At 36.3% G+C, this 72,089-nt stretch overlaps 1 protein-coding gene across 1 annotated transcript; it reads right to left on the bottom strand.

Annotated features, from left to right (window-relative positions):
- Positions 1-58,025: 58,025 nt before the first annotated feature.
- On the bottom strand, positions 58,026-58,889 carry LOC150095152 (zinc finger MYM-type protein 1-like). The gene has a single exon (XM_090411209.1). The coding sequence runs from the start codon at positions 58,887-58,889 to the stop codon at positions 58,026-58,028; it is 864 nt and encodes a 287-aa protein (XP_090267335.1).
- Between the last annotated feature and the right edge of the window lie 13,200 nt (positions 58,890-72,089).

The following is a 72,089-nucleotide window of genomic DNA, read 5'->3' as shown; positions in this document are numbered from 1 at the left end:
TGTATTCTAATCTAACTTAACTTTGTGTATACAATTTGCAGATTATATAAAAAAAAATTACCAGTATCATATTAAGAGATCATACACAGTGTTTTGGTTAAGTACTTAATAAAGCACTTGTGTTAAGGAGTGGTTTATAAATGCTAGCTCAAGATTATGCAGTAATGAATCTTACTGCAATTAAATGTATCAAAAACTATGAAGGGTGTTCAGAAAGTAATATTTCCATTATGATAGCTCCCTATCTAGAAAGTCTACTTTATTTTTATATCTTATTTCTTCGTAAAATTTCTTTCTCTTTCACTGCATTGTTTTCAGAATTTTTCTTGCCTCTTCTTTAAACTTTTTTTTTATCCCTTCCAAACGTGATATCTTCAATTTAGGAAATAATTAGAAATCTCTTGGAGTCAAATACGGACTGTAGGGTGAATATTCCACAACTTCAAATCCAATTTCTTTGATAGCTTTTGAAATAAAAATACTCATGCTGATCTAATTTCAGTTCAGTCCTAGATGCTAATTTAGTAGACCATTTAGTAAGTTTTGACACAATGTAGTACCATATATTTACAGTTAAGTAGATACATGTACATGGATGGTACATTTAAAGTGTGCTAAAATTTATAAAAGTGGGTAATAACTTGATTTCATAAGAGAAAGATTGCAACTGCATAAAGCCATTAGTTTTGGCCAGCATTTTAATATCTGGAAGTAAACATGTGAAATGATGCAATAACAATTTGTTAAAGAAACATTCTCTGACCTGTCCTCTTATTTATTTTTAATATACACAAAGAAAAAAGACAGTTCATTATGAGGAAAAACTTGTGGGCTTAGACAGTTTATTCCAATATTTCATCAGCTTAGTTCCCATCAAGGAAAAAATCAATTGCAAGCTCTTGTGTCTATTCATGATAAAAAGAATGTATCGTATGGTTATTCCACATATATTCCATATATGGTTATTCCTAAATAGTTATTTTTATTAGATCTACTAGTTTCGTTGTTTTCTTAAGAGCTGCTGTAGCCAGTTAGTTTCAGCAATGCCCTTTTGGAAAGACCTCGGTTTTAATCCCATCTAGGATGCGAAGAACTTTTATCAACACTTTTTCAATCAGAAGTGAGTTAGCCATTCTCACATGCAGATGACAGGATTTTTACACAGTGGCCAGGAAAACATGAAATTTACAGACAAAAACACATCGCAACAAATAGTATGATATTGGTTTCGTAAGATGCCATATCTGTATGGGCCTCATGACCATTAATCATCATTATTATATGCTAAACAAACAAACATTGATTTTATGAAAAGCTTCTTCAGGATCTTGGTTACAAGGATATATGACAATGAGCATTAGAAGTTTTTTATGAAAACCAAAATGAGCATAAAGATATTGTTGCACCGTGCTATACTAGCAAATCTGCATTTGGCTTCTTTTCAGGAGAGCATAAAACATTCGTTTAATGTAAAAAATGCATTTTTTCACGTTCTATCCCTTCCTCTTTTCCCAGGAACATTACTATCTATTACTGTTTTGAGAAGTCCTCCTTCCAATGTGTCCAAAGTATTTGAACTTTCTTCTATCAATACAGTAATGAGAACTTTTTTTTTTTTTTTCACTTTGTCTGGAAAAACATTCCAGTCTGACATGGTCTTATTTCATCCATGTTAAATTGCTTGATCAGTGTAATGTTGCATATCCTTCTTGTTTCATTGCATCAAAGTATGCACAGTATCTGCTGATACTTTAAATGTCCTTATGCACTATTTTAAGATATTTTCTCATCCTAGACAACATGGTGATATGGAATGCTAACCCAAACATTTTTTTTTCAGTACTTTTGATGTTCACCTCTACAAATTTCTCCTAATCTGTTTGTTTTACATAGCAAGGATAAACGTCTTTATACCTCTAAAAAGAGGTGAACTTGCTGACACAATGCCCTAACAACCAGGAATAATTATTATTATTATAACAACATTTAATTTTATAAGATATACAATAATTAAGTGAATATAGTGTGGATGAATTCAGTAAGGTACATTGTGCAAAATTTAGTGAGCCATCCATCCATCCATCTGTTCATTGGACATCAACAGATGCTGTATGGTCACTCAGATACTCAGTGATGTGACATATCAGTCCTCACCACATGGTCCTGTTGTATGCTTTTCTGGAGGCTTCAACTCTCTGAAGATTAGTCACCCCAGACACCATCCATCTCATTGACGGTCTTCCTCTTTTCCCAGGAACTTTACCTTCTATTACTGTTCTGAAAAGAACAGTGATAGAAGATAAAGTTCCTTCCATCCTGTCAATGTGTCCAAAGTATTTCAATTTTGGACCATTGAAGTATTTCTCTCACTATCCTTAAATGTTCTACTGAGCCCTTCTAGCACCCATCAATTTTTCTGCCCTTCAGTATATGATATCCTCAATAGCCTTCTGTAAACCACATCTCAAAAGCAGCTATGCTTTTCCTGTCATCTGATAGGAAAAGTTGCTGTTGGAAAAACTCATGATAAAAGTTTAATGGAGTGAAGCAGTGTACTGTGAAACGATTAAAAGTAGTATTTAATGCTTCCAATATTTTGTATCAGTTGCAGGGATATTATTGGGAGTACAATATGAAATTTGTGACACACACAAAGGCAGTGCAAAACTAACTAAAACACATGGATAAAAGACTAGAGTCCTAACTGGGTGGGGGCATCCTCTGTGGACACCTGTCAGCAGCCTAGGATGTGAACTGGAATCTCAAAGTGTTTCCTATATTTTTGGAAGTTTAATGCAACCATATTTATTTAAATTAGGCTGGTTTTTAAGAACAGCAGCAGATTCTAAAAATAGTTTTTCTCTTATATATAAAAAAATTCTCTTATTTTAGAAAATCTAAAAATAGATTTTCTCTGATGTGCCTCGGACATAGGGGATGGTGATAGCATTACTAAAATCTTTCTGAAGAGAAGGTTGTGGATTGGGGGAATGATTTTTTTTTTGATAATGTGGGAGCTGTAACCATTAGATAGAAAAGTGTGGTGTATATGATTGAGTTCTATCGCAAGAGATGCCTCATTGGAACAAAGGTTATAAGCTCTATTGATTAGTGCTTTTATGACACCATATTGTTGAGAGGGAGGGATAAGTTAAACAGAATAGAAGAGGAAAATTAGCAAAGTGCCAAGATGACAGGAAAAAAAACCTATAGGAAGACCAAGGATATAAGTGGATTGACACAGAAGTGCCTTAGAAGACTGAAATATAAGATTTGACAATATTGGAGCCCCTGTAAAAATCAGATTCATTTGGAGACAAATTGTTAAAAATGGGAAGTTAATAATTTTTCATTGTAGCATCCTGCACACACCCCTTTAGAGAGACAACAGGAATTTGATGATGATTTGACAGGTCTGCAGAAAGCTGTTCTTAGAAAAATAAAAAATAATAGATCTAATAAAAATAACTATGTAGACACTTAACATCAAGAAAAGTTTGTGAATCAAACAACACGTTCTTTTCTATCAACTGAAATGGACATCCAAGCAACATTTGCATATTATTATTATAACGTGTCTTGATGGAGTCAGAAGACTCATCGTGGGAGACCCTACACTGACACACTAACCATTATTCACACAATACCTATCATACCTCTCCCTATACTTATTCACAGACAAAACACTCACAACCACTTCTTTCAATGCATTCCACCCATCACCACCCTCCAAGCAAAATATCTAGTCCTAACACCCTTGGTAAACCACACTCTTGCACAATTTCCAGGGATGACCCCCCCCCCACCCCGATTCTCTCTCTCTTCCTGCACTGCACAGAAACAAGTCATCAGTAACAATCCTATAAAACCCCTTGAATAATTTATATGCTTTTCTATCATATCTTTTCTTATGCTTATCAGCTAGTTTTTAGAGGCCATAGACCCTCAATCTATTCTCATAGGAAACATTCTGCAAGCCTGCAACAATCTTTGTCGTTTGCCTCTGGATTCTCTCCACCACTTCATCACCAAGGAATCCAGGTGACCAAATCGGTGCACAGTAGACTATGTGCCCCATATACTGAGTAGCCAAATTTCATATTAGTTACTTAGGAGGAAAAACATTTTTTCAGGAAAATACACCATCATTATAGTTCAAGATCAGGAAGGAATCTTGTAATCATTAACTGATACTGACCACTCACAATTTATGGCAGTGGTCAAACATTGATTATCACTGGTATTTGTGCATAGTGTTTATCATATTTTCTTCCATTTAATAAACAGCAATGTTGCTTTGGTGATTGTATAAACACTTTCTCTGTTAACTTAGTTTAATGTGCAAGCTTCAAGACAGCATAATACTCTAATAACATGTAATGTTAGCAAAGTGATTTTGTAGCTGCAGTTCGTTTTATAATTTTTTAGATTTTAAATCATTTAGAATGCTCAGTTATAGAATTGATCATAATAAAAGAACAGTTTTCAACACATTACTCTTTACAAATCCATCCATCTTCCCATCCATTTCCAGTATCCTTTTATAAAAATTTCAGAATTTGACAATCAAACCCTTTCAAGAAAGTCAATAAAATCAGATCATTCAGATCTTAGATTCATCATTTCATTTGTATAGATATCTCATCAGAGATTGTCCTATTTTGCCCTAACTTCATATTGATTTAAAGTTTGTTAAGTTCTTTTTTAATGTTAAATTAGATTGTAATACTTTTAGGTTTCTGGTTTTAGTCTATTTGATATACTTACATTTCAAGCAAAAGTACTGTTCTCAAGTTTATCTTGGGTGGAAGTAGCAAATTTATTCCTGTTTGTTTTTCCAAAACTGTTCATTGTTGTGTTTGTTGGTAATATGATTTCAAACTAAAATTTAATCTGTGTTTTTGATTAGTAAATACTGTGAATCTAAAGAATGAAGTTATTAGGCTAATTTTCTCATAGATAGTCAACTGCTATTTGTGAAATACTAGCATACATGAATTTTAGGTGTATGTTTGCAAAACTGTGCAATATCTGTTTGAGATTACCCTGTCCTGTTACACATATAACCGAAGTAGCTGAATTTTATTAGATTTATTCTCTATTATAATTATTGAAGAAAACAGCACAGCCTTAAATGGCTACTAATTATGCATTTTAACATGAAAAACTTACATGAAAGGATAATAAATATCCATTGTTTTTATTCATATAAGTCTGTTAAAGTGTTTGTCTTTGAAACCTTTAAAATTTCAGAAGTGATAAAGAACTTATATGAATAAAAACTTTCTACCTGGCTATTGCATTACGTAAAAGGCATAACTCTGCCTGAGAGCCCATATATTGCCTTTTGTTAGTGCTTTAAAATAGCAATGGATGTAAATAACAATGGTTATTTATTATTCTTTTTTTTATTTAACAGTTTCTAATGCTAAGGTGTAGCTTTAAAGACTTCTTTCTTCAATAATTATGATTTATGCTCTGATCAAAAGCATATCAGAGCATAATCTCATGATAACCAGCAGTTTGAAAGCAGTAAGGTAGGGAAATCCTTTATTAAAAGTGAACATAATGGGCTCTTTGGCAAGTTCATGCTGTTTATGTCATTCAATGCCTAGGCAATTTGTGCCAATAGTTTGTATTTAGTAAACTCTATTCACTTTCAGGAATTAATTTCAATAGCAAGCATTATTTGCTTACACAACTGTAAAATAGCAGTTTATATGTATTATCCTTTCATGTCATTATCTGTTGTTTATTTAGGATATTTTTATTAAAATCTGTTGTGCTTTTCTAGTTTGGATTCAAATTGGACAAAATTATACAAATGTATATATGCTGCAGTCATTTAACTTTGAGGCATTGTGTGCAATGATTGTGATAAATATCACTATAGAAAAATGTTATTCAGTATACTAATAATAATTTTCCAATTTTGTTAACATTTGCAGCAAATCATAGACTGATTACATGTGTGGATGTAAGAGACAAAACAGAATTAGACATAAAAAGTATTTGTTTTCATGATTACTTCAATCATTTCCAGCAAAGATCAAATGGGCCATCCGGAGAAGCATTCCCTAAACTTTTATTTTTCTGTCCCCACACAAAAAAAATTATATATCTATATATATATATATATATATATATAATAATAATAAGCATCGTAATTAAAAGAAACACACATATAATTTTATTGTAATTAATCGTAAATATTTCATCCATTTTTTTAAATTTATTTTATTTATTTTTACTTCTGTAACACATTACACACGTTTAATGAGATTCTATTATAATCATGCGCCCTAACTGTATGTTATTCCTATTATTGTTTTAAACTACTGTACTGATGATGTCCTAAGATACTTAGGATGAAATATTTACAATTAATTAATTTTCACTGTGGTTAATACGTTTCTTTTAATTGATCTTATTTTAATTTTAAGTGATCACACTACAGGTTTCGTTATTTAAGAAAAATATAATAAGTATCAGACCTTCATGGAGTTAAAGAACTCATTGCAGGAAATAGCCTTCCAGAGGCATTGTCATTTTATTGAATCCCCATTATATATTTTATATATATATATGCATGTTATAATCTGTGGTATTGTTCCCAACATTTTTTAACTAAAGACATCTTTACCTCATATTTTCTTGTCACTATGATGCATTATCTCTTTTGTGAAATCAGTTGAGTATTCAAACTCACATGACCAACAACAATTGTCATTGAATTGGATGAGCAAGTGATTCTTACTTTTTCAGAAATCTCCACACTTTATGTATCTTTGCTTTGCACAAAAGCTATATTGCACAGTATAACACTTTTTTCAGTTTTTGAGATCCATGAACTGTAAAAATCTTAATATCAAAAACTGTTTTGATTTATTTTTATGTTTTTAAATTTATTTCTAATATTTCATTGATATTACTTTTATCATTATGAAAAATTGTGCAATACCCTGAGGTGGCGGTCAACCATATGAGAACCATTGAAATAGTACAAGAGAAAAAAATTATTTCTAATGATCAACTTGTTTTAAAAAAAAAAATTTAATTTTTTACCTTATTTTCTTGTCTTTGACATGTACATTATAAAAGGAGAGAAGTGGTAGATATTGCAGACTTGTTTTTCTTGCACAGATTTTTTTTGAAAATACCACACACACATACAAGCAAACTGTATATGCACTACTTATCACTGCAGTACTATATTTCTTTTGTGTAATTCAACTTGCATCAGTAGAACAAACATTTCATTTTTGTGCTCATTGCAAATTGTTTTCTGTCTGTCTGTATTAAAATTTTGTGTTAAGCTGTGGAAAATAGGATGTAGGGAGGTGTGTATTGCAGAAGTTGTGTATATGCCTTTAGAACATTATATCACTGCAATTTCAGTAACATCGCAAATTATTCTAGAAAAGAGAGTGAAAGTAAATAGTTTCATAGCAATCGATAACGACTGGTAAATCTGGAAAATGTTACTTCTACTGAGATATAGTATTTAATGGTAATAGTTCTTCTTATTGTGATACAGCTAGCTTGTAGGCAGTATATTAAGAAAAGAAATGGTAGTTTAAATATTTGTAAGTTAATGCATAATGAAAGCATATTTCTCAATCTTTCTGAAAATGTTGCATATATTTTGCAGTTCTTGGTTACTAAATATATGTTGGTGCTATGATCATTTGGTTTCGTTACATTTATTTGTAATTTTATAACTAGTTATACATTGCTCACAATCATCGATTTTGTAATAACTTTTGTATCTTATTTTATATGTAGGTTTTACAGCATATGCAATTTGAGTTGATATTATATTGTTGCAATCAGTGTCATATTTCAACTTTTTAGGAATACTAATACACAAAAAAGCATGAAAATATTTGTTGCAATAATAAATTAAGACAAATATTTTCCCTTCTGGAGTGCCCCTTTAAATTCATGGCTTTGCAATATAGGCCCATGCAAAAAAAAAAAAAAAAAAAAAAAATGCCCTAGTTACAATATGACATTATGCTTTAACTAAGATGTTTCAGAATTATTTGGTTTTGTGTATACAAGCATTATATGTGAAATCTGCATTTTGTAAATAGTGTTTAAGAAAGTTAGTTTATTTGAATGAAGACAAGTAATGTTTGATGTCTTAATCCATCAACCAGTCCATATTTTAATCGCAGGGAAAATTCTTTTAGGTAGTATAACAAAAAGAACTGTGCCTGGAAATATTTTAGAGCTCTACCCAGTGAATGAAATTTTAGAAATAGACCATATAGAATAGTGAAAAAACAAAATAATTAAAAAAAAAAAAAAAAGATTTAGCTTTAGACAAATTCTGTGATCATGAATTGTAATCTTTATCTGTCACTGGCCATGAGTATGTTCCTTATTTTCATTGTCTATATTATGTGCATCTGTTAAGGTCTAGATTAGGAGTTAAGCAACTGATTATTGGAAGGGTGTTTCTAAATGTAACCTAAGTTTGCTTGGTGTAGTCTGTATTAATATATACTCAGAAGTATTACAGACAGATCAGTGATTAAATAAGCATATGTAATGAAATGCAGAGCAGAATATATTTATGGTGGCAGTATTGAATTATGAAAGGTATACAATATGTTGCTTCTCCTGTTTGTACATATAGTCATAACTGATTTTATAAATACAGCATTTCAGTTAATTTAAATCTACTCTAGTAGGTTTAAAATATATGAAAAATAAATTAAAATAATGAGAATCTGTTGTTTGGTGCAACTTAATTTACATCTTGTAAACTTTCTTACTTTCATGCAACTGTGATACTTAAGTTCTCTAGATCTTTTATTGGCAGAGCTTGTATTAAAAAAAAAAGTAAATATATATATATATATAAACATGTGATTACTAGCAAAAGGTAAAACAAGTTTTATTATTATTGCCCAAGATCCCATGGAGTCAAAGACTCATATAGGAGATATTCTATCATACACACAGCTCATTATACCATGCTTTAAACACACTCAATTTCTCTGCAGACACCACACTCTCAGGCAAGGCATTTCAATCATTCACAACTCTGCATGAAAAAAAAACCTGCCTCTCACTCCCCTACTCACACCCTCTCTATACAGTTTTCAGGGATGACCTCTGGTTCTCCCCTGATCTCCCACTATTTTCTGTAGAACCTCTCCAGCATTGATCCTATAACAGCGCCTTACTAAATTGTAGATCTCTATCATATCTCCCCTCTTCCTCCTGTCCACCAGACTCTGCAAGTTGCATCTTCTCAATCTTTCCTCATACTTGACATTCCAGAGGTTAGAAACTACCTTAGTCAGTTGCCGCTGGACCCTTTCCAACATCTCTTTGTCTTACTGAAAACCAGGTGACCAAATCTGGGCACAATAGTTCATGTGTGGCCTAATCAAAGCCTTATACAATGGAACAAGAATCTCCCTACTTCTACAAGTCAGTGTTGTCTTCACAACTCTGGCTATGTTCCCCCTAAATTTCAGATCCTTATCCACTATCACCCCCAGATCTCTTATTTCCTCCACCTCCAACAATATATCCTCATCAAGCATAAATTCTGCATCCCATTTTTGTTTTCCAAATTTAAAACCTTACATTTTGCAACATTGAACTCGCATCCTCCATTCCTGTGCCCAATCACTCAATTTATTCAAGTCTTTGTAAGGCCACAATATCTTCTCCACTCTTCATGGTTTGTCCCAACTTTGCATCATCTGCAAACAACTGAATATCTCCATTCAAATCTTCACCAATATCATTAATATACAAGTTAAACATCAGTGGTCCTAAAACAGAACACCACTAGTAACTTTCCTTTTCCTGGATATCGCTCCCCCCGTACACAACCTGTTGATACCTATCAGATAGCCAGTCTCCAATCCAATGCACCAATCTATAACATATAACAGCATTACAACCTCCATAGCACAATTGGAAGAACAACAGTACGTTGTGCCCTTTGATTGGGCATTCTCAAAGGGCACAGAGATGCTTTTTTTTTTCTCAATTGAAGGTGAGTTAATTGATCTCATATGGAAATAGAAGGGATTTTTTCATCCCACATATCAGCCTTCAGAATGCATGCAATTTACAGACAAAAAAATACTATTGGTGGTGGGCTGTTGATGGTATTGGTGTAGATGATGGTGGTAGCAGTTGGTGTAGTTAGTGAATTAAATGGGAGACAGAGTTGTAGAGTAGGTGTCCTTCCTCAATTAGTCTTTGGACTTGGAGGTGTCACGAAATAATATTCCACACACATACCATGATTACCATCAGGAAACTGTTCAAATTAAACATGTTTGGAAGTTAAGCATAAAAAACTTATTGTTTAATGCTGACCATATACAAATATTTTAACATTCTTTGCCTACCAGTTTCGCTAGCAAACTGTCTAGCTTTTTCAAGGCGTTGTCGGAAAAGTATAAAAAAATACTGGTAAATGCAAATTGAAAGAAACATTGTGAACACTCTAGTAGCTAAGGTTGCACGTTCGCGTGACAAAGACTGAGTGGACTTATTGTTCTTAATCATTATCATGCATGCATGTTTGTTGTAAACGCATAATGTGATTACTAGCTAGCTGTAGTTCAGATGGATTTAGAGAGAGGATGAGGTTTTTCATGAACTGTTAAAAATAGTACCCTGGTTTCTGTTGAGGTTTCTGCCAGTTTTTTTGAAACCTCAACAGAAACCAGGGTACTATTGGTATCTAATTTTCTACTTTATGTGATGAACCATCGTTATGAATACATCTTTTTACATCAGTACACTTTACTACCAGTGAAGAAATATCATCCCCACCTTCAACCTTATCACTTGCAAAAGTCATTTAAGATACCATTTTCCTCTTATATTTTAGAGTTAGGTATTTCTCTTATGTCATATTTACCTCTTCTAATTAATCAGTTTTTATTATTATTATGTAACACCTCCAGGGTGTCCAAAAACTCATCGAAGGAGGGCACCTACTCTTCAACTCTCCATCTCCACCAACCGGAACTACTTTCATCTACACCAATGCCATCTACCAACGACCACCACTAGCATTTTCACAGACAATCACAAACATCCATGCTCATGAGGGGATGCGAACTCACAGCCTTTTGGCTAGAAAGTAGATACGCTAACCAGGCCAGCTCATGTTTTACATGTACACTCATAAAATACTAAATTTGAAGGTGATGAATTAACTATTGAAAGAGTGTAGAGGCAGATAAAGATATCAGGACTAAAATGTTATGAGGATGGGCTGAAGAGTTTGGTGGATAGAAAAAGGACAGGTAATGTGATTGAGAGGTAGTTACTGGGGAGTTCCTTTGTTCAGGGAGAAGGAGTGAGGGGAAGGGACCATCCATGGACGTTGTGAGCAAGAGGGTAATGAGTGGTTTCTTGACTTGGAGGGTGGTTGAACTGTGGAATGCATTGCCTGACAGTGGTGAGAGATGAGTTCAAGGAGTGGTATGATAGACTTTGTTGGGTGAGCCTCCCACGATGAGTCTTGTGACTCCGTGGAGGCCTGAATCATAATAAATGTTTCTGCAACTCCAGCTGATTATATTTACGGTAGTTTGTTTCTATCATTTACTCTTGTTGCATGTTTATAAGATTTTTTGGATTAATCTTAGCATTCCTAATTAATTGTAATTCATTTTGCTTTATATAATCTTTAATTAACAATTTAGCTGCTTATGATGGTATGGTATTATCAAAGCCTTACATAGTTCAGTGAATGTGGCGTTTGCACACCATGGCGCACGAAGGAAGACTTGGTTTGAAAGTTTCAAATCTAGTCGGCGACTAGAGGAAATTTTTCTAAACCTCTTTTCGACCAATTCTCGAGTTAGTCGATCTCTGGAATGGGCAAGTGGGATTTTTGTCCCGGGAATTCGGGTTTTTCGTCCCGTAAACTCAAGAAAATCGACCGTAGAACCCACACTATTTCAGACATTAAATATATTGTGTTAGAGTTAGGGACCACCAGATGGCGGCGCTTGTTGAGCCGTCTCTCTTCACTGCGTGCTGATTAATTTGTAATAGCCTTGGGCCAGCTATCTCTGATTGGCTGCCAGTAGAGATTTAACTGCCCACTGTCTCCAAAAGTTAGATAGGGCTAAAATGGCCTCATCTCCTCCCTATACGGGATAAAAAGGCGTTAACTGATTGTCTTTGAGTTTGATATAAAGAGGCAAAATGACTTCCTTATCCTTACATGTCAAGGTTCACTTCAATTTCGCAATTATCTTGTGAGTTGTATTTGCAGCTTTTACTATGTGACCTTTGAGTTTCAAATTGCTATCCACCATTACGCCAAGATCCCTAGTCTCATGATTTTCATGCAGCATAACTTCGCTCAGTGGCGCACCCAGAGGGGGGGGGGGGTGCGCCACTAACTCCCCTCCCCCCAAAGAAAAAGAACAAAAAAAAAAACTAGAAAAATTTCCAAAAATCTTTTTCTAATTAAAATTCTATTTTTATTTATGTTCTGTCGTGTCTTCTATTACCATACTACTTATGAATTAGTGGTCATTGCAGATGCCCGGTCGTATGCAATGCGTAATGTGTATTCTCAAATCGTCTACTCCCCCCCCCCAAGATTAAATCCTGAGTGCACAACTGACCTCGCTAATATATAATATGTTTACCGCTGGAAATCTCATCATGCCAAAGTGCATAATTTTATACTACCATTAAACTGAAAGCCATTTTCGTTTGCCCAAATTTCCAGTGTATTTAAATCATTTTGTAAGTTGCTGATCGCTTATCTTCACATAATCGGCAAACAGGAAATATGCAATCATGATTGCATATTTCCTGTCAGAACTCTCCCCAATGTCATTAATTTATAGATTGAAGAACAATGGCCCATGGACTGAACTGTGAGGTACACCACTAGTTACCATTAAATTTGACAGATTCATCCCCACCGTATACGACCTTTTGATATTTATCTATCAACCATCCACTTAGCCAAGTCAAGAATTTATACTCCAATTCCATATTCTCTGGTTAATGCAACAGCCTTTCTTGTGGCACCCTCTCAAATGTCTTAGCAAAATCCAATATTATCATGGTGTATCCATTCTTTTTATCCAACACGGCCATAACAAAGGTTGGTCGATTGGTAGTCTGCTACTAATGGCTCAGTTAAGTAAGTTTGAGCGCGGTTAGTAGTTGGAAGGAGCTCAATCGTTCGATGCTGTTGGCACACTCTCCCTCGATGAGTCTCTGGACTCCCTGGAGGTGTCAAATAATAATAACATTTATGTTATAAAATATAAGCAGATTGCTAAAGCATGACCTTCCTTTAGTAAATCTATGCTGCTCCTGGAAGGTTTAGCTTTCTTTTATACCTATTTCTGTATCAGAGTTCTTACAACTTCTCTAAAATTTTCACTACCACATCAGAGATACTGATAGGTTGGTAGTTAGATACATATGTTTTTGCACTCCCCCCTTGTACAACAATACTATCATACATTCCTTCCATGTGGTATCATTCTTCAGTTGAGACTCAAGTTATGCAAACACGTGAAAGGTAGTCAATGCTACTGAAGGATATGTGCTGATATTCCATCTGTCCCTATAGACATATTCTTATCCAGATTATGCAACAGCTATTCAAACTCATTTTCACGAACCTCTAATTGTACATCCGCTGTAATGGTAGTGGTGTGCACCACCTGGGGATTGTTTTAGACCAGGCATTGCTCTATGTCAGGGGTTTTCAACCTTTCAGACAGTGTGGGCCGCATTAAATATTCCAATGAAGCCCGTAGCCATTAAGCTATACTGCGGTATTTAGAATTGTAAGATGCTTTCCAGCTTCACAATGAGGAACGCTCTGCATTTGATACTTTACATAAAATCCTATAAAAATAAACTCAGCTTTAAGAGCATAGGTAGGAGTCAGGTTCATGATAAGTAAATACAATCAATACTTGAAAAAAGATAATTTAATGAAGAAAACATTCATTTTTTACAATGTCAATGGGAAATTTGCCAATACTTTTCCTTGACCAGCTTATCAATGTTGGAAGTCGCTATGCACAGAGTATTCTCGAGATGTTAGTCCGTAATCTGAGTTCTTGTCTTGGGATTCACAAGCTTCATTCTGGAAAAAAAAGAACTGCTCACACAAGTATGTGCTTCCTAACAAAGCACACATCTTCAATGCTGGAGAAGATTAGGGAATGCGTCATCAGAAATGTAGTCTTTGTGAAATGTAAACAAGGGCACATTGAATAATTTTTCTCTCAAAGAAGAGTTGTTTTGGAATTCAAACAGCTCCATTTGTACTGAGCCTGCATTTCAGCAGCATTGACACTGAATGGCGTTGAAAATGAAAATAAATCTGAAGAAGACTGTTGGTTACGAAAATCACTAAATCCCTCCTCGAACTCACTTTGCAACACGGCTAATTTTGTAGCGTATTCATCAAGAGACAAATAGTTGATCTCAGCTGAATATCAGTCAGGCCTTTTTTTTATGAGTTGTGCCTCCCAAAGTTTGAGCTTGGCCACAAAAGCTTTGATGTGATCAAACAGAGTGTGCACCAGTTGATCTTTGGATTGTAGCCGCGTATACGTATATATATATATATATATATATATACGTATATATATATATATATATATATATATATTTAGGTCATTCATATGCAACGAGACGTCGGTCACAAAGGCAAAGTCTATCATCCACTTCGGATTGTTGAATTCCACATTCGGCTTCCCCTTGGTTTTCATGAACTGCTGTATTTCTCTGCTAAAGTCAAAGACTTTTAAGAACCTTTCCTCTGCTCAACCAATGCACCTCACTATAATAAACCACATCGCCGTGATCCACTTTGCACTTTTGGGTCAAAAACGTTTGGAATTGACGATTCAATCCTCTTGCCCTGATAATGTTGACGACAGTCACAATAACTTTCATGATATTCTCAAATCCAATAGTTTCCGCGCACAAATTCTCTTGGTGGATTAAACAGTGATAATGGACGAAATGTTTTCCTTCTAGTTCCGGTTCTTTCCGTAGCAGCGCAACAAACCCTTCGTTCTTTCCCACCACACCCTCGAGGTTGGTTAAGCTGAGGTCGAAACGCTGGAACTTTTTCTTGGCGGCTTTAAGAATATCAGTGCCTTTTGTCGTTCCCTTCGCAGGTACGAGCTCTAGCAGTTCTGTCTCAGTGAGTTGTTGATCAATTCTAGATACAAAGATAACCGGTTCTACAATATCCTTCATATCTGTGCTGTCATCTAAAGCAAGTGAATATGACGTAATTTCGGACGACCGTTTTTTTTTTTTTAAAGTTCCTTCAGTGTCGTTGGCAAATTCTTCGACACGTCGTGTTACAGTTACCCCAGACAAACTGGGATTTTTAAATATTTTCCTTATTATTTGAGCACAAAATTTCCCCGATGAGATACTCACAAACTCGCCGTCCAAGAAGACTTTTGATTTCTAGCAATTTTTTTCAGCTATTACATACCTTACTTTTACGCACGCTTCGCTCTCTTCCCTCTGCCTTTTAAGCGTATCCTGCTGGCATTTTAAATCAATTTGGATACGGTTCACTTTGTCCATACGAAGCTGCCCTTGAATTTGATCGATGATCGATATTGGACGCATGATTTGTGTCATAGTGTCGATTTATAGTATTCTTTTCATACTGACTCATGACAAATTAAGCACACTGGCTTATCGTGGATCGGCACAAAAAAAGTACAAATTGGTCCACTTTTCATTAAAAATACGATAAGAATCACTTGATTTACGCTTTTTACTCGTAGACGGCATAGTAATGGAAGGTGAACCCAAATTATGATCCAAAATGGCCGTGTAACGGTTATTATCCACTGAATATGTCTCTCACTAATGAAAAAAGTCTGGCAATAAATATAAAACCACAATAGGCTATGGCTCACACGACGAACCTGCGTGCGCTTATACACGAATATCACACTATTCACGACTAACTGACGGTGCACGAGATCCTCTTGTATTTATTGTATTTATATGAAAATAAAGAAGTATCGAGAACTTTCGAGATGTATCTGGAAGGCACTAGACAGCGCACTCGAACGAACTGCTGCTTCAGCCATCTACCTGCGACGTTAGTTCTAGTACTAAAGTACCGTTTGGCGTTGGTAGATGGCTGAAGAAGCATGTGTATTTAGTATAATATTTATTTTTATAGGATTTTATGTAAAGTATCAAATGCGCAGCGTTCCTTGTGAATCTGGAAAGCATCTTACAATTCTAAATACCGCAGTATAGCTTAATAGCCCGCGGACTTCATTGAAATTATTTTTTATTTAATCGTGTTTTAATGTTAAGTAGTTATTTTTTCAAAATGCCGGCGTGCCACGGCAAAGAGCTCCGCTGGCCATGCGTTGAATTTCCCTGCTCTATGTGCTGACAATGTGGCTCTAAGGATCTGGCATCTTCCAGTAAGACAACTCATGTCGCAAGGTTTGCATTGTCCAAGCATTCCTTCTATTCCTGTACCTAAATCTCCCGTTGAACATTTGTGAAATCATGTGACATCCGCTGGTCGACGCGAGTGCTCCGCATGGTCGCCGACCTCCGGGATATTATTCTATCTAGTTAGTCTACAATACCTCTGGACGCCCTCCGTAATCTAGTGAAGTCAATGCCAAAACGGGTGCAAGCAGTTATCTTGCTGAAGGAGAGCCAACATGCTACTAAATAGCTGGTCATAATGTTTTAGCTGATGAGTGTAGATTAACTTTTATAATTGAATTAAAATGGCATCAGTTCTCATTTGCTATGGAAATCAATGCAATTTGGAAAAAAAAAAAGTGCTCTAGATTTTATCACTCAATGTACACTATTCGTAGTGTAATGGAGAAGGTTATAAGTTGTGGCGTTTCATCTCCATAGTTACAAAACGTGAATTTTTTTTATTATTATTATTTTGCCTGCTTTTTTTACTCATATAAATATCACCAGAAGTGACTACTATTGAAGATAGTAGCATTCTCAGAGGTTTTTAGAGAGCCATGGGACCTGGTATTATTTTGAGTGCCTTATTATATTATTTTTGAAAAGTAAATAATTGTTAGGTGCTTCACGTCCGCTTCATAAATTTGCCTATTGCACAAAAGTTTAGAACATTGTAACTAAAATGTATAGTAGATGACCCACTTAATGGATGTTCATCCATTTGTTTGAATGACATCCCATTTCTCGAAATTGTTCCACGCTACATGATTATTGAAAAGAAAAGAATAATAATACTGTGACTAGCTTGAGTGACAAACATGGATTTAAAAGTGCTATTTATTTATTTTATTTTATTTTTATCACTTAGACATTTCTTTAGTAAAAAGTTAATAATAATATGAACCACGTGTGCCTTCTAAATATCAAAACCAACATCAAGAAGTGTGGTTTGTAATCTATCTAATATAATAAAAAATCACACGTGCTTTATTTTTTAAATTCTTTTTTGTTTTCTAAACAAACCATTGATTTCTCTATAAATAATGCTCTTTCATAAAGCAGTGGCAACACTCCACAATCTGACATAATGTCTATGTACCCAATTTCAACTAATGGCGAAATTCGGTCAAAATGTGATCGATTCAGTTATTTCATGCTTGGTCGTTCCCAGCAGACAGGTGGCACTTGTACAGTTTGAAAGAGAGCCTGTGAGTATAATACTAGATATGTATGTGACGTAGTTTTCATTCGAAGATGGTGATAGTATCTTGGAAAATTCCAATATTGTAGTCAGAGCGTGGTTAAGATATTTTAAGAGTGGAGATACAATGGAAGAACAACAGTCTCTGGATCAATGTGACTAATGTTCTTCTTACGCCACATTAATGCTCATGGTGAATGCAGATTGTCACGTCTTCTTTAAGCTAACAAATATACCGAGGAAAGGTTAATGATGAAATTTAAACCAAGGGTTGAACGACTGTTTCTCAGACCACAATCTAACGCACCCTCCTCCTTATGGGCGTCCAGTTGAAGGTACTGAGAGAGATCATTGCAGATAGAAAGCAAAAATCATTTTCGAATGAATCCCGTTTCTAGCCATGGCATATATACGATGAATGGAGGATTGTGTGAAATCTAGGGAAAGCAATGGCTCCAATACCTAGCAGAAACGGAGAAGAAGAACGTTATGGTATGGGGATGCTTTCCTGGAAATCACTTGGAACTCAGATATCCCGAGACTGTGTGTAATGCTACAAACCACCTATATGGATTATACTGATCAGGTACATCTCCTTCACGTTAGCTGTCATCACTGATGTCTTCCAACAGGATAATGTACAGTATCATCAGTTGCTGAAGATAACGTCTTCCACCTATCATTACCACAGGTGCTGGATTCGCAGGAACTGAATCCCATAGAACAATTCTGGAATTACGTTGAATCGAGATATGACATTTGAACCATTCTCTCCTAAACACTCGCAAATCAGTCGGAAGCTATCCTGATGACGTGGTGGACTATATCTTATGCAACGCTCAAGATCTTATATAATCAGTGCTATGGCAAGCAGCAATTCTGGAAACAAGAAGCTGCAAACTATAAGGACATTGGTCTTAATATTTTGACTGGAAAGTGTACTTTCATGTTGTAGCATATGAACCATGCGTATATTCAAATGATTATTATTAGTGTGTCATAAATCGTAAAAAAATTGACTCGTAAAATATCTAAGATATCCAGAAGGATCGACTACATTAGATTTTTTTCCCAGTACGCTGTTGACTGAAATGCATTTAGGTACAAAGTACATTCAGTTCATATATTTAATTTATACTTTCAAAATAGTTATTATTATTATTACGGGCAACTCCAGGGAGTCCTTAGACTCATCGAGGGAGGCCCCAAATCATGTTCACAAATATTCGACATTCACACAGTATCTATCATACCTCACCTTAAACTCATTCACAGTCACAGTACCCACAATAGACTCTGGTAGCCCATTCCACTCATTCAGCACTCTAAAAGTAAAGAACCCAGCTCTAACACCCTTACTGACCACACTCTGCCCAGCTTCCATGGATCCATGGATGTCCCCTAGTCCTCCCACAACCAGCCCTGTTCTCAAAAATATCTTCTGAATTAATTTTATAGAAACCCTTCAGTAATTTGAATGTCTCAATCACATCTACCTTCCTTCGCCTATCAACCAATTTCTGCAACCCACAAATCCTCAACCTGTTCTCATAAGGTTCATTCCACAGACCTGCTATCATCTTGATCACTCGCCTCTGGATCCTCTCAACCTCCTCCCATCAAGAAGAAACCTAGGTGACCAAATCTGGGCACAGTAGTCGAGATGGGATCCTATCAAGGCTCGATACAGTGGAACAATAACATGATTGTCTCTGCTCGTCAACCTATTCTTCAGCAACCAAGTGATTTGATGAGCTGATTTGCCCACTTTTGCAATGGTCCCCCTAAATTTCAACTCCTTATCCACCAACACTCCTAAATCTCTTGCTTCATCAATTTCCTGGAGTACAGTTCCACCAATGTAGTACACTGCTGCTAATCTTTTCACCCCAAAATGTATACCTTACATTTTGCCAAATTAAATTGACATCCATTCTCCTTAGCCCAGACCTCCAATCTCTCCAAATCATCCTGCAAAATTTTGACATCATCTGCAGTCACTATTGCCCTACGCAACTTTGCATCATCCGCGAACAAATGAACTGTTCCTCTCAGATCCTTTCCTATATCATTAATGAACAAATTAAACAGCAGTGGTCCAAGAACAGATTGGGGCACATCACTTGTGGCACATCACTAGTCACAGGCCATCTTGTGGACCCTAAATAAACACCTGAATTAACCACTCTCTGATATCTCTCCATCAACCACCCTTTTATCCATCTCATCAACCCTATATCCATCCCCATATGCTGCATTTTACTGATTAGAATTCCATGTGGTATCCTGTCAAAGGTCTTATCAAGGTCCAATACAATCACTGTACAGTTCAGCCGTCACTGTGTTATAATACGTGAGCAAGTTACTGAGGCATGATCTACCCTTCACAAAGCCATGCTGTCATAGATACAGTATCCCATTTTCATGTATCCAATCTTGTATTTTCCTCTTGAACTATTTTCTCCAAGACACTGATAACGATTCCTCTTATGCTGATTGGCCGGTAATTTTCAACAGCAGCCTTGGAACCACCTTTATGCAGCGGAACTATTTTCCCATCTTTCCACCCCCTTGGGACTGACCCAGACCCGAGGCTCAAATTAAACAAAATGGTCAAGGGCACTGACAATTCTTTAGCTGTTTCACATAGGACACGAGCTGGTATACTATCCAATCAGACAGATGTATTGACATTCAGGTTTTGTAATAGACTATTTACCTCTACTTCATTCATCACAATTCCAGTATAAGCTGTTGGTTCTTCCATTCCTGCAATGTCACCACCTCGATGATATACTCTTGCAAAGTGCTCGCTCAGTAATTCCAGTATATCGACTGATTCGGTTACCTCCCTACCCTCAGCATTTTTTAAAATCATTCTGCCATGAACATTTTTCCTTTTACTTGCAACATATTAAAAAAACTGTTCGGGATTATGTTTAGCCTGCATAGCCAATTTTCTTTCATAGTCCGCTTTTGCTTTTCTTGCCACCTTTGTTACATTTCTGGCCTGAGCTTTGTACTGTTCCTGCACCTGCTGGTCACCTTTCTCCTTAAATTCCCTCCATAATTGTTTCTTTTTTTGCAGCTCAAGCTTAATAGTGTTATTCATCCATTTAACCCCTACTTGATTTATTATTCGAACTCTTGGTATACTGTCAACCATTGCCTCCTGCAAACACTTCTTAACCACCTCCCATTCACTATCAACATCCAGCCCTTGCAGTTTTACATGCCATGGCACTCAGCCAAGCACACTCCTAAGCTTTTCATACTTACCAGCCCGGTAATTCCACATGTACCCTGTCTTAATTGTAAATTCCACTCCTTTAGCCACCTCACAAGTCATGACCTCATGATCACTCTCACCAATTGGTGGCAACGTGGTCATGTTCGTTACAGCCACATTCTCAGATGCGATTACTAGGTCAAGCACTCTCTGCCTCTAGTAGTTTCCATTACATGCTGTTGCAGATAGTTGTCCCTTAATAACCACATAAAATCCAATTCCTTCTTCCCATGTGCCCTCTCCTCCTTCCAGTCAATGTTATCATAATTGAAATCACCCATAATAATTATCCTCCTTCCGCTCGTTTCTTCTATTTGCTTATGCATACTATCCCCACCATCTATTCCATCACCTGGTCTATAGCAGCACCCAATTGTATATTTTGTTCTGCTAGCCTCTATCTCACACCAAATGACCTCAAATGTGCTCTTTTCTCTATCCTGCAGTTCAACTTCTATACTCCTTGGCTGCAACTCACCAGCTATCATCAATAACACTCCTCCCCCGTTTTTATTCTCCCTGTCACTCCTGAACACGCTATATCCGTCGCATTCAATCCCACTAGCTTTATCATCTTCTGTCAGCCATGTTTCACTAATACCAACAATCTATGGCCTGGAAGTGCCAACCAAGGCCAAAAACTCCTCCTTGTTCCTAATACTCCTGGCATTAGTGTACATGAATCGCAGAAGCCCATTTGTCCCATCCCTACTTTGATGCCTTATACTAACTATCCCAATCTGATTTGTTGTCCTTCGTACTCGCTCGGGCATATTATACTCATTCATACACTGAACTGCCTCCCTAAAATCCGCATATCTACTCCCCCCCCCTTAATAAATCTAGTTTCCCTGAGTCTGTACATCCACTTCCACTTCATTCATCAACACTTTTTCAAGCCTCCATACACCAAATCCATTCAAATGTAAACCACCCATCTTATATAAATCCTTTCGCGCATCGAACTCACTCCACACATCCACAAATTCCACACCACTCTCCATTCATAACCCACGCATAAAGTCATTGGCAATTATGGCCCTCCTCCTAAACACTTCACTGTCATACCGCGTTGCAGTTTATTGTATACATCAAAGATTAAAATGATAACATTAATAACAGCTATTTTCGACACAATTTTTGTTTACTTTCCTGTTTTTATTTATTTATTTATTTTACATTGTTACTGCTTATAGTCTAATATTTATGTGGTTTCTTTACAATTAATGCCTTTCTTGAACAGAACACATAAGTCCATAAAAGTTCAAAAATAAACACCACTGTAGAGAGTGCATATCCGAAAAACAGGACTATGAGTGGTCCTATAATGTCACTCACTTGAAGAGGAGATGCAGACTCTTCTGGTTCATCATTTAAATTTTGCTTTAGCGTTTCCACAAACGATTTAGCGTCAGTCCATCTCAGAATGATGCCAGCTTCGTTGAGCAGATTAATTCTAGAATATAAAATGTTTAATTAGTGAACGATATAAGAATTACGGGGATAAACGACCTCCCCTGTTCCCTCTAGGGGAAATAAAAGGAGTTAGCGGATTATTATTATTATATAATAAGTATTACAAAAAATCAGTGTCACAACTATTAACTGTAAAATTTCATAATGCAGTGGTCAACAGCTTGATGAGTCTAAATAAGAGGTGCTGAAAAGATCATATAAAGTTCGCAAAATGAGTGTGCATACGGGGAAAGGGGAAAGTGGAACTAAAATAGTAGTTATACTACTGTACAACACAAATGTTTGGGCTGTTATCCAATGCTGATAAGCAAATTATATAAAGGCGTTATAACTTCCTTCTCCTACACTCTTTTTCCATCCCTTCCTCCAATTCTTCTACTGACTGTCTCCATGTTAAATCTAACTCACTTTTCTGTCCAATTATCTGCATGCCACTGCATAATAGTTCACAGCATATCGCAGCTTGTTTCATGGAATCGTCTTCAAAATGGTGACCTCGCAGCGCAACCTTTAGTGTCCAACAGGCAGTAGTCGGAGAGTGCCAGATGGTTGCGATGTAGAACAGTCTACTAAATATCACAACTGCATGCAATATTTGGCTGTTGCCGATCTCAAACCGGTGAGCATATAACTTGCGCGCACATCGGTGAGGGATCAAAGGTTCTCCAGATGTGACATTCTGAAATTATGTAGTGTACTTTGGGACAGTGAGATCCCAATAAAGTGCGCGCTTTCGATTAATAATGGTTACTTTTTTTACCCATTTCGACTTATGCAGCAGAGAGATGGAGACCGACAAAAAAGAAACACGAATAGAATACAAGAAGTGGAAATATGAAAGGTTTCTCCTTAAACCTTTCATGCTGGTAAAAACAAGGAAAGATTATGAAATGTGGACAGTAGAATAATTTACGATTAAAAAGTGTTGAAGAAATGCTCTTGAGCTCTTGATTGAAATGGTTTGGACATCTGATGAGAATGAATTTAGAAAGAACACCAAGACGAATGCGTGAAATGAAATTTGAGAAGAAGAGACACGAGGAAAAACATGGAAAAGATGGAGAGACCAGATAAGAGATGACCTACAAAAGAAAAACCCGAACTGGCACAGCGTTGATAAAGCGTTTCTTTGTATCCTTTGGAAGGACAGAAAGAAACGGCGAGATATTCAAAGAATATGAATTATTAGATAAAATTGAAACCTATACAAATTAAGTAAAACTGAAGCCTAGCTAGTGATTAGAATAGCCTAGGAGAAGCCTTCCTTCCTTTGAGATAGCATCGTGGAAGTTACATGAAGACTACGTACTGTAGGTAACATTTCCTATTCAGTTTTATTTTAAGTATTTGGAGTCCTTCTTTTGATATTTTTAATGGGAATTGCATTACAGTAAACATCACGGAATTAAATTATAGTAAACCCATGGAATATTCATGTAACAGTGTGGGTTGGGTAACAGTTCGATAATCTGGAATCCCTGTTGTATAGTCCGTGGAATTTTTTTCAAGATACTTCAGATTTCCAATAAACGTCGCACACTACACAATGAAAATCGCCGAACACTTTAAGACTTGACCTAAACATTGCTTCCATACAGTGTTGATCGGAAGTGAGAAGACAGTGTCACTCGGGTATGTCGTTGATTTGTTTATTTATTATATTTAGTAGACATTACGATTCTGGCATTGCTAATAATAATATAACTGCATAACCCAACTACAAGCAGTATAGTGTTAGACCCGAAAAATCCATTTGGATCCAACGAATGTCATTTTATAGCAGGCATTTTTTTTTTCTTTGGTCTGCAGCGTTTCGTGAAAATTCATCGAAAATAATGTGAGGCTTGCATATTGCGGTCCAACCATGGAAACCCAGGTTGTGAACCTCGGTTCTGAATGTGTTTTGTACAGATTCTTGTTCTAGTTGGTGTCCGATACTTCGCATTCACCGTGTCGGCCGACTAATGGCGGTTTTACATATTATCCTTCGTAGTACCCTACGGTAACGTTCAATGAGTGTGGCAGGTCATTGACTTCGGGTAGGACCTTGTAGTTGACACCCTGCGCTCCATCTCAGTACGGTATCACTGATTATTGACTTAGGATGGCCCAATTTTTCAACAATTTGCCGAACAGATAGGCCTTCATCATGGCATCCCATCACACCTCTTTCAAACTCCATCAGTTCCCTTGTCATAGCTATTTCACTTGGACGCAGTTGCGCTGACTTGGGAGCATCATATTCCTCCAATTTATGCCGACTACAAACAGGGGATTCGTTAATCGTATCAATGCATCTTGCCCATGGAGGTATCCGTTGATTTCTTTCCAAGCAGTATGTTTTTGTATAATAAAACGAACATCATAAAAATAATTTTTAGGTTGACATATGTATTTGTAGAGAAATAGCAAGAAAATACATGGCATACAAGACTGAAATATCAATGCACCTTTATGTAATAATAGATGGACATTTTAAAACTAGGATCTTCAAGATCTAGCAAAAGCTGTCATGATAAAAAAAAATGCATACGTTTACTAGAAGTTGTATATATACACATAATATTATCAATATTTTGATAGAAAACTCACATTCTGTTGATTGGTCTTTTTAATGGACTCTTTTTTCCAAGGCCGGCTGACAATTGTGAAGAACTGAAGGAATCCTTAGACAAGATAAAATTTTTAATTCCCTTGGGACGAGCTGCAGCTAACAAGTATTCATCCAACGCAATGAAACAGTAACTTTCTGTCAATATCCTTTCTATGCCGTCTGGAACTGTTAGCATATTGGTCTCGCTGGTCAACTGTTCAGCAACAATTTTAATTGACTGTCTTTCAGAAAACTGAAATGAGAGATGCATTTCTCAGGTGTGGAAGGATGTTATGAAGCTGGCACAGTTAGGGAGTTCGGAAATCCCTTATCAATATATTTTCAGTTAAAAACCAATTAGACTTATGATAAACTAATATAACTAAACCTATGAGACAGAAATCTACTGGATGCTCCAACAGCCAGGTAATCCGCTTCCACCTGGAAACTCACGCTTGGTCACCTGAGAGGGATTTCCAAGCCAAAATGTTTTCTGTCCAGGACACTGCCGTAAGTAAGGAAAGAGTTATCAAGCTATGGGTGTGTGGAAATGACACAAAAATAATAATTAGTAAAGGCACTATATATATAAAAATACATAAAAATAAAACGCATTATATTGTCCAAAAGAACGAAACTTCTTTAGCTCTAAATTTTCGAAGACAGATGAGCAGCAGTCTTCATCTTTCAGACTTCACTGATAGTGAGTCTTAGCCGTCAACGAACCAAGGCATTTGGAGAGGGAAAGAGAGATGGAAAGAGTACGACAGACGACTGCCGCCATTAGAGGCGTAGGAACGCAATGGCGTTAGAGCGGTTGCCCAGAGAACCAATGTGAGTAGTGGCAAGATATTTTAACCGTTATCGGGAAAAGAAGCGTAGCTACCCATTTTTCAAGGCCGCCAATAACTTACTACATTACTAGCCGCCATGTTATGACCCTGAATCCTAACACACGTATTATGTCCATTTTACAAATATAAAAAAATGTACTAATTGCTTAAGAAATCCTATATATATAGGATTAAGTAATTTTTTTAAAAAAATCGAACTTTAAATATTTAAAAAAATTAAATTTGAAGCTTTTTAAAATTAAATCAAATTTTTATTAAATTTTAAAAAAAAATCAGCTAACGCCTTTTTATTCCCGTATACGGGGAGTAGACGAGACCATTTAGCCCTATCTAACTTTTTGGAGACTGAGTGGGCAGTTCAATCTCCACTGGTACCAATCAGATCAGAGATAGATGGCCCAAGGCTATCACTAATTAAGCGGTACACAGCGAAGAGAGACGGCTCAAATGTGCCGCCATCTCGTGGTCCCTAACCCTAACACAATATATTTAATGTCTGAAATAATGTGGGTTCTACGGTCGATTTTCAGGAGTTTACAGGACGAAAAACCCGAGTTTCCGGGAGGAAAAACCCGCTAACTCGGGAACCGGTCGAAAAAAGGCTTAGAAAAATTTCCTCTAGTCGCCGACTAGACTCGAAACCAAGTCTTCCTTCGTGCGGCCAAGTGCCGTGGTATGCAAATGCCACATCCACTGAGCTACACAGGCTCTTATTAAATTTTAAATAATTCAAAATGTAATATATAAAATTAATGTTTGAAATTGTAAAATTACAACAATTAAACCTTCTCGTGCTTAAAAATTTATAATTTTTAAATATGAACTTTCATTTTTAATTTATAATTTTTAAATATGATAAGTAAGATGGCTCTCGTTTCCAATCATGGGCACAGCCATTGGTGCTGAGCGAACATATTAGGATCTAAAAAAAGAAAAGATATAAGAATTCTAAGGCATAAAATAATAAATCCACTATGAAGATTGAAATATCTTAATGAGAAGTCAGCAAGTTAGTGACTACTCTCTGGGTGTTTTCATCTAAATTGAAGTTTAGAAGGGTTGTATATATTTGGTACTCATGAAGATAAAATGTTCATGAGTTAAAGCTAGTAACTGGAGATGATGAAAAAGAGAACAAGAAAGATATAAAATGTGTTTACATTTATAATGACGTAACAGTAATTATGGATGAGAAATATATTTACTCTGTAATATCAAAAAAGCAGAATGAAACACTGGAGTGATGCAAGATTCTCTTCCTGGTACACTCTACGAATGGACAGCTGAGAATAGCTAGTCGTTCAATGTGATTCAGATAAAATGGTGGCATCTAATATACAGTACTATTTGTGCTGTGCTATAAGAAAGAAGGATGGATCAAATAATGGACGCAATATCGGATAAGAAGTTGAAGTTCAAAAGATATTGAAAAGCTGTAACAACTGAGATAAGTAAGTTATTATACCTTCGTAGAAGGTTTTCATGAGATCTTATCTGGATTTCTGGGAACATGAGCATGATAATTAGTGTAGAGGATTGTAAGAGGCTTATGCTGAGAGGGAACCTACTGAGATTCTTGTAATGCAGCTTTCTCGACTGAACGGTGCAGCATTAAAACTTTTGTTCAGCCAAAGCAGTCATAATCGATGTCCTACACGAAGCATCCATCCCGAGGTATGTCGATAATTATCCTTAACACACGAATCCCTAGAAGCAGCAAGGCAATTCTGAAATGGAGAGAGAGAGAGAAAATTTCTGTAATCTAGATAGATGTCATCCAGGTACTAACTATCGCAACGCGAGAGTCACAAAATCTCCATGGTTTACTTCTTCCTAGACTCTGCCATAGGATTAACCCTTGGCAGAGCCGAAGAAGGGAGTAATTCAGAATGAAGAGCATCTGTTGAAGTTTAATTAAGGATAGAAAAGATCGTAAAGTAGATGGGAAAGAAGAATTGTTGGAGAGAAGAGAACAGTAAGGTATCCCCACCCTTTCACAACAGATAAAATGCAAGGATATTCAGTGCAGAAAAAACTCAAAGTTCTTAAACTTCAATTTCTTGTCTCTACATGGAAAGAACAAAGAAAGAGTACTCGACTTTGCCAATGATGTTTAAGCCTCGAACTTGAAGGAAGTCGACTGCTTGGTTGAAGCGTTTCTGCAAGGCTTCTTGGTAGAGGCTATGAGCATAAGGTCATTAGCAAATGCCATAGCATTAACAGTGGTTGTGTCAAGAGGGTAGCCAATATGGTTATCAATGAGAGAATTGAAGAAAATAGGTGAAAGAGGGTTTTCTTGGCGTACACCACCTATGCTGTGGGATGGACGTTGATCTAGAACTCAGGGTGATAGTAAGGGAGTTTGCGGAGTAAATCTCTGATATAGGCGAAGAAAGCTTCTGGACATCCTGAAATGGACAGTAATCGAGTAATCGAAATGTCGATTGAAGAGAGAGAGAGAGAGAGAGAGAGAGAGAACGTCAAAAGCCTTTTGGGTGCTCACGGACGCTATTAAGAGAAACCGAAGATAACACCGGATTCAGAGAGGAAAGAATGAAGATATTCTCACTACAGCCATCAGCAGGGATGAAGGCGCTCTGCCTAAAATCGTGTTGGATGCATGACTGAAGACATTTAGCTTAAACTTTATGAAAGAGACGTAAGAGAATAGGAGAAATTGTAACTGGACCGAGGGAATGAACACTGTTCTTGTCTGACAAAAATATGATGGTAGGAATTTGGTAAACAGAAGTAGATCAATTAAATCTCGTAAAATAGGCAGAGGGACCCGACGAAAGTTTGCAGCAGTGAAGCTGTCTAGTCCTGCAGTTGACGGAGTAGCTAGAAGTGAAGACTTCATTTCATCAAAATAAGATGGGCGGTAAAGTTCTACTTCTGGAATGACCTTAAAATAAAAGGAAGAAATGAATCAGATCGGTATGGTGGAGGAGTTGTAAAGACATTTCTCCAAAAGCAGACGATCTCACTTGGAGGAGGAGGAGATTCTCCATCCAGTATTCTTCGAGCACAAGCACTTCTATTCTTCTTATAGAATGTCTGCATTTGGGCATAAAGACGCCATCTCTCTCTCTCTCTCTCTCTCTCTCTGCTTGGATCGAACAGATGATGCTGGGTGATACTCTACTAACCGGAAAGGAGTATGCTGCCTGGAAAATTCCATCTCCAAACAACTCAACTGTGCTGTAATAAATACCTAATTGAGTAAAAAATCTAATAATATTCTTTAAAACCCTGTTTTGAAGTGCTTTAAAAATTTTCCTGAAAATCTTTTCTCGCCTATGTATCAGAGATTTACCAGGGTTTCCAGACTATTTAAAAACAAATAAAAATATAAAATACATAAAATTAGAGAAAGTATCATTAACCCATCCACGATACGATATGGTCTTACAAAAACCTTTCGTGGGTTTGAACTAAAATAAATAAATAAATACCAATAAAGCGCTGAAATTCTTATTATTTACTTAATAGATGGCACTACAAATCCAAACAGTACATTATATGACGTAATAAATACCTTTAATTCTTTTTCGAATATCGAATTACTGACTGTTCCACACTGGATTTTATGCGCTATTATAGATTGTCCCAGAGCTCTCATATTATCAATAGGCGTATCATAATCAGGAATGGACATGAAGGATGTCAACATACTGCTGTATATACTAGTCATCACCAACATGCAAATAATCCAAATTCCCACGATGAAGCGAGCAGCAACATGAGGAAATAAACTTAGTCGACCACCTGGTGAACAAAAATACGTATAATTATTGAGCATATTACAAAATTATTATTAAAATTATTATTATTATTACATATACACACACGACATAATCCATCTTCCCTTAAAAAGTAAAATCTTCCAGTACACAGACGACACGGCCATAGTATCCATTCACAAATATCCATCTGCAAATATCGCTTACACAAATATGCAACACGACATCAATCAAATCACTAATTGATTAACCAAAAACGGCATATATATAAACCCTAGAAAAACAAAGCTAAAGATATTCAAAAACCCAAAACCTCATCCATAGAAACTAAATATCTCACTATCCCACATTCATCCCCCTATACACAAAGCGTAGAACCTAAAATCACAACCATCACACAGGTGAAAACACCACGCTATCTTGGAGTTCACTTCGATGCTGATCAAAGTTGGATTAGCCATATAAACTACCTATACAACAAACTAAGGATAATAGCAAGCAAACTATACCGATTAAAATACATTGTCCCGACACACATAAAAATACTAATCTATAAAGAATTATGTGAAAACATTTTAAGATACGCAATCACATCTTATGCAATCTGCACAGACTACAGACGTAACAGGTTACAATGGTTGCAAGATGAAATGGTAAAACTGATATTCTGGGAACAACCCACACTTATGCAGGAAGCACGGACAAAACACAAAATATTAAAGGTGAAACACTTATGCCACTACACAGTCATGTTAATACATTACTACAGCCCAACCTATAGAGTAACCAGAACAGCATATCACATAACAAGACCACAGTCAACAAACTACATAACAAATAAGTACAACAATCACATGCCAAAGCCACCCGAAACTTCTACGTACCTGACATGATAAACAAACTGCCGTTCGACAACAGAAACCTAGGAACATAAAGAGAGGTGAAACAGGCGCTATATAAATATAAATATTACAGCGAGAATGAAAATTAGAGAAATTCCTGTTTCTCTCTCTCTCTCTCTCTCTCTTCCTCAGACACACACACACACACACAACCTATGACAAACCCCTCTCACAAAACTACAAGGACACAAACAAACACACAATGTCCAAATTCAACCCTACCTGAAAAAAAAAAGTTAAACTCTAATAGCATTTGAAGCCTTCCAAGCATGTACCAACAAAGTAAAATCAACACTTGGCTTGCGATCAGTATAGAAACATAGCCACGAAACCATCGCCTTCTATTGTCTTCCTGAGATAAGCTCTGCAAAGCTTCGAGGAAGAAATCAGAAATGCCTTCCAAATTATTATTATTATATTAGTTATTCACTATAAAAAATCCTGAATAATCATCACTGTTAATATTACAACATGTGTTTTAAATGCATGATAAAGAGGCAAAGAGTGTTATTAAAATTATTAACTGAAATCCAATGTAGAAAAATGTTATAAAATCTTACTCAAGATAACTATTGTGCATATATGTGCAAATATTCTAGCAATGAATAAAAATATTATTTATTAAAAAAACATTATTTAAAAAAAAGTATTATTATTATTATTTTTTTTTTGTTAGTATTCCATAAGAAATAAAGAATTCACACGAAATGGTATTAGCTGATTCGTGAATTTTTGAGTATAATGGGAATATTGTTTTTCCTATTCATTCAGAGCAGATGGACAGTATCAGAATCAGTTTTCAATTTCGGTTTCAGTTATTTATTTTAAATTTTTTTTATTCATGAATAGAAATCGAAATTCAACTCATGATAGTTTCAGACACTTTTAGAAGTTGTTGATCAGAAGGGGACATATCGAAAACACATGATTTAAAAATATTTTCGAAGAATTTGGTCATTGCAAGTTTATTAGGTTCCAAATATTTTTCTAACAAATATATGATTCCGACAACATTTGAGTGTGTCATCCCGTATATGTCAGACCTTCCTATTCCACAAATGAAAATAAATCTACATTTAAAATGAAAGAATAACAGGAAATGTATATGGTTGCTCATACTTTGTATATCAAAGAGGTTTGCTTCTTTAACTTTAAATCCTTATTTATTTTTAAAATCTCCAAATTCCTGAAACTAATCTAAGGCCAGTGTCTCTTCCCAAGCTCATAGTCTAGATAGTTTTTAATAACATAAAAAATCAGCTAACTGTCTAATTTATATCTCGAGCAGTCACGATATACTGTTTAATAGATCCTGATGTATTTCGCTCTTATGTTTTATATAAAGGCAAGCAAAGAAAAAAGTCAAGTCGCACATTTATTGATCATAATTGAAGTGTAAAAAAACTATAAATTTGAAAATAGAAGCAAAAGATGATGTGGGTGTAGTTCTGTGGAAATGGTAATTGCCTTCATGGTGCTAGACTTCCCAAAGTAAGGTCATAGGTTCGATTCTATTCGCCAGCTTTTTCCAGGCGGCCTTTATGCGTCTGTTCCCGAATCGGTATGTTTGGTACAAGCAAGTAGGTCTTTTTCCCCTTGGAAATTTGGGTTGCTCATTCCGCATTGATTGATTTGTTTGACAGCCTTGAGCTCAGCTATCAGCGATGACCGAAAGATGGAGAATGCTTGCCTAGTAATCTTTTAGAAATACCTCCCGATGGATATAAAAAACACCTTTATAATAACCCTTTTGAGACTTCTCATGAAGGTTCTTCCTATTCTGACCGCAAATCGATCTCAAGTCTTTCCTACAGAAGGCCAATTGTTTTGTGTGGTTGACCTCTCTACGGAGGCACTCTGCTGTTTTTGGCACATGAACTGATGACAAAATTTCATTTGATATGATTTTTGTCATTAACCATAATTGAGCCAAGTGAAAAAAATTTTACTAAACATTCTGTCTATTTGTGGTTTGCACGACGCTTGACAAATTTTATCCTTGTTAATTCTCCGACCGAGACAAAAATTAAGATTACCCCACAACCTTTGGTGACATTCTGAATATTCAATTTCAGTGAAATCCATTCAGCTAGAGTATAAAATTAACTTGTGAACAGACGGAGGTATAATGGAAATATAATCTGTTCGATTACGTTTACATATGATCTAATAACGTAATAATGTAAGTATTACAAAGTAAATTTTGCATTTTGCGAAACGCACCAGTTTGTGATTATTATTATTATTATTATTATTATTATTATTATTAGGAGCTGAGAAGGACGTGGGATGCAGGATACAAGCGGGTTGAAGGAACTGGAGGGAGATGGCTGGAGGGCTATGCGATAAGAGGGTGCCGATCAATCTGAAAGGCAAAATCTACACGACAGTAGTGAGGCCAGCTTTGACGTATGCTATAGAAACTGTGGCCCTGAGGGAAAATAACATCAGCAGGATGGAAGTAGCAGAGATGAGAATGCTTAGGTGGATGTGCGGTGTGACCAGAAAGGATCGTCTCAGAAATGACTATGTCAGGGGAACAGTGAAAGTTACGAACTTAGGAGCAAAAATACAGGAGGCAAGGTTGAGATGGTTTGGTCATGTGATGAGGAGGGAGGACGAATATATGTGGGAAGAAGGGTCATGCAGATGGATGTGCAAGGAAGACGGAAGCGTGGGCGGCCAAAGAAGAGATGGAGGGCGCTGGTAGAAGAGGACTTGAAGATGAAGAACTTGGATGTGGTGACAGCCCAAAACAGGAGGATGTGGAGGAGACTCATCATCAACAGTGACCCCACTTAAGTGGGACCAGCTGCAGAAGAAGAAGAAGAAGAGGATTATTATTATTATTTGACACCATCAGGGATTCCAAAGACTCATCGAGGGAGAGTGTGCCAACAGCAGCGAACAAAAAACCCCTTCCAACTACTGACGAAGCTCAAACTTGCTTAACTTCTTACGTGGGCCATTAGTAGCAGAGGCTCTACCAATCGATCAACCTTTGCTGGCTTTATCTCATCATTTCCGCACTTCTTTTTTATGAATTTATAATTATTCTAATTACAAACGCATAAGACTAACATCTCTCTGTGTGTGTGTGTGTGTGTGTGTGTGTGTGTGTGTGTGTGTGTGTGTGTGTGTGTGTGTGTGTGTGTGTGTGTGTGTGTGTGTGTGTGTGTGTGTGTGTGTGTGTGTGTGTGTGTGTGTGTGTGTGTGTGTTTTGGTTGATTTTTGAGATTAAAAACCAAAGTTTTGAGAGAAAAAATCCTCCTTGCATGTTTCAGAAATCGATTAACTTGAAACTAGCTGAAAAATAAATAAACAAAAAGCCCATAAAAAGTTCTTCTAGTTTCAGCGAATAGAACTGCGCCTATGACGGTCTTTCTTCTAGTGGTCTAGCATTATGGTACCACAAACCTTTCCACAACGCTATCCAGACATTCAAATTATTTTATTGATATATACATTGATGCCACTTAATGGATCAAAATATAATCGAGCTTCAAAATAAGTTCTTTTATAGTCCTTTCTTTCAAACTAAGAATTTTATTAGTGGAACGTAGATAATCAAAGAGATAACTCATGCCATGCTGCATGTTTGCGCATTTATACATTCCACATGGTTGTGATTCACTGGTTTGGCATGAAGCGTCAACATGATGATATCCGTTGCATATGTTCTGAATTATCTGTTTTGCAAAAAGATAAATCAGACATTTCTAATTAAGATCCGAATTGATAGGTTTCTCAACCCCTCCGTCTGAAATCATATATATTAAAAAACACCATACCGGACTCTTTTGTTAAACTTTAAAAGGTGTATTCTGCATCCTCTGCGCAACCGCAGAATCCAGTCGGCGACTAGACTTCAACTTAAAACAGACTTCAGTTGAAGTCCAGTCGCCGACTGGAACAACTTTTTCTAAGCCTTTCTTCGACCGGTTCCCCAGTTAGTCGATCTCTGGCACGGGCAAGCGGATTTTTACTCCCCGAAACTCAAGAAAATGGACCGTAGAACCCACATTATTTCAGACAAAAACATATCCTTTTGGGATTAGGGATCCCGTCTCTTCATCTGTCGCCGCGTGATAGTGTTTGGGTTATCTATCTTTAATTGGCTACCGACGGAAATCGAACTGTCCACTCAGCCTCCAAAAGCTAGATAGGATTTAAAGGCCTCCCCTATTCCCTATAAAGGAAAAAAAAAGTGTTAGCAGATTTTAACTGATTCTACACCTGAAAGCTAACCAATAAAGATGTGTCGGCCTTCAAGAGAGATACACCCCTACGTAGCTGGTGGGATGAAAATGCAATATATAGTGAAGATGGAAAGTAAAATGTCTATATAAAATCCTTAGTAATTAATTTAAAAATGCTGTAGAATTAGCGCACCTTATAGAAGGTATTCATCACCCTTGTCACCCATGCAGTAATTGAAAACTCCCCATGTTGATAGCCTAATGTCCTCGAAAGTTCATGGTCGGTGTCTGATAGCAGTGTATATGTTTAGCACGTGTACATACACTATGTATAATGTTGATGAACTACGTTTTTGTATTTCATCAACATTACCTACTGAGGTAAGAGTGTACCAATGATTTCAAATAACTCCACAAATCGAAGTCCACAAGATTGACTTAAGGTTACCTAAAAGAGGCCATAATTGGTTTACCTTGACCAATCGATCTTCAGTTAATTATTCAACCAATCTTCACTACTCCAGGATACTATGAAATGGTCACTAGAACAAAATATATGATTTAGTTCTGAATATACTCAGACTACATCGTGTTAATAAGAAGGATGTCAAGAGCTCCTTTACTGTCGTGCATATAATACATTGTACTGAGTTCCAAGTAAAACGTTCTTTTTATTTCATTTATTGATTTACATTTACACACCTTTATGAATTAACTATTTCTGTTAACTATAACAGAAAACAATATAACATTGTATGATGTGTAATATGAAATAAAGCATTACTGTATAAGGCATTTGATAAACTAGGCAAGTATACCTTGATTGACGAAACAACCAATCAGAAACCAGAATACTGTGCCCTTCTTTGGGAGTTCATTAGAAAACAAATGTCCTTCGGAACAAGTTACTGCTCTCAGTGTAAAACCAACAGCCAGGTAGGTACCAACAGCGCATATCCAGACCTAAAGATAAACACAAACGTTTCAGACATTAAAATATACTACACTACTGGAACATGTAATGGTGCAACTTCATCTCCCACTACGGTTGATGATAGAAGAAGAAACGAACCATAATATTTACTCTGAGGCGACTTAGCCGAAATTTCATTTAAATTTTGAATCAGGTATGTTATTTATTTTATGAAATATTATATTTATTTAAAGTTTATTCGATACTAATCCTCTCTAGTAAAGTATAACGATATTCAATTTTTAATTAATTTTTTACTAATCCTTTAATACTTTCAAATAAATGTAGTTGTTATTATATTACTAAAATATTTTAAAGTATTCAGAACTATTTGAAAAAGGGGGGAAATAAAGCTGTAATATGCTGCAGTCTATAATCTATAATACTAGTAGCTTGACAACGAAACACTGAAGGAAACATTCCACAGCGTCAGGAAGCGAACTAACAATGGTTGGTATTGAAACAGTCATGAAAGTATAACATTTTTTTAGAATTAATATTCTGTGTTTCTTATACACATAAGAAACACGATACTTACGTCACTTTACAAACATCTCGCTCACTATTCTTAATCAGTTGCTGTACCTGTGAAGAACTGTATACCTTGGATCTAGTTGTGTACCTTGGACCTTAAGTGACAACAACCAGAACCACTGGTGGTGATGATGATGATGATGATGAGGGGTTTTCTGGACAAACTATAGCATAAACGCTTTCTCTTTTGAATGGTGTATCATCAGGATCACAAGTGGAGAAAAAATTAGAACCAAGAGGAAAACTTATGCTCATATATTTTATTTATTTTTATTTTTATTCTTTTTATTTTAGATTTTGAGAATAGAAAATTGCTTGAGTGTGCAAGCGTACTCTTATTGTTATTTTTTATTATTTTTTTTGAAACCCACCCACCTACCCAGTAAAGGTTTTCAGATTTTTGTCCTCGAATTTTCACGAAAAAAATAAATAAATATGCTTTTCCTGTTCAGAACATTTTTCTCGCTTGCATTTAGAAAAATGCCAGACGCCGTCTAAAATATAATAACTTTTTCTGATCCATTAAATAAAATAAAAATAAAAGCAATTAAAGTTGAGAGTCTAAATAACATTTGATTCGATTAATTTTTTGTGAAAAATAAACATGCGTTTTCACTTGAATAATAAATAAAATATCAGCAATTCCTTTCCCTTTCAAGCACTGAGAATAATATCGAATATTTAAAATAGGCTATCACCACTTTTCTCTGGTGTGACAATAATATGTTCATTTAAAAGCACAGTTTAAAGAAAACACAAGATCGAAGAAATACAAAAAACTCTAACAGAAATGAAAATAAAACAGCAGTAACTTCAGAAACAAAGAAAAAATCAAAAAGATCTACAGAACTTCAGCACTACAGTTTAATATACAGTGGAGTACCCAACGAAAAACGAGCAGCTGCAGGTATAACGATCATGATCAGCAATGAATGGAAAAACAAAATTGAATCATATAACTCGATCTCTGAAGAATAATAACAGCTAGACTTAAATTAAATAAGAAATGTATTACAATCATAGGAATATATGCACCGGAAGAAGGAAAAAAAATCTAAAACAGAAGAATTCTATAAAAATCTCCAAAATGTGATTCAGAACTGAAATAAACAAGATTACTTAATTGCAGGCGATTTCAATGCTAGAATTGGATCAAATCCATTTAAAGATTTCATACGTAATCCAGGAAAAACACCCATAAATAACAATGGAAGAGAACTCAGGGAATTTGTGGCCTATAATAGTTTGAAAATCACCAGCAGCTTCTTTAAACATAGAGATATACATAAATATACATGGGAAGCCAGAGGATATAAAAGCATCATTGACTACATAAAAGTGGGTGAAAAACTAAAGAAGTTGGAGAGAAATTACAGAGTATACATATGATGCAATATTGACTCAGACCACTATTTATTAATCAGTACTATTAGAATCCCAAACCAGAGTAACAGAAACAAACAAGAACGCAAAAACAAAACAAGCAGCAATTTAAGATAGAACTATGACAGCAAGATAATATCAGAGAACTATATCAAAGAAGACTTACAAATCATACAAAGAAAATAAATGAAGATACAGATCTAGAAAATGAATGGGCAAAACATTAAAGAAATAGTAAAATAGAAAATGAAATAGAATATAAAAGAATCAGAGCAATAACAAGAAGAGAAACCAGGAAAATCAGAAGACAAGACTAGGAAAAATTTGTATCAAGATTAGAGCATGACATAAATGGACCTCAACTAAAGAGCTATAAAATCATAAAAATTACTCAAGAAACAAAGGATAATCTACAGTTATAAGGCTCCCTCCACAAAAGAATGGACCAATCACTACACCCGGCTTTTAAACGATAACAACCAAATTGAAATAAAATAAGTAAGAAGTCAAGAAACAAACGAAGAACCAATAATGTTAAACGATCTAAAGAAAATATTGGAAAAACTAAAAAACAGAAAAGATACAGGAGAAGATGGAATAAATTTAGAACTATACAAATACAGCTCTAGACCATTTCAGTTACGATTAATTAAATTTCTAAACAGAATATGGGAAGAATGAAACATCCCACAAGAATGGAAGACAGCAATCGTCTTCCATTCTTTTGTGATATTTTTTATTCTTCATATTCATAAAAGGAAACAGAAAGGATTACAGAAACTACAGAGGAATATCCTTATTAAATATGCTATGAAATATATCCACATATCTATATAATTAAAAGTAAATTAACATCATGGGCCTAGGAAATTACTGGAGGAGAACAATGCGGCTTTAGGAAAGGAAGATCCTGCAGAGATCCCACATTTACACTTATACAAATTATAGAAAAAAGAATAGAATTTACTCTGTCAACATATATGGCCTTCCTGGATTATGAGAAAGCATACGATCAAATCAACAGCACAAACGTAATCAATATACTGTATGAATTGAAAGCTCCACCTCAAACCACAAAAGCAATAGCAAATATAATGGAAGAAAGCTATATTAAAATGAATAATGAAGCAACCGAAAAAAAATTAAAACCAACAGAGGTCTCATTCAAGGAAGTGGATTATCACCAATACTCTTCAATATATATATATATATATATGGAAAAAAATTCAAGGGAATGGAGGAAAAAGAAAATCATTGGAATTAAAGAAAATAAAATTATCAAAATGATAGGAAATAAAGAATTAACCAGCCATTTTGTATGCTGACGATCAAGTTATTTTTGCTGAAAATGAAGACCAATTACAGAAAAGTCTACACGTGTTGAACAAAACAATAGAACAGTAAGACAAGAAAATCTCAATAAATAAAACGAAATCAATAGCATTTCAAGGTAAAGAAATTAAAAGATGCAAACTAGTCATCCACAACAAAGTAATAGAACAAGTGAACAAATTTAAATATCTAGGAAATTACACAAGCCCCAGTGGAGAAATCGACATCACATATAAAAAGCAAACATTCCTAGCAGTCATCGGAACTTTGAACAGACACTTCAACAAACAGATGTTTAGAACAACCCAAAGAAAACTATACAAAATAATAGCCAAACAAATTCTGAAATACGGTAGTGAAACAGGGACTTGGAGAGAACAAGATAAAAGACAAGTGGAAGCTGCAGAAATGAATATCCTAAGACCGCTCTCAGGTTATAAAAGAATAGATAAGATAAGAAACGAAGAAATAACAAAACAGTTATCCATAATTAACAACAGAGGACATCACAAACTATAGAAAGAACTGGAAAAACCACATAGGAAGAATGAATGAGGACAGAGGGCCAAATATTGTCTGGAAGTATAAACCAAAGGACACCTATCAAAAGAAAGGTGTCCTTTGGTTATTACAAGTAACAGGCAAACAGTTGCCTAATACTGGAAGCCCAGAAGAAGAAGAAAAACACAGTTCATTTCAGTCGCATACCGTATGCGGTTAGTTTATAGTTTTCATTATTTACCAACATCGTTTAAGAAACTGTTTATTATTATTATTATTATTTATGCAGGCTTCAGAATATTGTTAATAAACTAACAGGAATCTGAATAAATTCCATCTAAAAACAAATATCCCCCCCGCAAAAAAATAGACAAAGACTAAGACAAATCACACATAAATCGAATATAAAGCTAATATTATACTTTCTTAGTATAAAATGCTTCCTAATAGAAAAGTTAGTATAAATGCAAGAATACCGCTAGTAACGTTGTACTCGTTCTATCTGACATTAATGCATCTCAGAAATAGGGATAATTTAAAAAGCATTTCGAAAAAGGCTGATGACTCACGTAGTACTAAGAAGAATGAAGCGAGTTATCCAGACAGAACAAAGTTACGAACAAGACCCAAATAATAATAAAAAGAATGATTTTATATGTTTCAACATATAAAACCATTCTTCAATTTCAGGAACTGTTTATTAGTCGTCGACTTCAGGAACTATTTTCCGACCTTCCTTTGGCCATTTATCCGATCTTTTGGCACGGGTAAGTAGGGTTATTAACACTACATCTCAAAAACTCAATCGTAGACCTTACTGTATTACAGACGAGTATCAGGTTTAGGGTCACGAGAATGGAGCAACTGTCTTCTCTCTCTCTCTTTCTTCCCCCCCCCCCTGAAAAGGTCTGGCTTCATTGATAGCTTGAGCTCACGATCAGTGAAGGCTAAAGTTTTGAACGGATAGAGATTGACTGCTCATCTGTCCTCACAAAGTTATTTAGTTATATATATAACCTCACAAAGTTATATATATATATATATATATATATATATGTTTTAGTGGACAGCAAAGTTTTATCACATCCCTCAAGCAGACAAACCGACCCCGTTTGGCTACAGTCACACGACACACCGGAGGCATAGGGAATAGCCACCTTATCCTCGGGAGGGGGACTGCTTAGAGCAGCTAAAGATATCTCCGTAACAGGCCACTAGGCCTAATACGTGAAAGGAAGAAGAAGAATTAACCTTCATAAAGCACTTTAAATGTTCATTTTTACAATGATGTAACCAATGGTCATAATAATGATTCTCGCTTACCTTGTATCCATAAGGACGAAATATGAGATCTGTATTTGTTCGTTTATGTGGGGCATTGGTAATGAATTTTGCATGGAGATATTTATATGCTCGAGTAAAATCGATGACCGTCGCTCTTTGCTCTGAATTGAGTAGTTCCATTGCGATGTCTAATTCCTAAGGAAAAGTAGTGATCTTAACAAAATTTAAAATTAAAACCGGTCAGTGAGATATTTTTTCATTTAAAACTTTGATCTAAATATTTAAATTTGTTTGCTATGATAAATTGACTTTATTTCATTTAAGATGACAAAGAAATGTAATCCTTAAGCAGCTTTATATATATAAAAAAAATAAGATTACCTGTTTCATTAGCATACCAATAATGCCACTCCATGATGTACCATTGGGAAGGGGAATTCCGTACTGCATCTGTTTCAGCTGCACCTGTCGGAGGCTAAACAGAATTTCCCATAAGTTAGCTTTCCTATAAGTTATAAATATATATATAATTATTAATAAATAAGCCACCATGGAGCCGAAGAAGGATAGTGATAGCAGCAAAGCGAAACGAAAAATTGTTAGAACCACGATAGAGATGAAAAAAGAAATCTTATCCAAACATGGAAATGGCCTTCGTGTCTCGGATCTTTCTGTGCAGTCCGGTAGGGGGCGAAATCAACCATCTGGATAAGAAATCTCAAAAATAAAGAGCCGATCAATTTTCGTCTATATTTTATCTATTTATCGTATTTATTCTTTCTGTGTAAAATGTTTTGCATTTTCATTGTTTCTGCACACGAGTTTATGCATGAAGTACTTATAAAGGTTTAAATAAGCAATCGTACGGATTAATCCATTTTACATTAATTCTTATGGGAAAATGGTTTCAGTTTTCAAACAAATCGGCTTTCGAACAACCTTTAGGAACGAATTATGTTCGACAACCGAGGTTCCGCTGTATATCAATAAAAGTCATTATATGCCGATGAAATTATTTCCACAGTACTGGATATGAAAGTCCCGTCCAATACTATTCTATCAAAGTAATAATTTGCATTACATTAAATAAAAATAAAAAATAATTAAATCACAAGATTTGCAGGATTATTATTATTATTATTATTATGTAGGCATACGAACGGTTGCATGATTGCATCGCTGGTTTTAATGTGGTTCTAACTCCTGTTTTTAATTTAAAAGTGTCGTAAGGTAACTCTACTTGTCACGCTGAAGACAGTGACATATAATTCATCGAAATCGGCCAAGTGGAATCCAAAATCTGAGTGTGATAAAAATTGAAGCGTACACCGCGGTTGTTAACGAGTACAGAACAAAGGGCGTCGCCATCTTTGCAGCTGTCCAAAGGAAGAAAGGTGAGTCATGAAGTGCAACAAGTGTCAGAAGGAATTACCGTTCGACGGATGTTATATAAACTGCAGGAAATGCCATAGGAATCTTCACTTTACATGTTCCGGACTTTCAGAAACAATCTGGCAACGCAAATCCAATGCCAAACGAGAAGAATGGAAGTGCCTAAACTGTAGAGAGAACAAAGAAACGCCACCACCCACGACGCAACTAATTACGCCGGAGGCAGAATCGGACGATGAACTGAACAGACAACAAAATACCGGTGAGTCTCATAATTTGAGTTCCGTAAATTTATTGCTAGAAAAAGGTTTAGAAAATATAAAAGCCAGCTTAGTAGATCTTGTCCAAGAACTATTTGATAAACAGAATAAAGAAATAACAAAAAAAATTAGCGAATATGAAGAGTTTGTTCAGTTTAATAATTCAAAAGTGAAGAAGTCTTACTAACGGTAAAATACATTAAAACCAGCATTAACGCATTAACTGACAGGCAGCACAAATTGATAAAACACACATCGGAACTCCATCAAGAATTTAATTCCCTGAAACTACAATACGAAGTTTTAAACCAACAACAACAACATAAAGAAGACCTTGTCATAAACGGTCTTCCAGAAACCGAATCCACAGAAAATCTCAGAGACGTAGTTTTAAAGTTAGGCTATGCAATTGATATCCCTCTACAGCGTAATAATATTCAGACCATAAATCGGTTTCCCAGGAAGAACAGAAAACAAGGCTCGCCACGACCCGCACCAGTCATAGTTCGTCTAACAAGCAAGGCTACAAGAGACAATCTCATAAAAGCCAGCAGACTGAAAAAAACAATAGTCAAGAATTTAAATGCATCGCAAGACAATACGCCAATCTTTCTATCTGAGTATTTAACACCTTTCAATCAGAATCCTTTGTACCAGGCAAGAAAAGTAAAAACAAAAAAAGTATCAATTTTTATGGATCAAAGACGGCAAAATATTCTTGAGAAAGTCACAGACTTCAAAGTCTATACAAATAAAAAGCTCGGAAGAGACAGGTTGCCAGAGTGAAACAAAAGACTCCAACATAGTTCAATAAGAAGATCTCAACACAACAAAAATGAATGTGAACCATCAGATAGATGTAATAACACCAGAATACATCAGTAATTGTACTTTCGAATCGCTTGATGCATGAAAACAAAAAACACAGTACAAGCGAGAGGTCTCTCAATCTTGCATATTAACATCAGAAGCATCCGAAAACATTGGTTAATATTATAGGCTTATCTGAGGAATTACACTGATATTATTGATATATTGATTCTTACAGAAGTATCCATAACTAATGACGAAGCGACTGCTTTCCAAATTCCAGGCTTCCAACAACATAGATCATGCCGTCAAGCAAAAAGAGGGGGTGGAATATTAATATTTATCAAACAAAACTTAATAGTAAAAGAAACGGCCTATCAGTTTGAGCATGCTGAAACCCTCTGCCTCGAAATCATTAATACCACGAATACACAGCATCCCATAATACTAAATGCTATTTACAGGCCACCGAGCCTAAACATAATAAAATTCTTGCACGAACTCAATTACTGGCTTTCAAGCCAAGAAATATGCTCAACCGAACACCTAATGATAATTGACGACATAAACATAAATATTGCAAATGAAAACCAGAACAACACTGTACAATACCTAGACACACTATCCATGTACAATCTAATACCAACAATAACATCATGTACTAGAGAAGAAATATTCGGAAATACTATCACTGCCTCCTGTTTAGATCATATAAACGTCCGAGCACCACCAAATAGTTACACTGCATCAGTCATAAAGTGCAAAGTAGCAGACCATTACTTCACCGCTCTAAACCTGCACACCAAGACAATATCCATGCAATGTCCCACAGAAGGAAAGCGACAGAAAACAATAATAGACGAAGAAATAGTCAACCACGAAATAAGAAAAACAGACTGGGAACACCTGGCATCAGATTCAGCAGATATCTTATACAACAACATTAAACTCACACTGGAGGAAATATATAAGAAAGCTACAAAGAAAGTCCGATTTCGTTCAAAAAGCAACATAAAATCCTTGGATAACACAAACCTTGATCCTAGAAATACACAGAAAGGACGCTTTATGGAAAGAATTAAAGCGATATCCAAATAACACAGCTTTAAAAACTGAATATAAGATAACAAGGAATCGTCTTACAACACAAATCAGAAATGCAAAAAGAAGCTACTACAGAGACAAACTAACCTCTGCACAAAACAACATGAAACAAACCTGGCATCTGATCAATGAGATGCTAGATTTTGTTCCCAACACCACCGCCTCCGAAACCATAAAACACAGCTTCATGAAAGACGCAAAACCTATCCAACAACTAGCAAATGACGAACCAATGCTTTGCAGACTCCATCCAAGAAGTGCACAGAAATATTCCCCCAATCACAAAACGAGACCCTCCACTTGGGCCACAATCAAAACAGACATTATGGTTCCCAACCATAAAAGAAGCAGAACTTCTCTCAGCAATACATCAAATCAAACCAAACAAAGGCCCAGGAATAGATGGTATCAGACCTAAAGATATAAAGCAACATGCAACTAGTTTAAGCCCTATCCTACTAAAATTAATAAATAAAATATTTAAAACAGGACAGATACCAAGTATGCTAAAGACCGTCATAATCACACCCATATACAAACAAGGAAAAAGAAATTTAATCAGCAATTACACACCCATAGCAACATTACCAATAAGTGTATGTGCGTGTGTGTGCGTGCGCACGCAATCATAGATTTCGTATCATAGAATTTATCATAGAATAAATAATCATAGAATTTCTCAATCATAGATTTCGTAGCTTCCCAACACAGCAAAAAAAAACACATAATAACCAACTGGTGTCATCCAGTTTTCCTCACATTATTATGTACTGAAATATTTCGTCCACGTCAATATTATTATTATTCTTATTATTATCTGAGACCTCTAGGGAGTAAAGGACTCATCGAGGGAGACTGTAAATTATCCAACCCAGCTATCATACCTTCCCTTAAATTCATTTACACTAGATGCGCTCACTACCCCTAAGGGCAAATTCAACTCGCTCACTGCTCTGTGGGAGAAAGTTAAGGTTGACTGAGAACAACCTTAACTTCCATGGATGCCCCCGAGTTCTCTCCCGCCTTCCATATAACGAAAATTTTCATCATTTGAAATGCTATAACACCCATTCAAAAATTTATACACCTCTATCATATCACCCCTCTTTCTCTTGTTAACCAGAGTCTGTAATCCACATACTCGCAATCTGCCCTCATAATCTAAATCCCATAATCCGGATATAATCTTTGTAAATCTTCTTTCCACCCTTTCCACAGCTTCTTTATCCCCTTGGAACTTGGGAGACCAAATCTGCGCACAGTAATCCAGGTGTGGTCTTATCAAAACCTTATAAAGAGGCAAAATTACTTCCTTATCCTTACATGTCAAAGTTCGCCTGAACATAGGAATTATCGTCTGACTTGTAGATGCAACTTTTGCTATGTGACCTTTGAACTTTAAATTCTTATCCACCAATACACCAAGATGCCTTGCCTCTTCAGTTTCTTGACCCCCGCTAATATTATATGCAGCTGGATCTTTAATCACACCAAAGTGCATAACTTTACACTTAATAACATTAAACTAACAGTCATTTTCCTTTGCTCAGATCTCCAGTCTACTCAAATCATTTTGTAATTGCTGAATATCAATAGCATTCCTGATTGCCCTGCCTATCAATCAATATCAATCCTATAACCCCCTCCCCCATACGCCTCTATCATATCCCCTTTATCTGCCGATCAACCAACCTCTGTAACCCACAATACTTCAATCTCTCTCTCTCACTCTCTCTCTCTCTCTCTCTCTCACTCTCTCTCTCTCTCTCTCTCTCTCTCTCCTCATATGGATCATCACACATTTCTGGCATCATCTTAGTCACTTGCATTTTCATCCGCTCCACCCCATCCACATCTCAGAAACCGAAGCAACCAGATCTGTGTGCAATAATCCAGACGAGGCCTTATAAAAGAAGACATAAAAGAAAGAAATATGCCATTTGAATTTCAACACTCTATTCACCAACACCCCCAAATCCCTGGCTTTATCAAGTTCTGGAGTAGAGTACCGTCACACTCCAAAATGCGTAACCTTACACTTTATCACGTTAAATTGGCATCCATTTATTTCCATACTGCAGTCTGTTTAAATCATTCTTAAAATATCCCCATCATTTTATTGACTATTGATCTGCCTAATCTTGCATCATCTAAAAACAACTGAATATTTTCCCTGAGATCATTTCATTAATGAACAAATTAAATGTAGTGGCCCAAGTACAGAGTCCTGTGGCACATCACTAGTGACAGGTCTTCTACAGGACTCTGCACGTGTACAAACTATTGTCTGGTATCTCTCCAACAACCACCCTCTTATCCACATCACCAGCTTCATGCTCAAACATTTGATGTAATTTATGAGTCAGATTCCATGCGGTATGCTACGAAACGACTTTGCGAAATCTGACAGTATGACCGTGTAGCAGTGGTGCACCCATAGGGGACCAGGGGACCCTAGTCCCCTCCAAAGAAAAAAGGAAAAAACACTGGAAAATTTTCCAAAAATCTTTTCCTAATTAAAATTCATTTTTTTAATTAATGCTGTGTCGTGTCTTCTATGTCTATACTACTAGTGAATTAGCAATCATCGCAGATGCTCAGTCATAGGCCGTATGCGATACGTAGTGTGTGTTCTCAAAACGTCTACTCAACTCGGGCATTCCCCCCCCCCCCCCCCAAGGTTAAATCCTAAGTGCACTACATGGCGTGTAACCATTAACTTTATCTAACTCAGCTGTCACCTTATATGTATGGATTTCAAAATATTATAATGTGAATTTAAATATCATATTTATATATTATAAAAAATAAACTAACTCCTTTTATATATTATACTTATATGAATATAATATAAAATATTTTATATATATGCACACACAAAATATCCAGCCTTGCTAGAATATAAATATAACTATTACTACAGACTAAAATTACAAACTAATTACTACAGATTACTAATTACTACAGACTAACAGACTAAAACCACATAACTCTACCCCCCCCGTATATATGGGCTCCGAAAAATACATAAAGAAAATGCCATTACGTCCCATAGGGGATGGCATTGATTCCCCCACTTACAAACTAGCTAAATATTTAGCCAAAGCGCTCTCACACTATACTGGCAACACACCATCACACATAAAAAACTGAGCCTACTTCAAAGCCAGTATAGAAAACCTTACACTCCAACATAATGACATAATGGTCAGTTTTGACGCCTCCTCCTTACTCACAAATGTCCCCCTCAAAGAAACCTTAAAGTTAATCCAAAAGCTAATCTAAGCTAAATTTCCTCCCGATATCTCAGCCCTATTTCAGTTCACAATGAACTCTGGCTGTTTCGTTTGGCAGGAAAATTTCTACAAACAGATACAAGGGACAGCCATGGGTTCACCACTTTCCCCATCCTTGGCCAACTTCTTTATGGAGACTTTTAAAGAGAAAGCCTTAAACTCTTCACCACAAAAACCTACTATATGGCTTCACTACGTTGATGATGTGTTCGCTATTTGGCCACATGGCCCGGATACACTCCTTTCCTTTTTATCACAATTAAACAACCAACACCCTAGAATCAAGTTCATCCTGGAAAAAAGAGAAAAACAATAGCTTCCCCTTCCTAGATACACTAGTCACCCACCAAACTGATGGAACCTTGGTTTTCTCAGTTTATAGAAAACCCACCCATACAGGCGGATTCATTCACCAACAATCCCATCACTCCCCTCACAACAATATGGAGTTAATAACGGAAAAAACTCACGTACAAAGATTATTTATTAGTATAATTTTCGCCTGTGTGTCACAGGCATCTTCAGTACATATTAAGCTCAAATTAAACAATAGCTGACAATTCCAAAAAGCGCCACCTAAGTAGCTGGTGTGAGATAACTAAAAAGGTCGATAAATTTCCTTAAAAAAATAAATTAATATAATAAAAAGTTAGAAAAGATTAGCTGATTTGTAAAGTACAAATCGGCGACTTACGACTATCTCCCATAAAGGGGATAGTCGTAAGCCGTCGGATCTGTTTAAGTTAGGAGAATGAAGTAGAGTTTCACGTTTCTTTATAAAGGCGTTCCATGAGAAACTGACTTTTGTGAAGAACTCTTGTCTTTCTCCAATGAACTCTGTGTCTAGTGAAGATGGCATGTTCTGCAAGTCCAGACTTTTCAGGTTTAAAGTATTCAATATAAGATTGGTGTTCCTCTAGCTGAATAGAGGCAGATCTTCCCGTTTGTCCAAAATAAGATAATCCACAAGAGCACGGAATCTGGTAGACACCTGGATGATTAAGATGTGGAAGCTTGTCCTTAGGAGAAGTGAGAAAGGTGGAGATTTTTCTAAACGGTCGAAAGGCAACAAAAATATTCAGTGGTTTTAAAACTTTTGCTATACGTCCACTGATGCCTTGTACATAAGGGATAGTAATGCGCGTTATTTCCTCTGTGTTTGAAGAGGAAGACATATTAAAACTACTCAAAGTTCTTTTAATGAAGCAATTCTTATAACCATTAGATAGAAAGGAAGAAGTTATATATTGTCGTTCTTTCTGTAAAAGATCGTCTGAATGCCTTTTGACTGGGATGGTGATGAGATTCGGCATGGATATAATGACCTGTATGAGTCTTCTTTCTATAAACTGAGAAATGTAGGTTACCATCTGGTGGGCGAAGAATTAGAAGATCTAAAAAGGCTAACTGCTTATTTGATTCTATTTCTAGGGTAAACTTGATCCTAGGATGAAATGCGTTTAACTTAATGAGAAATTGTTGAAGTTCATCCGAAGAGCCATTCCATACAGCAAAAATGTCATCGACATATCTGAACCAATGAGTAGGTCTGGGAGAAATGTTGTCAAAGATACGTTGTTCAAAATGTTCCATAAAGAAATTGGAGATAGCAGGAGAAAGAGGATTACCCATTGCTGTTCCTTCAATTTGTTGATACAACTTATTTTTAAAGGAAAAAAAAACAGAATGTATTACAAAATCAAATACGTTTACAATGTCTGAAGGAAATTCCTGTTGTAGTAATTCAATACTTTCCGAAAGAGGCATATTTGTAAATAAAGAAACATCTAAACTGATCATGATATCAGAAACGTCCAAATGAAGATCTGAAATTTTATTTTTGAAATCCAAAGTATTTTTTAGGCGAAAATTATACTATTAAATAATCTTTGTACGTAGTTTTTTCCGTTATTAATTTTGTATCGATATATCTACTCACGGTATACCTCTTTTAAAACTTAATATGGAGTTATTAAGACACTATTCAACAGGGCAAAACTGATCTGTTCAAATGACCAAGCCCTAACCAATGAACTAAATCACATCCTTAGCACTTTCTCAGCCAATGGCTACCCCTCTCCCCAAAAAAAAAATCCAAAAAATTCTAAACCCCTCTTCACAAACAAGATTACTCTAAATCCATCACCATTCCCAACATCCGAAGCACCTCGGAAAAAATCAACATAAGCCTAAAAAAAAACATGACTTGACCACTTGTTACAGACCACATAGAAAATTGGCATCTTTTATCCTCTTCACTACAGACCAGCCATTTCCTCTAGACCTACCAGGTCCCGTGCAGCTGTAAATTGTTCTACTTTGTCCAAACAGGCAGGACAGCAAATATCAGAATCTAAGAACATAAGGACTACATCCGATTTCCAGTACGGCCACTCTGGGCTTGCAGACCATGCTCTGGATACTTGCCACAGAATAAGGTGGAAGAAAGCCACAGTAATACACTGCAGCAAGTTCAAATATGAAAGACTATTCATGGAATCAGCCTCAGGCCTTAGGAACATGCCAAACCTCAACGAATTTGGATGCATGAGACTGCCCCAAATTTGTGAAACATATATCAGAAGAACTTCAACCCAAAGGCCAAGAACACCCAATATAGTCCGCCAGGGGGCCCCATCAGGACTTTCGGAAAACAGTAGTTTCCTCGCTTCATTTCTCATTTGCTGTTATGTAGTACCTGCGTGCACGTGTCTTTATCTTAAGTTCCCATGAAGATGGCAACGTGACGTTCTAGAAATATCGGGAAGTATATATTAAAATTGATTTAATTTATATTTCTAGTGTACGCTGTCAATTCCTTAAGTATTTAGTTATAACTATTACTAGTTTGAAGATTGCATGATCTTAGCTTTAAGTAATTCAAACCTAAGCCTCCTTTCTACCACTGGTAGATGTGGATCTAAATTCTGACAATGATACAGATGACTGCGAAAGTCTTAAGACATTACTCATTATGTACCCTGTAATGCAAGGTTCCATAATATACACGATACGATCAGGCCACCTGCAGTCACATGGCAGATTCAAACATAAACAAAGTACAGGTAATCCAAAACAAATGTTTACGATTAGCGTCCAACGCACCATGATTCGTAAAAACGCACAGCTTCATCAAGAAGCCTGCATCCCTGTGATGAAAACTTTCCTACACAGAAGGGCTACAAATTTCTTTGTAAATGCTGCCATCCACCCTAACGATCTACCTCATTGAATCCATTAATTCTCCAAGCGGGACTACAGTGAGCATGATCCTGTGAATCACAAACGTCAAAAAACCATACTAAACATGTAAGGTTTTTTTTTAAAACTCACTGCCAGAAACCCGCAAGGGCTTAACAATATCTCAACTTCCTTGTGGTCTGCATCCAAGCGGTAGATTTAAAAAATATCTCGTGACAAAAATCCAAAAAATCGCACCGAACTGGCAGCTTTTTAATAAAAACTTCCTTTCATTAGCCCACGGTAGACGAGCCAAGTACTTAATAATCATCTTTAATCCAATATTTTCTGCACATCAGATAAAGGGATGAGGAACCCCATGTCCAATCATTTTATCTTGCCAGAAGTTATCAGAACCGTGTGATGAAAATAATCACAGATTGAGTGGTACAAAGTCTTCTTATTGAACCTGAACTGGCATATAAAGGCCACACCACCTCTTTTGATTTGGCTTCTTGGCTACTTTAACCTCTAACACTTAGTCACCTGACCGTGCTAAAATTGTATATATTCCAAACTTGTGGATGACTCAGGCATGAGATCTAAACTAAACCTCTCGAAATTTATTTATTAGAGCAAATATAAAAGATTATTAAATAAATATTTCAGATCTACTTACGTGATCTTCTTACGTTTCCCAGTATATCGTATTTTAGAATCATTATAAAGATCGATTAAAAAAAAGTAAAATATGTAGTTAAAGGCCAGGAAATTACTTCATTTGATACTTTAATTCGTTTTAGATTTATCACTGATATATATAGCAGATATTCAATACAGTGTACTGTCTGTAGAACTGTGTGTGTGAGCTCTTGGTCATTTTTAACCACTTTGAAACTTCAAGAAAACCTAGAATGTTTTTTCTGAGGACCAAATTTGCTCCACGTTTCTTTTTCTGTAATTCCTTTAGTGACTTGATACTTGATCTGTTGTATCTCTTTAGGATTATATATATATATATACTGGAAGGAATTGGGGCGGGATGGAGACAGACTAATTCAAAACTTGGCACTTCGTGGGAGCGAGATGGATGTCATGCACCGCCATCTGTAAGCTTATAATTATCATAATTATTTTACGGTGTATGTCCGCTATTAATCAATAATAATACATTCCTTTCAAATTTTTATGAAATATGCGAATGCCTTTGATTCCACAAAGGAATAATTTTAGTACAGAGTAACTGTTTTGAGAAATCTGTCAGTCTTCATCTTCTTTGAAAATTGGCCCAATTCTCTGAATGATCTAAAGCCATTCGAGAATGACTCTACCATAGAAAAATGCTGCCATCTCATATCCCTAAACCTAACACTATATATATATATATATATATACACACACACACATTTATATACTAGTATCTGAAAGAGTGTGAGTTGTGTGGTCGATTTTCTTCTCCAAAAAACCTACTTGTCCTTGCCAAAGATCCACAAATTCGGGAACCGGCTGAAAAACCCTGAAAACGATACTTTAGTTGGCTACTAGAAGCAATTTAAGAATAGTCTTTCTTCCCCTGGCTATGGAATAAACTCCATTTCCACTGGCATTTCTGTTCATTTTAATTAGCATAAATAATTGCAAAAATATCTAAATAACAATAATATTACAATTAGTTGAATGTAAGTAGTATTTTAGTAGATCATCAAAACAATATTTTGAAGATAAAAGGGGTTTTTATTTTTTATTTATAAGATCTTTTTCTAAGCATTTCTTCAACTAGTTCCAGAGTTAGTTGATCTGTAACGAGCAGCGAATATTTTCTACAGGAAACTAGGGTTTTTAATCCTGCAAATCAAGAAAATCGGCTAACAACTCACGCTCTTTCAGACAATAATATATAGTTAAAGTTAGGGTCAGCGAGATAGTAGCAGCTTGTTGCACTCTCCACTCCAAATGCCTTTTAAATCACTGATGGCCTTGAGCCAGTTGGTTGACTTCTGGTCATCAAAAGTTAGTTTTGGCTAAATGGTCTTTCTTACTGTCTTTCAGGATTAAAAATGCTGTTATGGCATACTTTGTAGTTTAGTGGAAGTGGCGTTTACATTCACAATTCTAGGCCTGAGGAAAGACATAAGTTCCGTTCTAGTAACTGGCTACAGGACCTTTTTACTGAGCTTTTCTTTGATGGGTTCCAAAATTAGTTGATTTCTAGAAAGTGTAAGTGGGCTCGGAAATTCGGGTTTTCTTCCCATAAACTCAAGAAAATCGGCCATAGAACCCACAATTATATCAGACAATAACATATTATGTGAAGGTTAGGGGCAATGAGATGGTGTCACTTCTTTCCCATTTCTTCAGTGGATGCCACTTAAAATCAGTGAGAGCTATCTCTGCCAGCCAGGGCCATGCCAACTCGAGGGTGCAAAGGGTGCACTGCACCCGGGCAGCAACATTGATATTTTATTTATTGTAGTAAATGCTACATGCAATTTCTTTTAGTTTTTTTTTTAAGAGGCGGTCGATAAAAGTTCGCACCTGGGCGGCAAATACCCTTGCTCGCTGTTGCTGCCAGCTATCTCTGATTAGCTATCAGTGCCAGATGACCCCTTACTGAGTCTGCAAACGTTAGATGCAGACTAAAAAGGCTTTGCCTATGGGAGTTAACTGTTAAACCGCTAGAAGAGAGAGCGTTCTAAGTTCGATTATCCTTGCCGATTTGAACCGTTTTCGAGTTAGTTAATCTCTTGCACGAGCAAGCGGGTTTTTTCTCCTGAAAACATGAGATTTTTATCTGTAAAATCAAGAAATTCAACACTATTTCAGAAAATAAATGCAGTGTTAGGGTTAGGAATCACAAGATGGCTGCACTTGTCAACCATCTCTCTCCCTTTCCTTGTATAATGAGTGTCTAGGACCAGTTATCTCTGACTGGCTGCCACTGGAAACTGGACTCTCTCTGTCTTCAAAATTTAGATGGGTTTAAAATGCAAAATGGATCTACAGTAGAATGAAAGGCGCTGACGGATTATTATTATTCATTAGCTCTGAAAATACACCAAGTTTTCAGTCATTTTATATAATTTCTACATACTGTCCACTGAATTCTAATCCCCTTTTATTTAATACTGTGTTGGATCTCCTTCACCCGAATTACAGCATAGAATCCACAAGATGTTGGATTGTATCTTCATCTACAACCTTCTGGGGGTTTACCAGACCATTCTTTAACTGGTTTAAATTCGACGGACAAGGACTTTGCTCCCTGATCTGTGTTTCTAACATTTCCCATGCATTCTCAACAGGGTTCAGATCTGGGCTTTGTCGTAGCCAGGCAAGATGGCGGAAGTAGCTGTCATGCTCGCTGAGCAACTGCTGAATAATTCTTGCACGATGGAAAAGTACCATTATCATCCATGAAACAACTGTCACCTGCTGGATAACAAGTCAGCAGTACAGGATGGACTTGATTGGCAACAATGTTCAGATATTACGTGCAGGACACTCCACCTTCCAGCATCTCATGGAACCCGTTCGTAGCAACAGAACATGCATCACACCATGACGCTACCTCAAGAATCTTCAGTTGAGTTTACAAGCCAAGATGGGTTTCTTGCTGAATGAGGCTCCCGCCAAACTCTCTGCCTACCGTTGGTACAGAACAAGGTGTACCGTGACTCGTCAGACTAAGTGAGTTTTTACCAGTCTTCCAGTGTCTACTGACGGTATTCCTGACACCATCGTGGACGAACTTTTCTTCTTGATCTGTTTTTCTAACATTTCCCATACATTCTAAACGGGGTTCCGATCTGGGCTTCGTCGTAGCCAGGAAAGATGGCGGAAATAGCTGTCATGCTCGCTGAGCAACTGCTGAATAATTCTTGCACGATGGAACAGTACCATTATCATCCATGAAACAACTGTTACCTGCTTGATAACAAGTCAGCAGGTGACAGGCATGCAACCACCAGTACCGATCCTCTTCAATTCCCTGCGCATAGTTCGGTGAGATATGAGTCGAAAACAGCCTTCATTAAATGCTTCGGTCACTTGCTGCACACAGGAAGTTCCGTTTGTCCATACAAGCCTTCTCATTCGACAGTGATCTCATTCCTTGTCAAGAACGAGATCGATTGCCTTAGGACTACGATTATGCCTCTTAGACAACCTATGTGAGTTGTTTTTCCACTGGTTAAACACGGGATATCTCGCCTTTTGAGAAACCAGTCAGCTGTACTGTTTTCAAACTCGTGGCGCCAGTCAGCCGGGTACACGAGTTTGAAAACGTTTGAAATAATCCCTTTATTGAACTCCAAAAGATCCTTTGTTTCTCCCGGTTGTGATCAACAATATTGATTTTTCTGTCCAGCAGCAGCATTCTTAATCGGTTGCCTGGAACACGTGGTGACACACGTGATCAAGTATTTTGCATGCATACATGCTACGTAAGCGAAGTTAACGTTCACCCACATAAAGGTTTCGTTTCTAATTCAGCATGTGTGTGTGTGTTAAACATAAACTTACTTCAAATTTAACTTCCACGAGATAACCCGCAGTAGATTACGATCGATAGCATCGCCATACTTTTCTCTCTTGATATCAATACTTGTATTCTGCAAACAAACAGCAATTATGTAATTAGTAAAGAAACCTTTTAACGAGAGTTAGTTGGAAATCCACATTAAGTTGATAAAATAAAATAAAAAATTAAATCCAACCGAAAACTCACACAACAAATACTTGTGTTAACTGTAGCTTGTTGATAGTCTTCGAGATCTTCCGACTGGAATACGGAGCGAAATTGTTTGCAAGGCTTTACGTGCGAACATATGCCCTCTCGCAAGACTGCAACAGTACCGTTCGGAAATCGTAATAACGAGTCCACTAGAAACATTTCCTTTTCATGCTATCACAAATAAATAATACTAGTAAGAGTGTTTATGAACTTTTGAACAAAAAAAAATTAGACATTTAAGATAAATGATAAACTTCAGAAATTAACGATATTGTTGTGGGTCCTAAGGGATATTACAATATCCCCTTGTACCTACAGGTGAGCGTGTGTGCTCAGAATGAAACAAATCAAAGAATGAAGATTGCAGTTTCGCAAGATTCAAGAGTACCTGTAGGTCCAAGGGACCCACGGATCCACATCACCAGAAATTCTTAGTATTGGGTAGAACTTGGGTAAAAGAGAAGAATATAGTTACAAACATAGAGTGAAAAGGATGCATTTTCTGAGAGGATAGACAGAATGTGGACAGGAAGTGACATTTTGAATGACAGCAGAAGAATTGCAACCAACAAAGTACTGATGTGACAGTAGTAGCAGGAATTTGGGTAGCAATGCATTTGAAACTTCCTGGTTTGAGATAAAGATTAGCAAGCAAAATGTTGCAAGAAAGAGCAAGAGAATTGTCGTGTCAGACTGTTGAATTTAAGACCGGCATGAAAGCACCGTTCCCAAAGAGTGGGAGGAGGAGGACAAGATTACATAAGAGATGATCCGAGGCAGAGGTAGCAATTTATAGACCTGTTCATTTCTTAGGAGGGATTGTTAAGGCTTAAGATCAGTGTTCGTTCCTATGGATACATACGAACATGATACTCAATAAGTGATAGCACGAATATTTGAAGGGAGGGTCCTATTTTACCTTAGAGCCTCCGTAGTTCAGTCAGTTTCAACGACACCCTTCGATTTATAGAAAAATCTGAATTCGAATCCCACCCAAGATGCAAAGAACTTTTCGTTTAGGACTTTTCATCTGAAGGTGAGTTGGCTGGTCTTATACGCAGGGTTTTCTCCCTCCTGAAAACTCGGGTAAAACAGGCAAACCGGATAGAAGAACATACGCAGAATACAAACATAGAAAGTGCAGAAAGGATTAATCACCCTGTGATTTCTGAGACCAAGTATTTGGGGGTTATATTGAAATTGAGAGAATGTTATCAAATACGCAAAGGATCACCTGAATGTTGCAGAACATACTGAAAGTAGAAATAATGAAGTATAGATCATCTCACTTTGTGTTTCTGAATTGACCAAATTGGATAAAGAAATAAATAATCAAATAAATCGTTAGCGGATTTATTTTTTTAATTATTTATTCTATAACAGTGCAGTTTAAAATACATATAATTAACAAACGAAATGTCTTACCTTAGTTACAATCACTATATCTTGGGTAACTAGCGGCAGATCAATAGTCTTTAAGTGTTCAGTAGCATTTTCGACATCAAAAAATATCATCCATTTTGGAATAACTAAACTTGTGGTGCGAGCTAACTGAAGAGTAAAATACAATACTGAAATATGTGAAACAATTTTATTATACATTTTAAATAAAAAAATCTTTTCTCGTGTTTAAAATTTCAAAGTTTAAACTGTCATACTAGTAATATGACAAAGAAGATTCATTTGTGATAATAGCCAATATGTTTTGTTAATATTTGACGCATTAAATACTTTCTATTATGGGAGTTGCAATAGCAATATACATCTAAAATAAATAACCATAATTAATTAATGCAGTGTTTTGTATAACAGCAAGAATATGAAGCTGACGACTATTCGCTGACTGAAATTATATTTTTTTTATTCAACTTTCAACAAAACTGATTAAACGTAAAGCCTAACAGTTACGTTCAAAGCATTATCAGCAGTGCCGGTGCCAGGTTATTTTGCGCCCTAGGCAAAGTTTAAAAGTGCTCCCCTTATTTCACAAGTTGGATAGTTTTTAAAATGAAATTTTAAATATAAAAAATAAAAATTATTTTGGCATGCTTTATTAATAATATACAAAGTAATATACAATATGTATAATATATGAAAATCAAATTTTAATTTTTCTTGCCTTCAATTTTGCAAAGTTTTCTACCATTTCCTTCAAATCTAGTGTAGAAGCTAGCTCGTGTTCGTTTGAAATTGTTGCCAAATCTGTTAACCTGTTTGGGGACATTGTTGAGCGCAAGTATGTTTTAACTTTGAGAAAGTACGTTCTCCACTTTGCTGCTGAAACTGTCAGGAGAATTCTTAGTGCAACAAAAACGTTGGGTATCCAGTCGACAAGCTTTTGCTGTACTTTAAAGAATAGTACTTCTTGTGGTGGCATGGATTTTGAAAGTCTTCGAACTATTGCTTGAAGTTCACTGCAGAGATCCTGGGCATCAATATCTTTATTAGCATTTTGTTGGACCCTCTCTTCAATTGACTGTATAGCCATATCCAAGACACAATAGTAAAATTCTATTTTGAACTGCTGAGGATCTTGCAAAGCCTCATCTTGACATTCATATTCAAACTTTGTCTATTCTTTCTGTTTCTTTCTATTTCAAAATTCGGTTGAATCTCCAGTTCTTTTTCAATTTCAACAGCATCAGTCAAAATTTCTTCAAAACCCTTATCAGTTCTACATTCTAGAAGGTATTCTTTGGTTACTTGTAGTTGCTTCGTAACTGAATTTAAATCAGCTTCTTTTCTCCGTATCATTTTGCTTGAAATATTTACCTCATAAAGGATGTTGTACCACGCGACAAGGGATACTATGAACTTAAATTTACAAATGGAATCAGCAAGGGTTTTTGCTTCATATCGGGTAGTATTTCCAGTTGAATTATTTAATCTTGAGTCATCAAAAATTTGCATGAGTGCGTCATATATACTGACAAGATGATACCTTAATGGTTTTAAAGCGTAGATACTGCTCTCCCATCTTGTGTTACTCAACGGTTTAATAGTCCAGTCCGAGATACAAGTAGAAAGAATTCGATAACGATGAGTAGATGCAGAGAAATAGTTATAAATCTGTTGAACTAAAGTTGCATCTAAACAACACCTGGAAGCGTCATTGACCACTAAATTTAAAGAGTGTGAACTACAAGGAATAAAGAGGGCCCAAGGATTTATTTCTAGAACTCTCTTTTGAACCCCATTTTCTTTGGCCTTCATATTACTTCCGTTATCATATCCTTGACCACGGAGATTCTCGATCGGTAACTCCATTTGCCTTAGATGTTCAATTAAAGTTTCTATTATGAATGAACTTGTCGTTTCCTCTAGAGGAACAAGTCCTAAAAAATGCTCTCCTACTATCACCTCAGGTTTGGACATCTCACTATCTCATGGAACGACAATATCAACAAAACGTACAATCATTGTCAGCTGTTCAATATGGCTACCGTCTGGAGTGCAATCCGAGATGACTGAATAATATTTTGCCGATTTTGCAAGGGATAAGATATTATTTTTTATAGCTTTTGCCAAGATTTGTATAAGCTCATTTTGATTATCTTTTCCTAAATAATGGATCATTATTTCTTGACTTTTGACTCTACGTACATGTTCTTTCATTACAGGATCAAAGAGAGCTAAATGTTAACAAACTTTAAAAATTACCGTTACTGCCAGTGTACAACTTTTCGTAAGTACCGCGAAATGCAAGCTTTTGTGTGCCAAGTACTCTAACTAAAGCAATCAAGCGTTGCAATATTTGACGCCAGTATTGTTCTTCTTCTCTGATTGTTTACTGATTGAAATGATCAAGAGTTGTTTCTGCGATTAATCGCAATTCAAGTTCTTTCCCAGTTTGATAGTTTTCTAAATGATCCTCTCATGTGAAGAAAGGATTACTCCAATATTTTTCCAGTCTTTGACTCCTGATTTTTGTATAGAGTTGATGTAGTTTTTTTCCTGAATATTTTAGAGCAAAAACAAAAAACTGCATCCTTTGATACTGAACATATTAACCAACGGTACACTACTTCATTGTTCGGTCGAATCCTCTTGTAGTGTGAAGAAGAAAATCTTCTTTTTTGTGAATCTTTGGGGAAATCGTATGACACAATCTGTTGTGGTTCATTTTGTACTAAGATTTGTCGAAAAGTATCGTTAAAATGAGAAGGCCAATCCTCGGGATCACTGTGATTTAATACAGGAATAGTAGTATCTTCTTCTGGTTTGTCTTTGGAATCTTCGTTTTCTTTATTTTGCACATCTGTTCTTGGATCGTTATCGTTAATAAGAATGACACAACATTCATTCATCTTTCGTGTCTTCGGCAAAAGAATTATCATGTTCATCTTTATTAGTTGTTTCTCTTGTGCAGAGATATTTCAAGAAAGAACCCTCTTGCTTCGCTAGTTCTTTAACTTTTTCTGATTTTCTTTTCGATACTGAGCTCCAGATGGTCGTTTTTTATCAGCCATAGTGAACTAAAAAATTATACTTTTATAAATAAACTTTCTTATAAAAATAAAAGTATTTTTAAAAAAGTCACAGACATTATTAATTACTCACACGTTATTATTAATTAATTTATCATTAATTTATTTTGGACACTAAAATTAACTCGAAAAAGTAATAAACGGTTTTTAAATTGTTTTTAACAAATTAATTTTTAATAATTGATTATTGAAAATAAAATGAACTCACCTGATTCAATCGCTCGATACTTGGAACAACTCATGGAAACATGTCACACGTTCGTCTTTCACAAATATTCTGAACAGATTATTTTTCAAAGATATTTGAAACAAAAGATATTTTTTATTTATTATGTTTTTGTTCCAAGCGCCTACTAGAGTAGACCTACTATCGCTGTGCCATGATGTCACACGATTTTGCAAAGTTCGGGTCGCAGGGCTTCTTTCCCGAAAATCCCCACTTTCTCCACACATTGTTTGGAAAATCCCCACTAAATCCCCACATAAACTAAAATGTTTCTAATTAACATTAAACAGAATGAAATTGTCTTTCAGGTTAAATTAATAGGTAAATTAATAGGGCTTTTTATTTTCTTTTTTAATTAATTTGAAAATTCTCTGGGAAAATTCTCAGGAAAAAGAATCGATACCTAAATCATATATCACTATTTAATTTTGATATTTTAGTAAAGTATGAATAAAGCATACCTTGAATTTTTGCGCCCCTTCATGGCTTGCACCCTAGGCGGTTGCCCAATTTGCCTAAATGGTAGCGCCAGCCATGATTATAAGAATATAATGTTTGTTATAGTTTTCTAATTAGTTTAAATTATTATTAATTTAAAACTATTTAAAATAGTATATTAAATTAATATTAAAATACTAAATGATTTTTAATTATATAGCAATTACAGCCAAACGCAAACCGATGGCGCCGTCTATAATCGGTAACGTTGGCATTTTTCGATATGGAAGTATGGCACTGTTGAATTTTACTTGCGATGTTCTATTTTACTTGCGATTAAATAAGATAGTGTATGAACAGCTTCTGATGTTTAACAAGTAGGATAGCATAATCTTTTATAAGGGTTGTACACAAAGCGACGGTCATCTCTGATTTTGATAGTTAACAAACTAAATGCAATGCATTTATACATTCAGGTAAGTTTAACCAAACTTGTGATGCAATTTTATTTATTTTGTGTGCGAACTACAGAAAATGTAAGAGCATGGATATAAATGATTAAAAGCTTGCATTTAAAGAAATAGACATTAAAATAATTGGAATTAAAAGCATACATTAAAAGACAAAAATGCCACTTGCATCAAATACTAAGCAAAAACATAAAATATTACATTTCACTCATCCAGTGACCTCTTCTTCTTCTTCTTCTTCTTCTTCTTCTTCTTCTACAGCTTCTCCCACTTAAGTGGGGTCACTGTTTGTTACGAGTCTCCTCCACACCTTCCTGTCTTGGGCTGTCACCACATCCAAGTTCTTCATCTTCAAGTCCTCTTCTACCAGCTCCCTCCATCTCTTCTTTGGCCGCCCACGCTTCCGCCTTCCTTGCACATCCATCTGCATGACCCTTCTTCCCACATATTCGTCCTCCCTCCTCATCACATGACCAAACCATCTCAAACTTGCCTCCTGTATTTTCGCTCCTAAGTTCGTAACTTTCACTGTTCCCCTGACATAGTCATTTCTCAGACGATCCTTTCTGGTCACACCGCACATCCACCTAAGCATTCTGATCTCTGCTACTTCCATCCTGCTGATGTTATTTTTCCTCAGGACCACAGCTTCTATAGCATACGTCAAAGCTGGCCTCACTACTGTCGTGTAGATTTTGCCTTTCAGATTGATCGGCACCCTCTCATCGCATAACCCTCCAGCCATCTCCCTCCAGTTCCTTCAACCCGCTTGTATCCTGCATCCCACGTCCATCTCAGCTCCTCCATCTTCTTCCACTGTTGAACCTAAGTATCTAAAGTCTCTCACCTTCCTGATGACATTTCCTTCCAGCTCCAGATCTGTCTCCTGGCGACCGCCCACTGCGCAACACATATACTCTGTCTATGAGACTATGAGACTGAGCAGAAATACTGTGTATTTCTGCTCAGTCTCATACCTCTCTCTTCCAGTACTTTTCTCCATCTTTCCAGTTTAGTTTCCGCTTCTTCTCTTGAATCTACACACAGCAAGATGTCATCTGCACACAACATTGTCCAAGGTGCATCTTCTCTCACCTCCTCTGTTACCACCTCCATCACAATATTAAACAGAAACGGACTTAATGCTGACCCTTGATGCAAGCCAACTGTTACTTGAAAACTTTCTGTCTGTCCCAAACAGGTCCGAACACTTGTCTTCACATTTCTGTACATTTCCCGCACCAACCTGACATATTTCTCCGGCACCTTCTTCTCCCTCAGACACCTTTCTCAACTTTATTCCTCTGTAATTTTTACAGTCTTGTGCATCCCCTTTACCCTTGTAGATGGCAGCAAGAGTACTCTCCCTCTATTCCTCGGGTATATTTTCCTGTTGGCAAACTTTCATGAACAGGTCCCACAGCAGGGCAATTCCCTCTTCCCCCAGTGCCTTCCATGCCTCCACTGGAATTCTGTAGGGCCCACCGCTTTTCCATTCCTCATCCTCGTCATGGCCTCCGTCACTTCCATTCTACTGATGTTCTGCACCATCCCCTCAGAAGGCTGCCCATCTCCTCTGTGAGTCCTTGCATTTTCCTCATTCAAAAGTCCCTCAAAGTATATTTTCCATCTGTTTCTTATGTCCACATCCCTCCATAATACTCTTCCTTCAGCATCTTTGATATGCCTCACATGTAAGATGTCCTTAGCTGCTTTATTTCTACATTTCGCTAGTTGTAAATTTTTCTCTGTCCTTCCTTTGTTTCTAATTGATCATACAGATCTTGATATGCCATGGCCTTCGCCTGTGCCACAACTCTCTTGGCTTCTTGCTTTCTCTCTTTGTACACCTCTCTGTCCTCTTCCACTCTTGACTCATCCCACTTCTGCTTTGCCTTCCTCTTAGCTGTCACTGCCACTTGTACATCATTATTCCACCACCAACCCTCCTTCTGCTCTCTAATCTTTCCAGATGTCTCACCAAGCACCTCGATTGCACAGCTCAGGATTACTTTTGAATTATGTTTCCACCAATCTTGTACACTTTCCAGTCCATCTGAAATCCTCTCTAACACTCTCTCCCTAAAACGATTCCTCACACTCTCCTCTTTTAAGCGAACCCACTTAATTGTCTTCATCCCATGGCAACCAGAAGTTCTTATGTTCGATCTTATTTTAAAGAATGCGCACAGCAGTCGGTGTTGTTGTGCTGCTTGATCTGTTGGAATTACTTTACGATTTGTCACAACCTTAAGATGTTTTCTTCTAGTCAAAATGTAGTCAATTTGTGAGCTGTTGTTACCACTTCTAAATGTTATCAAATGTTCTTCCCTCTTGAAGAAATACGAGTTCACAATTGCCAGATCAAACGCTACTGCAAAGTCCACAACCCTCTCTCCTTCCTGGTTCATCATTCCCACTCCGTGGCCACCATGCACCCTTTCACAGTCTCTATTCTGTCTTCCTATGTGCCCGTTCAAGTCTCCTCTGACAACCACCATCTCATTTTCTTCTAGTTGCCTGATTTCTTCATCTAACACGTTCCTGAACTCATCTTTTTCCTCTGCTGTACAACCAACTTGCGGGACATATACACATAATAGGACCACCCGCTCTTCTCCAAGACCAAATTTCATTCGCATGATCCTGTCGTTCCTTGTACCCACGTCCAGTACTTCACCCTTCATTCTGCCACACACCATAATTCCTACACCATTTCTTCCCTCGTTATTCGCTCCAGAGTAGAACAATTTATATTCATCTCCCAGTTCCTTTGCCTTTCCCCCTTTCCACCTTGTCTCCTGCACACATAAAATGTCCAACTTCCTCTTCCTCATCATGTCTGCCACCTCTCTTTCCCTTCCAGTCATGCTTCCAACATTCAGTGTTCCCAGTCGCAACATCCTCTCCACCTGCTGGGCTCGCTTCTTTAACCGCACCCGCCCTTGATGCGGTAGCCCTCGTCCACTTCTCACAGCTGTAGAGCGATGTGGCTGCTCGTCGCTTAAGGGGTACGCCCTAGCCCTTATATCATTTTCTCTTAGACTCATAATCATAGTCTGAGTCGAAGAGAAAGGTGTCTGATGTTATCTTTAAAGTATATTAGTCACTGGATGAGTTTCACTCATCCAGTGACTAATATACTTTAAAGCTGTTTCATTGCACTGCATTAAATCTTCTCGGGTACATATATTATTAATGTCTATTGAGCAGCACTGCAGAAGATGATCCATGGTTTGTGTTTCACCACACGAGCAGCTGTCATTGACTGTATAGCCCCATCTGGCCATATTCTGATTTGATCTGCCCCATTCCGGAACGAAGTCTATTCAATGTCTTCCATCTTTGCCAATCAACATGTAACCCGGAAGGAAGAGATTCGTTTAAGTTCAGAGCCTCTGAAGATTGTTCTTGCCGCATTGTTGACCTTGTAGCTTTTATGGAATCAACCACTTAATAAACTTTTCTCCTAATGTACTGCAACATGTCCATACAAAGGATGCCGTTAATCATTTAGTTGTTGTTTCTGCTCTGTGTTGTCCTTCTGATGTGAGGAGGTGCAATACTAGATAGTGAGTACAGATGGTCAATTTTTATAAGCTTAAGGCAGCCGGTAATGTGCCAACACGTTTCATTAAGGACCTTATCAATAATTTTGACATGTGATGATCTTTCCCCAAAGCAGAGTGCCAGTGCAGGGGTGTGTAGCACTTGTGGATTTGAACCCCACCTAGAAAATGTTAATCGGCGCAGAATATTATTACGTGTTTGAGTTTTAGCTGCTGCCTTCTCTATGTGTTGCTAATAATTTAGGGTCCTATAGAGTGTAACACCTAGGCAAGTTGGATTTGGATAATTGACCAGTTTCGTACCATTCCATTCTATATTCATCTCCCTCCTCGCCTCCCTATTATTGAGATGGAAAAGACACATTTGGATTTCACTGGGATTTGGTTTCAGTCAGGGACGGCTCGTGCATATGCACTGTGAAACTGCAGCACCCCTACTTTTTCTCGATATATAAATATATTTATTAATTTATTTATATTTGCTTGTAATATTTAATTTTATCATCAACAATCCTGTAAAATTCTCTTATTTTGTAAAAAATATAATAAAAATCAATTTTGTAGTACGGCGAAGACGCTAGCAGTACTGTGTTTACCACAGTGTCATATTGCTACGCGCGCAAGCATATGCACGTCATAGTGAGATGCGAGCTATTAGCGTAATGCAGCACTGTCCGTCTCACAGTTCCACATCTTTGTTCATATGCGGTTTGCACCAGTAGTAGAGTGTTCGTCGCGCTTATCGTGTTTACTCCGTCTCTTTAAATATTTCGACATTACAATTAAAGACATAACATTTGTTATAGTTTTTATTTTAGAACATTATTGGGGTTATGATAATGGATTTTATTTTTACATAATTTTGAATTATACCAAACTGTATAACTTTATTGATAATAAACGATATTTTTTCATGTTTAATTTTTTTAAAAATTTTTACCATAATTTTGATATTTTATCCAAACACGTATACACTGTACTTACAGTGTATACGTGTTTGGATAAAAATATACAGTGTATGTATATTTAGAAAGTTGCAGCATCCCCACGATTTAAAGCCACGGGACTCCCTGGTTTCAGTTGGTTTTCCTTACAGTAAGCTGTAAGTGTTTCTAGTTCTTGTGTGAGCTGCTTCTCAATGTCGTCAAAGGATTTTGCCTGATAAGCTATTTCCCGATCATCTGCATATAAGAAAGTTTTTGACCGTGGGTTTATAGGTGGGTCATTAGTATGTATATTGAAGAGGAGGGGAGATAGCACAGTCTCCCTAAGGTGGACCATTTTTCTGGATACGCCATCTGCTCTTTTTTCCTTGAAAATCAACAAAGAATCTCCTGCTGAATAGGCGACCTAAATATCTCCACTAACCGATAGCTGTGATGCAACTTATGACTGGAGATTGTATTTTAATTTTTATTTCAAGCATTCATAATTAGTGCACGCAATGAATATTCTGTGTGCGGTTATAAATACTGCTTTCATCATGTTTGGACAAGCAAAAAAAAAAGCAAGTATCAAGTATATGATTATAGGAGGTTTCAGTTATGGTTGTATGGATAAGGCGAAATAAACACCATGTGGTAGTTAAGAAACAATATTTAGAATTCTGAGGGAACCACGAATCAAGACTTAGTTGTGTGGTCAAAGGATATTACGAGTGAGATATTATATATATATATATGTGTGTGTGTGTGTGTGTCAAAGATACACACAAATCTAAGTCCATTTCCATTATTCATATTGCATAGAGTTTGTCTGTGAGTGCTTCCAGTAAGCCGGTTGTACTCTTTCTTTCTCGAAACCGCATTGCTTCTCTGAAGAATTCATCCAATTCACCAAGTAATAAACACACCTAAAATAAATGGGCGAACAAACTACATGAAAGATTAGTTCAGATTTTAAAACCATTCTCAAATAAATCTTTATAATCTCTTAAAACGGTTACTTACTTTTTCCAAAACGTACTTTAATTCAGTTGCGTTACAACAAAAATATATTGCCAGGAGCTGATTAACTCCTGAGGATTCCTTAATAAAGGATCGAAACTCCTTATCAAACAGTTTGTCAAAGTCGGAGATGATCACCGTTTTGTTGTCTGTCTCGTGAGTGCGGTTGGCTAAGCAATGCAGCATCATTCGATCTGCAGAAAGAAATCACATTTAAATGTGTTGAGATTTACTGTTCTGTTATCATTTTTCTAAAAGTTCATAGAAATGAAAATAGTCGTTCTTAAATGATATCACACTTTTAAGGAAGTGATATTGAAAAATGTGAATAAGGGAAGGACTTAACCCTGCGGAGGTCGCGGCTGATCTGACAGATACCAACAAATTGTTTATTATAAATATTCTTACACATATCCAGTGTATTGCTTGGAGGTTATGAGTTGCTGCACATGCCTATACAGCTAAGAAACAATAAAAAGCGAAAAGTTCGGATTAGCGAATTTCCCCCAAGAGACAACAATGACTAGCATTTAAGACAAAAATAATTAGATTCGAATGGTACATCAATTTAATTCTGCAAATAAATTAACTAATAGAAAAACGCTATTGTACTGTAATATAAAACAAATAAATAATAGAATACACAATTTAAATTAAGGGGATATTAGATCCCACATTGTTTTAAAGCCGAATAAGAAACTCAAGGATTGGAATCAGAGAGTTTCATGCCGAATATAGTAAACTATAAAGTATCGGCTATCACCAGCGTGAGCTAATGCAAGTAGTCCTAGTACGTAGTACAATACCGGGCAACTCGCAGCAAAGGTGGTAAAGTTCAGATCGCTATTCTTAGGTATTTTCCATAATGTAAAAACACATTTCCTAGGAAACGTATGCTGTTATTACATTATGGAGGGAGGTCACTACCCAGACCGGTTTCAGCCAAGAATAGCGATCAGAACTTTTCCACCTTTGCTGCGAGTTGCCCGGTATTGTACTACGTACTAGGACTACTTGCATTAGCTCACGCTAGTGATAGCCGATACTTTTATAGTTTACTATATTCGGCATGAAACTCTCTGATTCCAATCCTTGAGTTTCTTATTCGGCTTTAAAACAATGTGGGATTTAATATCTCCTTAATTTAAATAATGTTTATATCGCCGAAATGAAGCCTGTTGGCTCTTTATATTTAAATATAGTACACAAGTTTATTTTAGTAAAAAATTTAATTTGTATGTACTGTATTGTTGAGGATTCCAATTTAATAAAATTGCATAGTTCAGTACGTAACTTAATTTGCGTAAAAAATATCACTTTCTTGTACACCACACAAAAAAAAGTTTCCAAAAAATAACACAAAAAAAGTTTTTAATTTGTTTGTAAAAAAGTCACTGATTTTCTTTTGCTTCTTGGAAGCTAAACCTTTTTCGAATGCTTCTTCTCGAAGCTGCATTAGCAACAAAATTTTGTGGAATGGCGTATCATTCTACTTAACACATTCTATACACATATTAAAACTGTCAACTGCCTCTTCATGTTTTACTTTTTTTTCTTCGAGTTCTTCATCATCGTCTGCTAATTCATTCTGCAGCGTCATATTTATAATTTCAGAATCGGATTTGATTTCGAATTCACTTTCGGTTCTACCAGTAATCCATTCCGTAACATCTGTTTGTGAAATTTCAACATCTGTATTTATATTTTTAACGAAAATATGCACGTTTTGAATTTCCTCTTTTTCTGTATATTTGTGATTCATGCCGACAATACAGTACGTACTGTACAGTATTAAAAAAAAATGTGAAAACACAATAAATCAAAATAGGTTTCCAGTATAACCGTACGATCGACAGTATAAAAAATACTCTACTGTAATAATAATAAAATAAATAAATAATAATTAAAATAACAATTATTAAATAAAAATAATAGTACACAAAATAATAGTACGTAATAAATAAAACTTTTTTTCTTTCAAACCACAGTTCGGATTACTGGAGGGTTCGGACTAAAGAGGTTCGGATTAGCGAGATACCACTGTTTTACGAGTGATATTCCACACTGTTTATGCGGTCAGTTTGGGTTTAACACATGTTATGCAAAGGTGTGCGATATTGGACAGTAAATTGCATCTGAGAGATACCGCGACCTCCGATGTCAGTATAGTATTGGTTTAGTTGTTTGTTTATTTTCTTTCTTTGTTCAATAATTTCTAGATTGTAACTGAAAATAAATAGACCATCATGTATTATACTTGCCGTGTTTTTATTTTAAGTTTTATCGCATTTTAGCACATACAAGTAATGAATGTATCTCTCAGATACACTGCAATTTTTTCGACCGCGACCTCCGCAGGGTTAAAAGTGCAGGCCTAGTTAAGGATCTCCAAAATGGCTATACTTTCTCCTTCTCTCACAGATATTACCCACGCAGCCTAAATTAGCTGGCTCCTTTTTCCGCTATAATTTTGACTACTGATTGTTATTACGTGTTGATAAATTTGCGAGAAGAGGAAACCCAATAATTTCGGATGAAAGCCTTTCCACTTTTGTATGAGATGCTAATTCACCATTCGTTGAAAAGATCGTCTCAAACGCTTATAAATGTTCTTCAAGTAGTATAGAGCACTTGAACCAACGTGTTTCCCATTAAAGGCACGTGTTACTGCTGTTCCTTCGAAATGAAACAAACCAATCTGGACATTTATACCGTGGATGAAGATTTTTGATCACTGTAAGCTACTATTTCAGTAATATTTTTCTTTTATTTCTTATAAATTATATTATTTTTACTTTCACAGAATTTTATAATTACTGAAGTCACAAAAATACAGGACAGGCGTAGCTTTGTGGCAACTTCTACGACGTTAGGCCTGTATACTTCTAGGTCCGATTCTAGTCACCGACTTAAGGAACTTTTCAAAGCCTTTGCCGTTTCCAGAGCAAATAAGTAGGATTTTTACTTCCAAAAAGAACTAGCAATTTTATCTCCTCAATTACTATATCGATCTTAGAATACACGTTAGAAAACACAAATAAATTCTAATTAGGATTAGGAACATCACCTTTCATTACGACAGAGAAATGCACTGAACTGTTGAGCTGGGACCGAATGTGTGTACTCATTCCCCCCCGCCCCAAAGCTAAGGGTAAAAGACTGCTTCTTTTGGGGGAAAGGTAAAGGAGTTGGAGGATTTATTTATTCCCAAACATACAGATGAAATTTAAAAACTGAAACGACGCATTTCAGTTATTTTTTTTAAGATGTGGAACACAATCATACTTTTCTGAGGTTATTGCGGTAAAGTGGGTTATAAGCGTTTTCGACCAAGTGGGGTAGAGGGAAACAAAACTCCTTAAACTGCTGTGATACTCCCAAATAATGTAAGTTAAAGGAAAGAATTGCAATCACCTGAATGGATTAATACTGGATCGAACATCTCCAGAATCCCAGATTTTATTACTGTAGACAGGAACAAACCATCCTCTTCGTGCATTGGCTTGGCTCGCTCTGCGTTTATCTCCATTACACAACCTGGAAGAAATATTACGTTTATGAGCTACTTTTTTTTATGTATCGTATTTCATTGGGAATGCAGCCAAATTTGTTAACGCAATAGTTTTTCATAGTTTAATAAGAATAATTAGTACTTAAGGTTAGCCATTACATCATGGATTAGTGCTTTTTTGTAATATCTGTCACATGAAATTCCGAATCACTGATAGAGTCCGAACTGACATTCTTTTGGCACAGTACAGAAAAGCGTCATTCAAAGGCACGAAGACAATTTGTGTGTGTATGGATGTGTGTGTGTGTGGGGGGGGGGGAATAAGTAGTGCAGGGATGTTTGGAAAAGAAGCAAGATTCAGTATACAACCTTTAGCTTAGAATAATTTATTGTCAGAACTATCTCTATAAAAAACAAGATCCCTTGCTAAAGCAAAGCTTGGTAACAGAGTGGAAAAGCATCCTCTTGACAAATATCGCTGTAATTTTGATTCCTACTTGCTGTGGATGTCTTTGAAACATATCTAGGTGGGCGATAATTTTTATATTTCTTAGTAACAGAGTACCATGTTTGCTCTCATCGGAAGAGGCCCGAGCTGTTTAACCCTTATCTTCATAGTTTCCCAAGTTTTCGTGGGTGGGTCATAAGTAGCTGGGTTTTCTCTTACCCTAGTCGTAAAATACAGGCCAGAAAATAGGACTGTTTTGCGATAGTTTCATGTTTTATAAAATTCTTTTAAAATCAACATTTGCATCATCTTTCAATGTTGCAAATTTTCTGATGATCAACTTCCATCTCTTAACTAGCTAACAGATTATTGGCATTAACTTTCAAGGCATATAATTAAATTTAGCTCACTGCACTCCAGAGTACACCCGCTTGGTTTTGACAACTCCACGTCTTCAATAAACAAAGCAACCACGTTACTTTGAAAGATGACAATCATTCGCTACTTAGTACCACACGGTATCTCAAACCCTCAGTAGAATGGTGACCACACCATGAAGACAACGCGCTTTACTTTAAAATATGTTCATTGTGCAAAGAGACTGATGTAACTTGAACCAGGTTCGTCAACATTTTTGGTACCTTTGGTAGCAATGCGTAAACATTCATTAGGTTCAATAGCATTCTAGCTGGACGGAATTTGAAAAAGAATGGATATCCATCCAAAAGATCAATCTTTCTTCCGACTGAGTCCTATGGCTGTCTCACAGCCTTTGCAACTGAAGCTGTGAGAAAGCCATTTAAGCAGTAGGGAAAATGAAGTCTCTCTCTCTCTCGATTGTCATTAATTCCCCATGGATTGAGGCTTTGATGAACATCTCTGAGTCATTTTTCACTATTATTTGGACTAGGAAGGGCTTAGTGCTGAGGTTTTTATGCGAGTACACCAAAAATAGCAACAACATTAGGCAAAGAAACCATATTTTGTATGACTTGAATATTTTCTATATTTAGAATTATGAAAGATGAATTTCATCACCCAGTGCTAGACCACCACACTTACTTGAAGAATCTTGAAAATTCCATTGGTCTCAAGAACTGAATTTCTAAATTATTTAACCCTTGGTCTAAGAAGAATCTTAAATGTACTATGGGTTTCCAATCTATCGCAGTCACGATCGAAATTTAAAAAAAAAATTTTTTTTTTCAATCAAAACTTGTCTTTCCAGGTGCCGACAGTAAACTTGTTAATTCCGATCTCCATTTGTTCTGTTTTCAGCTGTTTTGATCAGAAGGAGTTAACTGGGCCAAGATTTACAGAAGAGTATTAGCATAGCATTATGATGTGTATAAATTTAAAGGAAGGTGTACCAAAGGATAGAAAAGTTCTAAACAGAAACTGAAATCTGCAATTCGCAGGAAATACGAATGGATTACTTTCAGATTTCTTTGGCATCATGAAAATATCGACCTCAAGAAGC

Source organism: Typopeltis vanoorti, chromosome 21 (assembly GCF_054136105.1).
Source record: "Typopeltis vanoorti isolate ZY-2024b chromosome 21, IOZ_Tvanoo_1.0, whole genome shotgun sequence".
In the NCBI taxonomy this organism is placed as follows: Eukaryota; Metazoa; Arthropoda; class Arachnida; order Uropygi; family Thelyphonidae; genus Typopeltis; species Typopeltis vanoorti.
The sequence above is the reverse complement of the archived record's forward strand: the minus strand, read 5'-3'. Positions and strand labels throughout refer to the sequence as shown.

What these genes read in the sequence shown, in the direction of transcription:
- LOC150095152 (XM_090411209.1), bottom strand. Translation starts at nt 58,889, where the DNA reads ATGTCCAAACCTGAGGTGATAGTAGGAGAGCATTTTTTAGGACTTGTT.